This window comes from Candoia aspera, chromosome 1 (genome assembly GCF_035149785.1).
Source record: "Candoia aspera isolate rCanAsp1 chromosome 1, rCanAsp1.hap2, whole genome shotgun sequence".
Lineage (NCBI taxonomy): Eukaryota > Metazoa > Chordata > Lepidosauria > Squamata > Boidae > Candoia > Candoia aspera.
In genome coordinates this window covers 334,189,251-334,261,339 of record NC_086153.1, presented here as the reverse complement: position 1 = coordinate 334,261,339, position 72,089 = coordinate 334,189,251, and the positions used below count along the sequence as shown (strand labels likewise).

At 43.6% G+C, this 72,089-nt stretch overlaps 2 protein-coding genes across 2 annotated transcripts; both read left to right on the top strand.

Annotated features, from left to right (window-relative positions):
• Positions 1–27,346: 27,346 nt before the first annotated feature.
• MUC16 (mucin 16, cell surface associated) lies at positions 27,347–66,171 on the top strand. Its single transcript, XM_063290796.1, has 44 exons — positions 27,347–27,462; positions 27,584–27,651; positions 28,304–28,476; positions 29,035–29,061; positions 29,485–29,627; positions 29,749–29,816; positions 30,469–30,641; positions 31,213–31,239; positions 31,663–31,805; positions 31,927–31,994; positions 32,647–32,819; positions 33,378–33,404; positions 33,828–33,970; positions 34,092–34,159; positions 34,812–34,984; positions 35,543–35,569; positions 35,993–36,135; positions 36,257–36,324; positions 36,977–37,149; positions 37,708–37,734; positions 38,158–38,300; positions 38,422–38,489; positions 39,142–39,314; positions 39,873–39,899; positions 40,323–40,465; positions 40,587–40,654; positions 41,307–41,479; positions 42,038–42,064; positions 42,488–42,630; positions 42,752–42,819; positions 43,472–43,644; positions 44,601–44,627; positions 45,076–45,221; positions 45,969–46,036; positions 48,458–48,630; positions 56,480–56,619; positions 57,236–57,303; positions 60,405–60,559; positions 61,209–61,372; positions 63,462–63,529; positions 63,735–63,907; positions 64,227–64,265; positions 64,635–64,714; positions 65,114–66,171. The coding sequence occupies exons 1-44, from the start codon at positions 27,406–27,408 to the stop codon at positions 65,207–65,209; spliced, it is 4,572 nt and encodes a 1,523-aa protein (XP_063146866.1). The 5' UTR covers positions 27,347–27,405; the 3' UTR covers positions 65,210–66,171.
• Positions 66,172–67,176: 1,005 nt separating this feature from the next.
• Positions 67,177–71,698, top strand: LOC134487430 (actin-like protein 9). The gene is made up of 3 exons (XM_063289230.1): positions 67,177–67,193; positions 70,389–70,428; positions 70,781–71,698. The coding sequence occupies exons 1-3, from the start codon at positions 67,177–67,179 to the stop codon at positions 71,696–71,698; spliced, it is 975 nt and encodes a 324-aa protein (XP_063145300.1).
• Positions 71,699–72,089: the final 391 nt, after the last annotated feature.

Below are 72,089 nucleotides of genomic sequence, written 5' to 3'. Positions count from 1 at the left end.
TCAGGGTCTGCATGCAGCTCTCAGACTCCATGATTGTGTAAGTTAGCCTAATCCTATGCTAAAATCTGCGTTCTAACTTTGTGAAATTTTATGTTTCCTGTAAATGATTTCTGGTTTTCCACTACATTTTGTTGTTCAGTCGTTAAGTCATGTCCAGCCCTTCGTGACCACATGGAGCATAGCACTCCAGGCCTTCCTGTCCTCCACTGTCTCCTGGAGTTTACTCAGATTCATGTTCATTGCATCGGTGATACTATCTAACCATCTCATCCTCTGCCATCCCCTTCTCCTTTTGCCTTCAGTCTTTCCCAGCATCAGGGTCTTTTCCAGTGAGTCCTCTCTTTGCATTAGGTGGCCAAAGTATTTGAGCTTCAGCTTCAGTCTCTGTCCATCCAATGAGCAGTCAGGGTTGATTTCCTGTAGGATTGACTGATTTGACCTCCTTGCAGTCCAAGGGACTCTCAAGAGTCTTCTCCAGTGCCACAGTTCAAAAGCATAAATTCTTTGGCGCTCAGCCTTCCTTATGGTCCAACTCTCACAGTCATACATCACTACTGGGAAAACCATAGCTTTGATTATATGGACCTTTGTCTGCAAGGCGATGTCTCTGCTTTTTAATACGCTGTCTAGGTTTGCCATAGCTTTCCTCCTAAGGAGCAGGCGCCTTTTAATTTCATGGCTGCAGTCACTGTCTGCGGTGATCTTGGAGCTCAAGAAAATAAAATCTGTCACTGCTTCCATTTCTTCCCCTTCTATTTGCCAGGAAATGATGGGACCCACCCAATGTCATATTAGATCCTTTCACATTCCTTTGATTGAGTTTCTGAACTGATTTTATTCTTGCAAGGTGTTGATGATTTGGTTTCAACAAGTCCTTATATTCTCTAGCAAAATGCTCATTCAAAATTCCCATTTGAAATGTGAATGTCAGAGTCGCCTGAATTTTACAGATACTTCTTTCAGCAAAACCTGTTTCTCATAATCCAATTTTATTTGGCTGAAAGAGAAAAGCATGAATTTAAATCTATGCAGATTTCCAACACGTGATCTGGAGCCTGCATAAAAGAAGGTTGTGTAATTCTAGGTAATAATGGGATGTTCTTTTGAGAAAAAGGTCAGGACAAAAGGGGTGTGTTTGTATGCTTTGAAGCCTGGAGGAGGAGGAAGAGATAAGAGGCTAAAACAAAGGTTTATATATGTTGTTGTTTGAAATGGCTTCTATGTACTGTTGATCTGGGCACAGAGAGTATGTGCAAATATTGTGATTTGTTGTCATAAGGTTAACTTAGTTTCCAAAAATGAAGATATGACATGGTTACGTCTTTTAAGCTAAACTGCTATTGATTATTTCTATCCTGTTACCAACATTATACAGGGTCTGCCCTTTCAGTTGATTGAATATAATTTACCACATCTATTTTTCCTGATGAAAATACCATTTTTGCCTCTTCAATAATGAATCAAACCCACAGGGTGGGGTCAAAAAAGTCAAAATGGCAGGCATAACCACTCAATTAAGCCCAACCGTTTGCATGTGCATTGACATCACTTGCACATATAAAGGGGTGGGGTTTCAGTCATGCAACTGCACCTGCTGTCTTGACTTTTTGACACACACACATCCTGTGGAAACCCCTGAACCAAATTAATGCCAAGGTACACAACTTTTGGGCATTAGGTATACAGCTAGTCCTCAATTTACGACCATTTATTCAGCGACTGTTCAAAGTTACGATGGTGCTGAGCGCATGGTGGCTACAACTGGTCCTCGGAGTTAGAGCCATCCCAGCACCCCTGTAGTCACGTGACTGCAATCTCGGCACTTGGCAACCCCTTCACACTTAACGACTGGTTGCCAAGCACCCCATGATCACGTGATCACCATTTGCAACCTTCCCTGCTGGCTTTCCCAGTAAGTCAACAGAGAAGCCAGCAGGGAAGGTCGCGTGTTACTGGGGTGTCTCCCCCACCCACACGCTCTCCCCAGCCCCTCTGCACTCACACTGCACTAACCCCTCACGCACCCTCCCCGACCTGTGCCGCACCCCTGTGCACCCTCCCTGACCCTCCCCTCTTTGCACACCCTCCCCGACCGTCCCCTTGACCCCCATGCACCCCCTCACCCCCCTGGCAACAGTGACTTACCTGCCTGCCAGCCTGGGACTTTCAACTTCCTGCCGGCTTCTGCCCTGACTTTGGTTGTGGGAAGCCGGCAGGAAGTTGCCTTGTCTAATGATCGTGGGATTCAGTTAATGATGGCAACCAGGACTGCAGGTATTGCCGTTGCTAAGTGATGCAGTTGCGCTTTATGACCATATCGCTAAGCGACAGAAATTCTGGTCCCAATTATCATAAGTTGAGGACTACTTGTAGTTGGAATGTTCAGCAAATATTGTGGATGCTCTCACAAAATGTCTGTTATAGTCACAAATCTATATCCCAGAAGGTAAACTAACAGTTGCTTCTTGCCGTTCTTTCTACCCACAAACTCATCCCAGACACTCTCTACCATTCCAGTTCATATAGCTTTTCAAAGAGTTTGCCAAAGTCTGCGTGTTACTTCACTAAGGGCTTGAGGGTTACAAGAAACGAATAATCCTGTCCTTTAGTTATCTTTAGGAAAATCCTGCACATAATGCCAAGATTCACTGGCTGCATTCACCCCACATATTAGGCTAAGTTAAAATGATCTTGGATAGTTTGGGGTTCAATACACCATTGGAACTCAACCATCTTATCATGTTGTGTGAACCAGGCCATCCTAAGAGATCTTGGACTCTGAATTCCTTCTCCTTGCTGAATGCAGGAATCTCATACCTTCAGCATCTCTGACCCATGGCAGCCCAACTTCTACTTAAGACACTTAGCTGAGCAGGTGATCCACCTGCCACAGCAATCTGTTCCACGAATAGCGCTTCCCATCAAATAGCCCTTTTCTTTAATTCCAATCTCTTTCCCTAGTCTCCACTCATTCGTTCTAGCCTAGTCCTCTAGGACAGGGTTTCAGACTTTTTCAGGCCATGGAACCTGTTAAGTTTTAAGCTCTAGTGAAAGAACATTGGATGTGTTGGTGTGAGCGTTTCCCCCCCACCCCCCGGTGTCTCATGGAACCCCATCAAGTTGTCATGAAACCCTAGGGTTCTGTGGAAAAGAGTTTGAAAAGTCCTGTTCTAGAATAATAGAGAACAAGTTGGCTTCCTCTTCTGCAAGGCAGCCAATCGCCAGATCTTCAAAGGCTGTTGATTGTCTTCTATAGGTTAAATATTTCCAGCTCTTTTTATGTTTCTCAGTTTTCAAACCTTGCACCATTTTGATCAATCTCCTCTGTCTTAGACTTTATTTACTAATGCTCTGGGTGATGGGGTAGTCCCAATTTCACAATTTAACCTATACAGAACTTTTTGGAAAATGAGAAAAATCAAAGCTGGCATCCATCTCCAGATGACAGAAGTGAAAGTATTTGCTTACCAGGGGAAAAAAAAAGGCACTGCCTAGATCCAGGATGAACCCCTCCCTTTTTTTCTGCCATGCTGCAGGATTAAAAGGGAAGTGACACTTTATTACAGGGATAATCTCCCTGTCCTGCAGCTAATATTATGGAACAGAATGTGATCCAACAAACAAACAAACAAAAAAAGAGATTAGTACTGCAGAAGAGGATTAAGGTTCATTAGTTAAATGTCAAATTAAGGATTGGATTAGGCTCTGAGAAAATTTCATCCAAGAAAATCCTTCTAAATTGGGCTAATTGTATGATCTAAAGGCTTCTACCATAAGCTGACTAAGCAGTATTATAAAGGACGTTCATCAAAAAAGGGGCTGGCAGATGCATATTTTGCATCCTGATGGTCTAATCCCTGGCTTTTCCTGTTAAAAATAAATTCAAAGGTAATAAGATTGTGGCCGAACTTTGACTCCTAGACACTTTGGCTCTTCCACACACCAACATTCAGCCGTGTCTCTCCTGTTTTGAAACTGGCTGGAAATAAGGTTGGTTTCAGAAACTGATATCCGGATTTCAGTCATGCTTCAGCTTCGACAACGGTACTGGCCAGGAGTTCTACCTGGATAGCAGTTACCATGAGCCCCTATTGATGGGATTTCCCTGCTCCTTTGTTCCTCCTTGTAATGGTATGTGGGAATGACCTTGGGATTACCTTGGGGGACAGGAGGAAGAGCCTCAGACTAGACAGGCACTGGGCTAGAAACTAGGAGACTGTGAGTTCTAGTCCTGCCTTGGACACAAAGCCAGCTGGGTGACCTTGGGCCAGTCACTATTTCTCAGTCCTAGGAAGATGGCAATGACAAACCACTTCCAAAAAACCTTGCCAAGAAAACTGCAGGGACTTGTCCAGGCAGCCTCCGAGAATTGGACACGATTGAACGGATTAAAATATATCTCCATCTCCATGTCCAAGCAGGATATGTGGCTAGCCCTTGTCTAGGATAAACCAACATTCCCCAACTTGAGCATCCAAGAGGGGAGATTTTTGGAATAAAGCAATTTCTGGACTGTAGGAGTTATTTATTTATTTATTTATTTATTTATTTGATGCCACCTGATTCAACTGACTCTGGGCGGCTTACAATTAAAAGTAGGACAGAACCATAAAACTAAGCAAAAAAGAACCATGCACATCTAGAAAGCATAATATAGCAGCAACAACAACAAAAACCCAACCAAGAGGGTCAACAGTCACCTGAGCTCCAGGCCTGAGAGAACAGCTAGGTTTCAGAGACTTTTGGAGTGTTATTGGGGTGGGAGCCCTAAGGATCTCTGGGGGGATGCTGTTCCAGAGGGCAAGTGCCACAACAGAGAAGGTGCCCTTCCTAGGTTCCAATAAATGGCACTGCTTAATCAAAGGCACCCAGAGCACCCCCATTCTGCTTGATCTTATTGCATGGCAGAAACTGAGATAGACAGTGCCTTAAAAAGTCAGGCCATATGCTATGAAGTTTTTAGAGAGGATAACCAACACCTTGAATTGCACCCAGAAGCACACCAGCAATCAGTTCAACTCATGAAGCAGCAATGACACATGGGCATGCCATGGCCTGCCCGTCACTGCCCACATCGCTGCATTCTAGACCAGCTTTAGCTTCTGGATGGTCTTCAAGAGCAGCCCCCTCTTCAGTGCATTGCAATAGCCCATTTGTGAGGTGACTACATGGCATTCATTAACCACCAACCCCAAATAATCAGCGCAGTTTTTCCTCATTTAAGAGGCAAGACTAAGGACATCAATTCCGCCCTTTCAAACTTCACTCTCAAAAGCCCAAAAAGAGCAGGGAAGGGTTTGAAAAACTGGGAGCTGCATACTTCAGTGATGTCCAGTGTCACCAGGCACCCCTTCCCAGTCCTCCAGGCAGCGCAGGAAAAGAAGTGTGGCTCCCTAGCTGAAGAAGATGCGGCTTCCTGGAGCAAGCCTAAGATAAATGTACTGTATAGCTTTATTTATATCACATTTCTTAACAATGTAGTGTTTTGTGGTTATGTTTTCTGATTTGTGTGTACAGTATGTACATGAGTGATACAGTGTGTCATGTAACCCTAGACCATTTAAGTGGTTTATGGTTCAGGGGTGTGTGAACCCAGAAAATTAAACAACGCAAAAAACAGGTGAAGCATAGTGTGTGAATACACATATTGTGTTTAAAGTAGGCTTTATCGCTCAGGGTAGAGACAGGTTTGGCAGGCAGAACATCCCAAATTTAAATAATCAAACAGTGCGTGATGAAACACACCCTTCTCTGCTTGGGTTCCTGCAAAGCTAGGGAAAGTAACCTTTTATGCACTAGGAAGCATCACACTGAAAATAAGAATAAACATTTTAAAAATGCCCCGAGTCTTGAGAGATTGCCAAATTTTTCATTCTCATATATAGGCATCCGTGGGGGGAAGATATGAGGCAAAACAAAATATGGGTCATGACATTAAGACACAAACTCCGTGATTTAAGCATCTGTGTCCAAAAAGGCTGGAGTTTGCATTGTGATATCTTGGCATTTGTTTCATCTCTTTCATGTCATTGCAATTTGCACCATGCTTTCATGTGAGAATGCTGAGATTTCACATGTTGTTGTAAAAATGAGACTGCTTTGAAATCTCACAGGTTCTCACCTGAGAGCTTCAAAACCTTACAAGTTCTGCTGATCTCACAGTGATTTTGGTCATGCATGAATTATTAAATTAAATGATAATTATGTAACGTGGAGGTTCAGCAGATACCACTTAAGGGAGCAGGTAAATTGGTGTCCATGCCCTGGAACAAAGAGGAGTGGGCTGTTTGGAGCAATGATTTAAGCTGATATAAATCTTCACCTGGAGCCCATGAGAGAGCTCATGGGGCACGTAGGAGGTCAGAGGGTGAATCTGCTACATTTCCACTAAACAGAATCACTGCATCAGACTGGAAAAGTCCTTGCTATGTGCTACCAATAGTAAAGGTAAAGGTTTCCCTTGACATGAAGTCCAGTCATGTCCGACTCTAGGGGGCGGTGCTCATCTCCGTCTCAAAGCCGAAGAGCCGGCGTTTGTCCATAGACACTTCCATGGTCATGTGGCTGGCATGACTAAATGGAACGCTGTTACCTGCCCGCCGAAGCAGTGCCTATTAATCTACTCACATTTGCATGTTTTCGAACTGCCAGGTTGGCAGGAGCTGGGACTAGCAGCGGGAGCTCACCCCGTCACGCGGATTCGAACCGCCGACCTTCCGATCGGCAAGCTCAGCAGCTCAGCGGTTTAACCCGCAGCGCCACCACGTCCCTCATGTGCCACCAATAGCGACAAGCAAATAATGTGACTGAGGGCTCATCCTCCTGTAGAACAAACATGCTCCCTTCATCATCTTTCAAGGTTATGTCTGCATGACATTGCCTTCATCTCAACTCCAGCCCGCTGCAAAGGCAGCTTAATTCATCTTCAGCTGCTCCAGTTTTAAAGTAGTGTTTCCCCTCTTCTTCCAGCACAGGTCTTATTGTATGAATGATCTATAGTGGTTTATTGATAAAGTTGGTGATGACATGTTCAGGTAAACTGGCTAGCTCCTATTGGTCACATGAGGCTGTTGTGGGCATGTCGTTTTCCCTCTGGCCACTGGGAACTGCCCTCCATGGCCATTTTGGCTTGGGCTGCAGGACAAACCAAACACCGGGCTTCCACAGTGACATCTGCCTGCGAAATACCTGACCAGAGCTTTGGAAAATGCCAGTCTGACATTTCCAGATTAGCTTCCTTTTCAAAGAACACTAGTCCTGTTTTCAAAACACAAAATTAGTGCTATCTGGGAAGGATAGCAGACCTGTGTTTTAAAAACAGAACTAGTGCTCCCCACTCCCTAGAGCAGTGTTTCTCAACCTTGGCAAGTTCAAGCTGGGTGGACATCAACTCCCAGAATTCCCCAGCCAGGGAATTCTGGGCGTTGATGTCCACACATCAACTCCCAGCTTGAAGTTGCCAAGGTTGAGAGAGAGCCCAAGTCCTCTATTGAAGATTTGGTTGATTTAAACTGGGGAAAAGAACAGCAGGGTGTTCCTGATTCTGTCCCAGATGCATTCATTACAAGTTTTTCACAGCTTCTGCCAGAATGGCTGTAACTTTTACTGTTTTATTTTTGTTTTTGTTTTAATTGGGGGGATGATATTTCACCTACTCCACAGGATACTTCTAGGTGCTGCTGGCCATGACTGTTCACTGCCAGCATTGCCATTTGTTTGAACGCTTACCAATTTGGGATAAATGGGAGCAGGGGTGAAACTTACAAGAGTTCTGCCCCAGGTCACAAGCATAGTAGTGTGGCATAGGGAGAAGGTGGACATCCCTCCACCATGTTGCTGACCTGTCACTTGGGTTATTTATGAACTCTTCTGGAAGAATGCTAGGTCTGGTGTAAAGGGAGGCAGAGAGAACACAACAAAAGAACACAACAGCTGTTAACTGATAAAAGAGACTGTAAATGAAATCTCAAAAGCCAGATTCTGTAGTGGTTAAGGCTCCAGGCTAGAAACCAGGAGATCCTGAGTTCTAGTCCGGCCTTAGGCATTAAGCCAGCTGGGTGACTTTGAACCAGTGTCTTTCTCAGCCCTAGGAAGAAAAAGGCAAGGGGACAGTAGTTCTTATGAAGTCTGTTTCCTGACCTGGCCAACCCTGAAGGGCTGACACTCGTATCCAAAAGTAGCCAAGAGACAGGCTAGTGGAGTGTGGAGAGGGAGTATTAGATGAAACGAGGGGGGGCATTATTCAGACAATTTGAAAGGTGGTTAAAGCCTTCATCCCAGTCACCCGCCCCCAAGTCGCCCAATCCCACTCAGTGATGCTGAGTGGGAAGGGAAACACATTCAGAGGAACCCACCATTTGCTGCCCTTAAATTGTCCTGAATTAGAATTAGAATTATAAGGACAGTACCCCTTCCCAGCCCTGCTGCTAAGACAGAACAGGGCTCAACCATCCAGGCAATGTAATTTATGCTGGTATATTTTTCTGCTGACTCAAGTACTGGAGGAAAGCACCTTAAGGTGGTTATGGGGCTTTGCCCTCCATTTAGGACTTTTATACAGTTAGTCCAGACTGCCTCGTTTAGCAACCATTTGCAATTTTGATGGTGAGGAAAAAGTAACTTTGCAACCAATCCTTGCATTTACAACCTTCACAGGTCTGTAAAGCAAAGGAAATCTGAAGTAAGAGCTTCGCTTAATGACCAAGTTGCCGGTCCCAACTGTGGTCACTACATGAGGATTACCTGCACTGAAAAGGCCATGGGTTAATGATAGAGCACATCACTGCATCCAGAACTTCTCAATTTCTAGCATCTCTGTTTAAATTCAGAGACAATGTGGTGTAGTGGTTAAGGTATTAGACTAGGAGCAGGGAGACACAGGTTCTGGTCCCCCTGCAGCCACAGAAGCTCCCTGGATGCATTTAGGCCAGTCCCTCCCTCTTGGCCTAACTTAACTCATAGGGTTTTATGTGGAAAATGAGAAGAAGGGGTGCTATTTGAATGAAAGGTGGAATATACATCCAATAAATATATATTGAATGTGTTTATATAATGAGGTTAGTTGGATATCTTTGCCTAAAGCCATGAAAATCTGCAGCTAGGAAAAATAGAGCAGAGAAAGAGACGAATGGATCAGACCAATAGAGAGCAGATTAATATACCCAATCAAATTGATAAAGCAAGTAATTTGCTGCTTATTGTAAGGAAATCCATAGAATTATACATTGATGCATGTGGTAAAAGAAGTCAAACTATGTACCAATAAGGAAACTTTCATGCAAACAAAAGGAGAGAAAATGTTACTATACCTTATGTTCCATTAGCAAATTGCAGTTTAGAAATTTTGTTCTGTTCTTCCTACTACCTGAATTTAACCCCTGTTATATATCCTTCCAAGCGCCAGGTAGTGTGTTACAATCTACTGCTGAAACCTCCTCCTCCACTACAATCAAAGAGAATACGACAGCAGCTATTGTGAACTCAGAGAGTACAATGTCCTCAACCGCTTATCCCAAAATCAGAAACTCCACAGAAACAGCCACTTTTCCTCCAGAGAGAACAGTGACTTCTATGGCATCAGAAGGGAGCGGCATAAATTCTACTATTTCCGAAACCACAACATCGACTCCAGAGAGTACAACACTCTCCACATCTTTCTCAGAGAGCAACATCATAGCATCCAGCTCACTACAGACCACCCCTTCTACTACAGAAAGCTCAGTGCCATCTACATTTCCCATGGAGAGTTCAAGAGTTCCTTCTACCCCCGAGCAAACTACGACGTTTCTTCCAGGGAGCACAGTGTATACTACAGCTTCAGAAAAGAAAGATATGATGACATCTACTAATACGGAAACCACAGTTCCAACTCTGAAGACCACACCTTTCCCAGAGACCACTACATCTGAATCCACCACATCTGAAACAGCCACTTCTCCACAAGAGAGCACAGTGCATACTACAGCTTCAGAAAAGGGAAGCATGATGAGTACTACTAGTACAGAAACCATAAGTTCTACTCCAAAGAGCACAGCATACTCCACAGCTTTCCCAGTGAGCACCTTGATTGAATCTACATCAGAAACTACCACTTCTCCCCCAGAGAGCACTGAGCCCTCCAGCTCTTTCTCAGAGAGCACCATAACTATTAGTAGTACTTTCGAAACCACTACTCAACTTCCAAAGACCACAGAGTACTTAGCTACTTCTCCAGAAACCTCCATGTTTGAATCCACAACAGCAGCAACAGCCACTTCTCCCCCAGAGAGCACAGGGACCTCCAGCTCTTTCCTCGGGAGCTCTATAAAGAGTACTAGTAGTTCAGAAACCACTACTCCAATTCCAATGCCCACAGAGTACTTAGCTAGTTCACCAGAGACCACCACATTGGAATCCGGCACATCAGAAACAGCCACTTCTCCTCCAGAGAGCACAGTGCCTTCTACAGCATCAGCAGGGAGCACCGTAACTTCTACTATTTCCAAAACCACAAGCTTGACTCCAGAGAGTACAGTGTTCTCCACATCTTTCTCAGAAAGCATCACCATGGCTTCCAGCCTCGCACAGACCACCGCTGCTGCTTCACAAAGCCCAGTGCCATCTACATTTTTAACAGAGAGTTCCAGACTCCCTTCTGCCGCCAAGGAAATCTCCCCTTCTTCTCCAGAGAGCACAGTGCCTACTACCCATTCAGAAAAGAGCAAGATGATGACTTCTGCTAGTACTGAAAGCACAAGTTCTATTCTGGGGAGTACAGCATACTCCACAGCCCTCCCAGGGACCACCAGGTTTGAATCAGCCACAGAAGTGACAGCCACTTCTCCCCCAGAGAGCACAGTACATACTACAGCTTCAGAAAAGGGCAGCATCATGACATCTCCTGGAACAAAAACCATAAGTTCTACTCTAAAGAGCACAGCATACTCCACAGCCCTCCCAGGGACCACCGTGTTTGAATCAGCCACAACAGAAACAGCCACTTCTCCCCCAGAGAGCACAGGGACCTCCAGCCCTTTCCCCAGGAGCTCCATGAAGTCTACAAGTAGTTCAGAAACCACTACTCCAACTCCAGTGTCCACAGAGTACTTAGTTAGTTCACCAGAGGCCACCACATTTGAATCCGCCACATCAGGAACAGCCACTTCCACTTCAGAGAGCACAGAGCCCTCCAGCACTTTTCCAGAGAGCTCCATAATTACTACTAGTACTTCAGGAACCACTACTCAACTTCCAGTGACGACACAGCACTTAGCTACTTCTCCAGAGATCAGTACGTTTGAATCCGCCACATCAGAAACAGCCACTTCTCCCCCAGAGAGCACAGTGCGTACTACAGCTTCAGAAAGGAGCAGTATGATGAGTTCTACTAGTACAGAAACCATAAGTTCTACTCTAAAGAGCACAGCATACTCCACAGCTTTCCCAGCAAGCACCTTGATTGAATCTACCACATCAGAAACTCCCACTTCTCCCTCAGAGGGCACAGAGCCCTCCAGCACTTTTCCAGAGAGCTCCATTATTACAACTAGTACTTCAGAAACCACTACTCAACTTCCAATGACCACGGGATACTTAGCTACTTCTCCCGAGACGAGTAGATTGGAATCTGCCACATCTGAAACAGCCACTTCTCCCCCAGAGAGCACAGTGCATACTACAGCTTCAGAAAAGGGCAGCATCATGACATCTCCTGGAACAAAAACCATAAGTTCTACTCTAAAGAGCACAGCATACTCCACAGCCCTCCCAGGGACCACCGTGTTTGAATCAGCCACAACAGAAACAGCCACTTCTCCCCCAGAGAGCATAGGGACCTCCAGCCCTTTCCCCAGGAGCTCCATGAAGTCTACTAGTAGTTCAGAAACCACTACTCCAATTCCAGTGTCCACAGAGTACTTAGTTAGTTCACCAGAGGCCACCACATTTGAATCCGCCACATCAGGAACAGCCACTTCCACTTCAGAGAGCACAGTGCCCTCCAGCACTTTTCCAGAGAGCTCCATAATTACTACTAGTACTTCAGGAACCACTACTCAACTTCCAGTGACGACACAGCACTTAGCTACTTCTCCAGAGATCAGTACGTTTGAATCCGCCACATCAGAAACAGCCACTTCTCCCCCAGAGAGCACAGTGCGTACTACAGCTTCAGAAAGGAGCAGTATGATGAGTTCTACTAGTACAGAAACCATAAGTTCTACTCTAAAGAGCACAGCACATTCCACAGCTTTCCCAGCAAGCACCTTGATTGAATCTACCACATCAGAAACTCCCACTTCTCCCCCAGAGGGCACAGAGCCCTCCAGCACTTTTCCAGAGAGCTCCATAATTACTACTAGTACTTCAGAAACCACTACTCAACTTCCAATGACGACACAGCACTTAGCTACTTCTCCCGAGACAAGTAGATTGGAATCTGCCACATCTGAAACAGCCACTTCTCCCCCAGAGAGCACAGTGCATACTACAGCTTCAGAAAAGGGCAGCATCATGACATCTCCTGGAACAGAAACCATAAGTTCTACTCTAAAGAGCACAGCATACTCCACAGCCCTCCCAGGGACCACCGCGTTTGAATCAGCCACAACAGAAACAGCCACTTCTCCCCCAGAGAGCACAGGGACCTCCAGCTCTTTCCCCAGGAGCTCCATGAAGTCTACAAGTAGTTCAGAAACCACTACTCCAACTCCAGTGTCCACAGAGTACTTAGTTAGTTCACCAGAGGCCACCACATTTGAATCCGCCACATCAGGAACAGCCACTTCCACTTCAGAGAGCACAGAGCCCTCCAGCACTTTTCCAGAGAGCTCCATAATTACTACTAGTACTTCAGGAACCACTACTCAACTTCCAGTGACGACACAGCACTTAGCTACTTCTCCAGAGATCAGTACGTTTGAATCCGCCACATCAGAAACAGCCACTTCTCCCCCAGAGAGCACAGTGCATACTACAGCTTCAGAAAAGGGAAGCATCATGCCATCTCCTGGAACAGAAACCACAACTTCTATGCTGGAGAGCACAGCATACTCCACAGCCCTCCCAGGGACAACCGCGTTTGAATCTGCCATGTCTGAAACAGCCACTTCTCCCCAAGAGAGCACAGTGCATACTACAGCTTCAGAAAGGAGCGGTATGATGAGTTCTACTAGTACAGAAACCATAAGTTCTACTCTAAAGAGCACAGCACACTCCACAGCTTTCCCAGAAAGCACCTTGATTGAATCTACCACATCAGAAACTCCCACTTCTCCCCCAGAGGGCACAGAGCCCTCCAGCACTTTTCCAGAGAGCTCCATAATTACAACTAGTACTTCAGGAACCACTACTCAACTTCCAGTGACGACACAGCACTTAGCTACTTCTCCAGAGATCAGTACGTTTGAATCCGCCACATCAGAAACAGCCACTTCTCCCCCAGAGAGCACAGTGCGTACTACAGCTTCAGAAAGGAGCAGTATGATGAGTTCTACTAGTACAGAAACCATAAGTTCTACTCTAAAGAGCACAGCACACTCCACAGCTTTCCCAGCAAGCACCTTGATTGAATCTACCACATCAGAAACTCCCACTTCTCCCCCAGAGGGCACAGAGCCCTCCAGCACTTTTCCAGAGAGCTCCATAATTACTACTAGTACTTCAGAAACCACTACTCAACTTCCAATGACGACACAGCACTTAGCTACTTCTCCAGAGATCAGTACATTTGAATCCGCCACATCAGAAACACCCACTTCTCCCCAAGAGAGCACAGTGCGTACTACAGCTTCAGAAAGGAGCAGTATGATGAGTTCTACTAGTACAGAAACCATAAGTTCTACTCTAAAGAGCACAGCATACTCCACAGCTTTCCCAGCAAGCACCTTGATTGAATCTACCACATCAGAAATTCCCACTTCTCCCTCAGAGGGCACAGAGCCCTCCAGCACTTTTCCAGAGAGCTCCATTATTACAACTAGTACTTCAGAAACCACTACTCAACTTCCAATGACCACGGGATACTTAGCTACTTCTCCCGAGACGAGTAGATTGGAATCTGCCACATCTGAAACAGCCACTTCTCCCCCAGAGAGCACAGTGCATACTACAGCTTCAGAAAAGGGCAGCATCATGACATCTCCTGGAACAGAAACCATAAGTTCTACTCTAAAGAGCACAGCATACTCCACAGCCCTCCCAGGGACCACCGTGTTTGAATCAGCCACAACAGAAACAGCCACTTCTCCCCCAGAGAGCACAGGGACCTCCAGCCCTTTCCCCAGGAGCTCCATGAAGTCTACTAGTAGTTCAGAAACCACTACTCCTATTCCAGTGTCCACAGAGTACTTAGTTAGTTCACCAGAGGCCACCACATTTGAATCCGCCACATCAGGAACAGCCACTTCCACTTCAGAGAGCACAGTGCCCTCCAGCACTTTTCCAGAGAGCTCCATAATTACTACTAGTACTTCAGGAACCACTACTCAACTTCCAGTGACGACACAGCACTTAGCTACTTCTCCAGAGATCAGTACGTTTGAATCCGCCACATCAGAAACAGCCACTTCTCCCCCAGAGAGCACAGTGCGTACTACAGCTTCAGAAAGGAGCAGTATGATGAGTTCTACTAGTACAGAAACCATAAGTTCTACTCTAAAGAGCACAGCACACTCCACAGCTTTCCCAGCAAGCACCTTGATTGAATCTACCACATCAGAAACTCCCACTTCTCCCCCAGAGGGCACAGAGCCCTCCAGCACTTTTCCAGAGAGCTCCATAATTACAACTAGTACTTCAGAAACCACTACTCAACTTCCAATGACGACACAGCACTTAGCTACTTCTCCAGGTCACAGTACATTTGAATCCGCCACATCAGAAACACCCACTTCTCCCCAAGAGAGCACAGTGCGTACTACAGCTTCAGAAAGGAGCAGTATGATGAGTTCTACTAGTACAGAAACCATAAGTTCTACTCTAAAGAGCACAGCATACTCCACAGCTTTCCCAGCAAGCACCTTGATTGAATCTACCACATCAGAAACTCCCACTTCTCCCTCAGAGGGCACAGAGCCCTCCAGCACTTTTCCAGAGAGCTCCATTATTACAACTAGTACTTCAGAAACCACTACTCAACTTCCAATGACCACGGGATACTTAGCTACTTCTCCCGAGACGAGTAGATTGGAATCTGCCACATCTGAAACAGCCACTTCTCCCCCAGAGAGCACAGTGCATACTACAGCTTCAGAAAAGGGCAGCATCATGACATCTCCTGGAACAGAAACCATAAGTTCTACTCTAAAGAGCACAGCATACTCCACAGCCCTCCCAGGGACCACCGTGTTTGAATCAGCCACAACAGAAACAGCCAAATCTCCTCCAGAGAGCACAGGGACCTCCAGCTCTTTCCCCAGGAGCTCCATGAAGTCTACTAGTAGTTCAGAAACCACTACTCCCATTCCAGTGTCCACAGAGTACTTAGTTAGTTCACCAGAGGCCACCACATTTGAATCCGCCACATCAGAAACTCCCACTTCTCCCCCAGAGGGCACAGAGCCCTCCAGCACTTTTCCAGAGAGCTCCATAATTACAACTAGTACTTCAGAAACCACTACTAAACTTCCAATGACGACACAGCACTTAGCTACTTCTCCAGAGATCAGTACGTTTGAATCCGCCACATCAGAAACAGCCACTTCTCCCCCAGAGAGCACAGTGCGTACTACAGCTTCAGAAAGGAGCAGTATGATGAGTTCTACTAGTACAGAAACCATAAGTTCTACTCTAAAGAGCACAGCACACTCCACAGCTTTCCCAGCAAGCACCTTGATTGAATCTACCACATCAGAAACTCCCACTTCTCCCCCAGAGGGCACAGAGCCCTCCAGCACTTTTCCAGAGAGCTCCATAATTACAACTAGTACTTCAGAAACCACTACTCAACTTCCAATGACGACACAGCACTTAGCTACTTCTCCAGAGATCAGTACGTTTGAATCCGCCACATCAGAAACAGCCACTTCTCCCCCAGAGAGCACAGTGCGTACTACAGCTTCAGAAAGGAGCAGTATGATGAGTTCTACTAGTACAGAAACCATAAGTTCTACTCTAAAGAGCACAGCATACTCCACAGCTTTCCCAGCAAGCACCTTGATTGAATCTACCACATCAGAAACTCCCACTTCTCCCTCAGAGGGCACAGAGCCCTCCAGCACTTTTCCAGAGAGCTCCATTATTACAACTAGTACTTCAGAAACCACTACTCAACTTCCAGTGACCACGGGATACTTAGCTACTTCTCCCGAGACGAGTAGATTGGAATCTGCCACATCTGAAACAGCCACTTCTCCCCCAGAGAGCACAGTGCATACTACAGCTTCAGAAAAGGGCAGCATCATGACATCTCCTGGAACAGAAACCACGACTTCTATGCTGGAGAGCACAGCATACTCCACAGCCCTCCCAGGGACCACCGTGTTTGAATCAGCCACAACAGAAACAGCCACTTCTCCTCCAGAGAGCACAGGGACCTCCAGCTCTTTCCCCAGGAGCTCCATGAAGTCTACTAGTAGTTCAGAAACCACTACTCCAATTCCAGTGTCCACAGAGTACTTAGTTAGTTCACCAGAGGCCACCACATTTGAATCCGCCACATCAGAAACTCCCACTTCTCCCCCAGAGGGCACAGAGCCCTCCAGCACTTTTCCAGAGAGCTCCATAATTACAACTAGTACTTCAGAAACCACTACTAAACTTCCAATGACGACACAGCACTTAGCTACTTCTCCAGAGATCAGTACGTTTGAATCCGCCACATCAGAAACAGCCACTTCTCCCCCAGAGAGCACAGTGCGTACTACAGCTTCAGAAAGGAGCAGTATGATGAGTTCTACTAGTACAGAAACCATAAGTTCTACTCTAAAGAGCACAGCACACTCCACAGCTTTCCCAGCAAGCACCTTGATTGAATCTACCACATCAGAAACTCCCACTTCTCCCCCAGAGGGCACAGAGCCCTCCAGCACTTTTCCAGAGAGCTCCATAATTACAACTAGTACTTCAGAAACCACTACTAAACTTCCAATGACGACACAGCACTTAGCTACTTCTCCAGAGATCAGTACGTTTGAATCCGCCACATCAGAAACAGCCACTTCTCCCCCAGAGAGCACAGTGCATACTACAGCTTCAGAAAGGAGCAGTATGATGAGTTCTACTAGTACAGAAACCATAAGTTCTACTCTAAAGAGCACAGCACACTCCACAGCGTTCCCAGCAAGCACCTTGATTGAATCTACCACATCAGAAACTCCCACTTCTCCCCCAGAGGGCACAGAGCCCTCCAGCACTTTTCCAGAGAGCTCCATAATTACTACTAGTACTTCAGAAACCACTACTCAACTTCCAATGACGACACAGCACTTAGCTACTTCTCCAGAGACCAGTACGTTTGAATCTGCCACATCAGAAACAGCCACTTCTCCCCAAGAGAGCACACTGCGTACTACAGCTTCAGAAAGGAGCAGTATGATGAGTTCTACTAGTACAGAAACCATAAGTTCTACTCTAAAGAGCACAGCACACTCCACAGCTTTCCCAGCAAGCACCTTGATTGAATCTACCACATCAGAAACTCCCACTTCTCCCCCAGAGGGCACAGAGCCCTCCAGCACTTTTCCAGAGAGCTCCATAATTACAACTAGTACTTCAGAAACCACTACTCAACTTCCAATGACGACACAGCACTTAGCTACTTCTCCAGGTCACAGTACATTTGAATCCGCCACATCAGAAACACCCACTTCTCCCCAAGAGAGCACAGTGCGTACTACAGCTTCAGAAAGGAGCAGTATGATGAGTTCTACTAGTACAGAAACCATAAGTTCTACTCTAAAGAGCACAGCATACTCCACAGCTTTCCCAGCAAGCACCTTGATTGAATCTACCACATCAGAAACTCCCACTTCTCCCTCAGAGGGCACAGAGCCCTCCAGCACTTTTCCAGAGAGCTCCATTATTACAACTAGTACTTCAGAAACCACTACTCAACATCCAATGACCACGGGATACTTAGCTACTTCTCCCGAGACGAGTAGATTGGAATCTGCCACATCTGAAACAGCCACTTCTCCCCCAGAGAGCACAGTGCATACTACAGCTTCAGAAAAGGGCAGCATCATGACATCTCCTGGAACAGAAACCACGACTTCTATGCTGGAGAGCACAGCATACTCCACAGCCCTCCCAGGGACCACCGTGTTTGAATCAGCCACAACAGAAACAGCCACTTCTCCTCCAGAGAGCACAGGGACCTCCAGCTCTTTCCCCAGGAGCTCCATGAAGTCTACTAGTAGTTCAGAAACCACTACTCCCATTCCAGTGTCCACAGAGTACTTAGTTAGTTCACCAGAGGCCACCACATTTGAATCCGCCACATCAGAAACTCCCACTTCTCCCCCAGAGGGCACAGAGCCCTCCAGCACTTTTCCAGAGAGCTCCATAATTACAACTAGTACTTCAGAAACCACTACTAAACTTCCAATGACGACACAGCACTTAGCTACTTCTCCAGAGATCAGTACGTTTGAATCCGCCACATCAGAAACAGCCACTTCTCCCCCAGAGAGCACAGTGCGTACTACAGCTTCAGAAAGGAGCAGTATGATGAGTTCTACTAGTACAGAAACCATAAGTTCTACTCTAAAGAGCACAGCACACTCCACAGCTTTCCCAGCAAGCACCTTGATTGAATCTACCACATCAGAAACTCCCACTTCTCCCCCAGAGGGCACAGAGCCCTCCAGCACTTTTCCAGAGAGCTCCATAATTACAACTAGTACTTCAGAAACCACTACTCAACTTCCAATGACGACACAGCACTTAGCTACTTCTCCAGAGATCAGTACGTTTGAATCCGCCACATCAGAAACAGCCACTTCTCCCCCAGAGAGCACAGTGCGTACTACAGCTTCAGAAAGGAGCAGTATGATGAGTTCTACTAGTACAGAAACCATAAGTTCTACTCTAAAGAGCACAGCATACTCCACAGCTTTCCCAGCAAGCACCTTGATTGAATCTACCACATCAGAAACTCCCACTTCTCCCTCAGAGGGCACAGAGCCCTCCAGCACTTTTCCAGAGAGCTCCATTATTACAACTAGTACTTCAGAAACCACTACTCAACTTCCAGTGACCACGGGATACTTAGCTACTTCTCCCGAGACGAGTAGATTGGAATCTGCCACATCTGAAACAGCCACTTCTCCCCCAGAGAGCACAGTGCATACTACAGCTTCAGAAAAGGGCAGCATCATGACATCTCCTGGAACAGAAACCACGACTTCTATGCTGGAGAGCACAGCATACTCCACAGCCCTCCCAGGGACCACCGTGTTTGAATCAGCCACAACAGAAACAGCCACTTCTCCTCCAGAGAGCACAGGGACCTCCAGCTCTTTCCCCAGGAGCTCCATGAAGTCTACTAGTAGTTCAGAAACCACTACTCCAATTCCAGTGTCCACAGAGTACTTAGTTAGTTCACCAGAGGCCACCACATTTGAATCCGCCACATCAGAAACTCCCACTTCTCCCCCAGAGGGCACAGAGCCCTCCAGCACTTTTCCAGAGAGCTCCATAATTACAACTAGTACTTCAGAAACCACTACTAAACTTCCAATGACGACACAGCACTTAGCTACTTCTCCAGAGATCAGTACGTTTGAATCCGCCACATCAGAAACAGCCACTTCTCCCCCAGAGAGCACAGTGCGTACTACAGCTTCAGAAAGGAGCAGTATGATGAGTTCTACTAGTACAGAAACCATAAGTTCTACTCTAAAGAGCACAGCACACTCCACAGCTTTCCCAGCAAGCACCTTGATTGAATCTACCACATCAGAAACTCCCACTTCTCCCCCAGAGGGCACAGAGCCCTCCAGCACTTTTCCAGAGAGCTCCATAATTACAACTAGTACTTCAGAAACCACTACTAAACTTCCAATGACGACACAGCACTTAGCTACTTCTCCAGAGATCAGTACGTTTGAATCCGCCACATCAGAAACAGCCACTTCTCCCCCAGAGAGCACAGTGCATACTACAGCTTCAGAAAGGAGCAGTATGATGAGTTCTACTAGTACAGAAACCATAAGTTCTACTCTAAAGAGCACAGCACACTCCACAGCGTTCCCAGCAAGCACCTTGATTGAATCTACCACATCAGAAACTCCCACTTCTCCCCCAGAGGGCACAGAGCCCTCCAGCACTTTTCCAGAGAGCTCCATAATTACTACTAGTACTTCAGAAACCACTACTCAACTTCCAATGACGACACAGCACTTAGCTACTTCTCCAGAGACCAGTACGTTTGAATCTGCCACATCAGAAACAGCCACTTCTCCCCAAGAGAGCACACTGCGTACTACAGCTTCAGAAAGGAGCAGTATGATGAGTTCTACTAGTACAGAAACCATAAGTTCTACTCTAAAGAGCACAGCACACTCCACAGCTTTCCCAGCAAGCACCTTGATTGAATCTACCACATCAGAAACTCCCACTTCTCCCCCAGAGGGCACAGAGCCCTCCAGCACTTTTCCAGAGAGCTCCATAATTACAACTAGTACTTCAGAAACCACTACTCAACTTCCAATGACGACACAGCACTTAGCTACTTCTCCAGGTCACAGTACATTTGAATCCGCCACATCAGAAACACCCACTTCTCCCCAAGAGAGCACAGTGCGTACTACAGCTTCAGAAAGGAGCAGTATGATGAGTTCTACTAGTACAGAAACCATAAGTTCTACTCTAAAGAGCACAGCATACTCCACAGCTTTCCCAGCAAGCACCTTGATTGAATCTACCACATCAGAAACTCCCACTTCTCCCTCAGAGGGCACAGAGCCCTCCAGCACTTTTCCAGAGAGCTCCATTATTACAACTAGTACTTCAGAAACCACTACTCAACTTCCAATCACCACGGGATACTTAGCTACTTCTCCCGAGACGAGTAGATTGGAATCTGCCACATCTGAAACAGCCACTTCTCCCCCAGAGAGCACAGTGCATACTACAGCTTCAGAAAAGGGCAGCATCATGACATCTCCTGGAACAGAAACCACGACTTCTATGCTGGAGAGCACAGCATACTCCACAGCCCTCCCAGGGACCACCGTGTTTGAATCAGCCACAACAGAAACAGCCACTTCTCCTCCAGAGAGCACAGGGACCTCCAGCTCTTTCCCCAGGAGCTCCATGAAGTCTACTAGTAGTTCAGAAACCACTACTCCCATTCCAGTGTCCACAGAGTACTTAGTTAGTTCACCAGAGGCCACCACATTTGAATCCGCCACATCAGAAACTCCCACTTCTCCCCCAGAGGGCACAGAGCCCTCCAGCACTTTTCCAGAGAGCTCCATAATTACAACTAGTACTTCAGAAACCACTACTAAACTTCCAATGACGACACAGCACTTAGCTACTTCTCCAGAGATCAGTACGTTTGAATCCGCCACATCAGAAACAGCCACTTCTCCCCCAGAGAGCACAGTGCGTACTACAGCTTCAGAAAGGAGCAGTATGATGAGTTCTACTAGTACAGAAACCATAAGTTCTACTCTAAAGAGCACAGCACACTCCACAGCTTTCCCAGCAAGCACCTTGATTGAATCTACCACATCAGAAACTCCCACTTCTCCCCCAGAGGGCACAGAGCCCTCCAGCACTTTTCCAGAGAGCTCCATAATTACAACTAGTACTTCAGAAACCACTACTCAACTTCCAATGACGACACAGCACTTAGCTACTTCTCCAGAGATCAGTACGTTTGAATCCGCCACATCAGAAACAGCCACTTCTCCCCCAGAGAGCACAGTGCGTACTACAGCTTCAGAAAGGAGCAGTATGATGAGTTCTACTAGTACAGAAACCGTAAGTTCTACTCTAAAGAGCACAGCACACTCCACAGCGTTCCCAGCAAGCACCTTGATTGAATCTACCACATCAGAAACTCCCACTTCTCCCCCAGAGGGCACAGAGCCCTCCAGCACTTTTCCAGAGAGCTCCATAATTACTACTAGTACTTCAGAAACCACTACTCAACTTCCAATGACGACACAGCACTTAGCTACTTCTCCAGAGACCAGTACGTTTGAATCTGCCACATCAGAAACAGCCACTTCTCCCCAAGAGAGCACACTGCGTACTACAGCTTCAGAAAGGAGCAGTATGATGAGTTCTACTAGTACAGAAACCATAAGTTCTACTCTAAAGAGCACAGCACACTCCACAGCTTTCCCAGCAAGCACCTTGATTGAATCTACCACATCAGAAACTCCCACTTCTCCCCCAGAGGGCACAGAGCCCTCCAGCACTTTTCCAGAGAGCTCCATTATTACAACTAGTACTTCAGAAACCACTACTCAACTTTCAATGACCACGGGATACTTAGCTACTTCTCCCGAGACAAGTAGATTGGAATCTGCCACATCTGAAACAGCCACTTCTCCCCCAGAGAGCACAGTGCATACTACAGCTTCAGAAAAGGGAAGCATCATGCCATCTCCTGGAACAGAAACCACGACTTCTATGCTGGAGAGCACAGCATACTCCACAGCCCTCCCAGGGACAACCGCGTTTGAATCTGCCATGTCTGAAACAGCCACTTCTCCCCAAGAGAGCACAGTGCATACTACAGCTTCAGAAAGGAGCAGTATGATGAGTTCTACTAGTACAGAAACCATAAGTTCTACTCTAAAGAGCACAGCACACTCCACAGCTTTCCCAGCAAGCACCTTGATTGAATCTACCACATCAGAAACTCCCACTTCTCCCCCAGAGGGCACAGAGCCCTCCAGCACTTTTCCAGAGAGCTCCATAATTACAACTAGTACTTCAGGAACCACTACTCAACTTCCAGTGAGGACACAGCACTTAGCTACTTCTCCAGAGATCAGTACGTTTGAATCCGCCACATCAGAAACAGCCACTTCTCCCCCAGAGAGCACAGTGCGTACTACAGCTTCAGAAAGGAGCAGTATGATGAGTTCTACTAGTACAGAAACCATAAGTTCTACTCTAAAGAGCACAGCACACTCCACAGCTTTCCCAGCAAGCACCTTGATTGAATCTACCACATCAGAAACTCCCACTTCTCCCCCAGAGGGCACAGAGCCCTCCAGCACTTTTCCAGAGAGCTCCATAATTACTACTAGTACTTCAGAATCCACTACTCAACTTCCAATGACGACACAGCACTTAGCTACTTCTCCAGAGACCAGTACGTTTGAATCTGCCACATCAGAAACAGCCACTTCTCCCCAAGAGAGCACACTGCGTACTACAGCTTCAGAAAGGAGCAGTATGATGAGTTCTACTAGTACAGAAACCATAAGTTCTACTCTAAAGAGCACAGCATACTCCACAGCTTTCCCAGCAAGCACCTTGATTGAATCTACCACATCAGAAACTCCCACTTCTCCCCCAGAGGGCACAGAGCCCTCCAGCACTTTTCCAGAGAGCTCCATAATTACTACTAGTACTTCAGAAACCACTACTCAACTTCCAATGACGACACAGCACTTAGCTACTTCTCCAGAGATCAGTACGTTTGAATCCGCCACATCAGAAACAGCCACTTCTCCCCCAGAGAGCACAGTGCGTACTACAGCTTCAGAAAGGAGCAGTATGATGAGTTCTACTGGTACAGAAACCATAAGTTCTACTCTAAAGAGCACAGCACACTCCACAGCTTTCCCAGCAAGCACCTTGATTGAATCTACCACATCAGAAACTCCCACTTCTCCCCCAGAGGGCACAGAGCCCTCCAGCACTTTTCCAGAGAGCTCCATTATTACAACTAGTACTTCAGAAACCACTACTCAACTTTCAATGACCACGGGATACTTAGCTACTTCTCCCGAGACAAGTAGATTGGAATCTGCCACATCTGAAACAGCCACTTCTCCCCCAGAGAGCACAGTGCATACTACAGCTTCAGAAAAGGGAAGCATCATGCCATCTCCTGGAACAGAAACCACGACTTCTATGCTGGAGAGCACAGCATACTCCACAGCCCTCCCAGGGACAACCGCGTTTGAATCTGCCATGTCTGAAACAGCCACTTCTCCCCAAGAGAGCACAGTGCATACTACAGCTTCAGAAAGGAGCAGTATGATGAGTTCTACTAGTACAGAAACCATAAGTTCTACTCTAAAGAGCACAGCACACTCCACAGCTTTCCCAGCAAGCACCTTGATTGAATCTACCACATCAGAAACTCCCACTTCTCCCCCAGAGGGCACAGAGCCCTCCAGCACTTTTCCAGAGAGCTCCATAATTACAACTAGTACTTCAGGAACCACTACTCAACTTCCAGTGACGACACAGCACTTAGCTACTTCTCCAGAGATCAGTACGTTTGAATCTGCCACATCAGAAACAGCCACTTCTCCCCCAGAGAGCACAGTGCGTACTACAGCTTCAGAAAGGAGCAGTATGATGAGTTCTACTAGTACAGAAACCATAAGTTCTACTCTAAAGAGCACAGCACACTCCACAGCTTTCCCAGCAAGCACCTTGATTGAATCTACCACATCAGAAACTCCCACTTCTCCCCCAGAGGGCACAGAGCCCTCCAGCACTTTTCCAGAGAGCTCCATAATTACTACTAGTACTTCAGAAACCACTACTCAACTTCCAATGACGACACAGCACTTAGCTACTTCTCCAGAGACCAGTACGTTTGAATCTGCCACATCAGAAACAGCCACTTCTCCCCAAGAGAGCACACTGCGTACTACAGCTTCAGAAAGGAGCAGTATGATGAGTTCTACTAGTACAGAAACCATAAGTTCTACTCTAAAGAGCACAGCATACTCCACAGCTTTCCCAGCAAGCACCTTGATTGAATCTACCACATCAGAAACTCCCACTTCTCCCCCAGAGGGCACAGAGCCCTCCAGCACTTTTCCAGAGAGCTCCATAATTACTACTAGTACTTCAGAAACCACTACTCAACTTCCAATGACGACACAGCACTTAGCTACTTCTCCAGAGATCAGTACGTTTGAATCCGCCACATCAGAAACAGCCACTTCTCCCCAAGAGAGCACAGTGCGTACTACAGCTTCAGAAAGGAGCAGTATGATGAGTTCTACTGGTACAGAAACCATAAGTTCTACTCTAAAGAGCACAGCACACTCCACAGCTTTCCCAGCAAGCACCTTGATTGAATCTACCACATCAGAAACTCCCACTTCTCCCCCAGAGGGCACAGAGCCCTCCAGCACTTTTCCAGAGAGCTCCATTATTACAACTAGTACTTCAGAAACCACTACTCAACTTTCAATGACCACGGGATACTTAGCTACTTCTCCCGAGACAAGTAGATTGGAATCTGCCACATCTGAAACAGCCACTTCTCCCCCAGAGAGCACAGTGCATACTACAGCTTCAGAAAAGGGAAGCATCATGCCATCTCCTGGAACAGAAACCACGACTTCTATGCTGGAGAGCACAGCATACTCCACAGCCCTCCCAGGGACAACCGCGTTTGAATCTGCCATGTCTGAAACAGCCACTTCTCCCCAAGAGAGCACAGTGCATACTACAGCTTCAGAAAGGAGCAGTATGATGAGTTCTACTAGTACAGAAACCATAAGTTCTACTCTAAAGAGCACAGCACACTCCACAGCTTTCCCAGCAAGCACCTTGATTGAATCTACCACATCAGAAACTCCCACTTCTCCCCCAGAGGGCACAGAGCCCTCCAGCACTTTTCCAGAGAGCTCCATAATTACAACTAGTACTTCAGGAACCACTACTCAACTTCCAGTGACGACACAGCACTTAGCTACTTCTCCAGAGATCAGTACGTTTGAATCCGCCACATCAGAAACAGCCACTTCTCCCCCAGAGAGCACAGTGCGTACTACAGCTTCAGAAAGGAGCAGTATGATGAGTTCTACTAGTACAGAAACCATAAGTTCTACTCTAAAGAGCACAGCACACTCCACAGCTTTCCCAGCAAGCACCTTGATTGAATCTACCACATCAGAAACTCCCACTTCTCCCCCAGAGCACACAGTGCCCTCCAGCACTTTTCCAGAGAGCTCCATAATTACTACTAGTACTTCAGAAACCACTACTCAACTTCCAAGGACCACAAAGTATTTAACTACTTCTCCAGAGACCAGTACATTTCAATCCATCACATCTGAAACAGCCACTTCTCCCCCAGAGAGGACAGGGCATACTAGAACTTCTGAAACAAGCAGCATGATAACTTCTTCTAGTACTAAAAGCACAGGTTCTATTCTGGGAAGTACAGCATACTCCACAGCCCTCCCAGGGACCACCGGGTTTGAATCAGCCACAGAAGTGACAGCCACTTCTCCCCCAGAGAGCACAGTGCATACTACAGCTTCAGGAAAGGGCAGCATCATGACGTCTCCTGGAACAGAAACCACGACTTCTATGCTGGAGAGCACAGCATACTCCACAGCCCTCCCAGGGACCACCGTGTTTGAATCAGCCACAACAGAAACAGCCACTTCTCCCCCAGAGAGCACAGGGACCTCCAGCTCTTTCCCCAGGAGCTCCATGAAGTCTACTAGTAGTTCAGAAACCACTACTCCAATTCCAGTGTCCACAGAGTACTTAGTTAGTTCACCAGAGGCCACCACATTTGAATCCGCCACATCAGGAACAGCCACTTCCACTTCAGAGAGCACAGTGCCCTCCAGCACTTTTCCAGAGAGCTCCATAATTACTACTAGTACTTCAGAAACCACTACTCAACTTCCAATGACGACACAGCACTTAGCTACTTCTCCAGAGATCAGTACGTTTGAATCCGCCACATCAGAAACAGCCACTTCTCCCCCAGAGAGCACAGTGCGTACTACAGCTTCAGAAAGGAGCAGTATGATGAGTTCTACTAGTACAGAAACCATAAGTTCTACTCTAAAGAGCACAGCACACTCCACAGCTTTCCCAGCAAGCACCTTGATTGAATCTACCACATCAGAAACTCCCACTTCTCCCCCAGAGGGCACAGAGCCCTCCAGCGCTTTTCCAGAGAGCTCCATAATTACTACTAGTACTTCAGAAACCACTACTCAACTTCCAATGACGACACAGCACTTAGCTACTTCTCCAGAGACCAGTACATTTCAATCTGTCACATCTGAAACAGCCACTTCTCCCCCAGAGAGCACAGGGCATACTAGAACTTCTGAAACAAGCAGCATGATAACTTCTTCTAGTACTAAAAGCACAAGTTCTATTCTGGGGAGTACAGCATACTCCACAGCCCTCACAGAGACCACCGGGTTTGAATCAGCCACAGAAGTGACAGCCACTTCCATGGTAATCGAACGCTTCACAGTGAACTTCACTGCAACCAGTTTGATCTACAGGCCAGAGATGGGTAATCCCAAGTCAAGGCTGTTCAACGCAACAGAACGAGTCTTCGCTAAATTGGTAAGGAGACAAGTGCATCCTTAGCTGCTCCAGTAGCTGTTCCATGTACGATTTCCATAAAATAGTCAGCAACAGTGTTTTACTGCCAGCAATAAATACATAGTTTTTCCTTTATTCCTAGCTGGCAGACCTATTGCAAACCAGCAATATTGGTCCTGATTTTATGAACTGCAGTTTATCAGCATTAAGGTAAGGATTATGGGGTGGAGATTTTTTACTGATGCCTAAATGTCTTGTTATGGGGAGGGAACGATTCCAACGATCTAGTCATATTTGAGAGGTATTTTGTTTTGCTTCCATTCTTCCACGTATCACTATATTTCCCGTAAAAGTCTTTGAAAAACTCCTTCCAGCATTTTCATCCTAAATAATTTCACTGCTTCTACTTTCGGTTCCATTCACTCTACTGGAAGCTCTATGTTTACCTTCCTTCGCTCCTTCCCCAAACAGTTGTTCAGTGCAGCTGAAAATGAAACACAGCATTAAAAATACTGTGTGAAAACCGGCAAACTATAAAGTGAAGCAGTTGGTGACAGAACTTTGTACCCCTGCTAATCATGCATGTAGCAAGCCATTCCGAAATGAGCTGAGCTTGAAAACAGCCAGCGAGGGTACTGAACAGCCAAACCGGCTGGAAGAAGAAAGTGAGGTGGCACGCTCCTAGGACCAACCAGTGTCAGAAAGACAATCAAGGATGCAGAAATAGAGCAGAGCTGAACTGGAAGTCCTTTTATACTCCTGCCTGCCAGGTGGATCCCAGGGCCACCCTACGCAGGTGGAATCCACCCAAGACCTGACCGGCTTCACTGAAAATATGTTAACTTCGATCTTTCATCCTCAGATCTGTGAGTGAGAGGAAGAACACCGGAGTAGACAGTGTCTGCACCTACCGTAGAGCTCATACAGCTCCCACTTTCGACCCAGTGCTTATGTATCACAAATTCATAAATGAGACCAATGGCTTCACCAAGATGGCGATATACAAGCTGGACCCAAACAGTCTTTTTGTTAATGGTAAGGAGGAGAGGCTTGCTTTCGTGTCTAAAGAAGTTATGAGGCTGCCTGGTATTGAGTCAGTTTTGGAAAACGTTACCTAATGTATGTGGTGGTACCTAGAAGAGATGCCAGAGGGCTACGAGATTTTCTCTAGTCCTACCAGAGTTGGGCTACAAAAATCGAGGCGAGCACTACATGGCAACAGTGCTTATTGACATCTCGTGGTCATTTCGAGTTTTGCAGTCCAGACCTGGTAGCTCTGTTCTTCTGGGATTACTTTCCACTGGTGATGCCTCAGGACCTTATACAAGCAAGCGTAGGGCCAGATGGACCCTTTATATTGAGTTAGTTCACAGTGGCCTGTTTAAAGTAAAGACAATATCCTTCTGCTAGTCGGGGATCTCCAAGGCACTTCTGAGCCGTACTACCTGAGCTCTTTGAAATGGAGTAGTTGGGAATGTATGGGTGGAATTCATTGTCTCTTTGTTTTCCTGATGGTGTTTAGCTTGAGTGCACCATCTCATATCAGTGTGCTCTACTGCTTTCTTTTTTGCCAAGACTCTCTTTCCATTTCAGGTTATCATGAAGCACCACATCAGACGAGTAAGTACACCTGTATGGAGCTTTGTTAAGCCATGGACTCCTGCTGTGGCATTCCTTTCTGTTCTTGAAAAGTGCTATCGTAGTCCTGCTCAGTCTTCTGTTCTCAAATGTTAACCCATCAATCTTTCTTTTGAACGACTTGGTTTGACTTGGTTTCAAGGCCCTTCTCATCCTTGCTGCACTTTTCTCAACCAATAGCAGAAAGAGATCACACCTATCGCACCTAGCGATTCCACCTTCGAAATGAGGAAGCTATATGCTTCTTGATAAACGTCTGTTATGTGCCACTGAACATCCTGTGTTCATAAGATGATGTGCAAAATGTAAAATAGTGATTGCTTGAGCACACCTATCTGTGTGCTCTAGTGCCTTTTTTCTGCCAAAATTGGCTTTCATATCCGATACCCGTTATATCTCTTCCAGCTGTTTCTCCCACAGCCACACCTTCCATGGTAATCGAACGCTTCACAGTGAACTTCACTGCAACCAGTTTGATCTACAGGCCAGAGATGGGTAATCCCAAGTCAAGGCTGTTCAACGCAACAGAACGAGTCTTCGCTAAATTGGTAAGGAGACAAGTGCATCCTTAGCTGCTCCAGTAGCTGTTCCATGTACGATTTCCATAAAATAGTCAGCAACAGTGTTTTACTGCCAGCAATAAATACATAGTTTTTCCTTTATTCCTAGCTGGCAGACCTATTGCAAACCAGCAATATTGGTCCTGATTTTATGAACTGCAGTTTATCAGCATTAAGGTAAGGATTATGGGGTGGAGATTTTTTACTGATGCCTAAATGTCTTGTTATGGGGAGGGAACGATTCCAACGATCTAGTCATATTTGAGAGGTATTTTGTTTTGCTTCCATTCTTCCACGTATCACTATATTTCCCGTAAAAGTCTTTGAAAAACTCCTTCCAGCATTTTCATCCTAAATAATTTCACTGCTTCTACTTTCGGTTCCATTCACTCTACTGGAAGCTCTATGTTTACCTTCCTTCGCTCCTTCCCCAAACAGTTGTTCAGTGCAGCTGAAAATGAAACACAGCATTAAAAATACTGTGTGAAAACCGGCAAACTATAAAGTGAAGCAGTTGGTGACAGAACTTTGTACCCCTGCTAATCATGCATGTAGCAAGCCATTCCGAAATGAGCTGAGCTTGAAAACAGCCAGCGAGGGTACTGAACAGCCAAACCGGCTGGAAGAAGAAAGTGAGGTGGCACGCTCCTAGGACCAACCAGTGTCAGAAAGACAATCAAGGATGCAGAAATAGAGCAGAGCTGAACTGGAAGTCCTTTTATACTCCTGCCTGCCAGGTGGATCCCAGGGCCACCCTACGCAGGTGGAATCCACCCAAGACCTGACCGGCTTCACTGAAAATATGTTAACTTCGATCTTTCATCCTCAGATCTGTGAGTGAGAGGAAGAACACCGGAGTAGACAGTGTCTGCACCTACCGTAGAGCTCATACAGCTCCCACTTTCGACCCAGTGCTTATGTATCACAAATTCATAAATGAGACCAATGGCTTCACCAAGATGGCGATATACAAGCTGGACCCAAACAGTCTTTTTGTTAATGGTAAGAAGGAGAGGCTTGCTTTCGTGTCTAAAGAAGTTATGAGGCTGCCTGGTATTGAGTCAGTTTTGGAAAACGTTACCTAATGTATGTGGTGGTACCTCTCTGTGGCACCAAGAAGAGATGCCAGAGGGCTACGAGATTTTCTCTAGTCCTACCAGAGTTGGGCTACAAAAATCGAGGCGAGCACTACATGGCAACAGTGCTTATTGACATCTCGTGGTCATTTCGAGTTTTGCAGTCCAGACCTGGTAGCTCTGTTCTTCTGGGATTACTTTCCACTGGTGATGCCTCAGGACCTTATACAAGCAAGTGTAGGGCCAGATGGACCCTTTATATTGAGTTAGTTCACAGTGGCCTGTTTAAAGTAAAGACAATATCCTTCTGCTAGTCGGGGATCTCCAAGACACTTCTGAGCCGTACTACCTGAGCTCTTTGAAATGGAGTAGTTGGGAATGTATGGGTGGAATTCATTGTCTCTTTGTTTTCCTGATGGTGGATAGCTTGAGTGCACCATCTCATATCAGTGTGCTCTACTGCTTTCTTTTTTGCCAAGACTCTCTTTCCATTTCAGGTTATCATGAAGCACCACATCAGACGAGTAAGTACACCTGTATGGAGCTTTGTTAAGCCATGGACTCCTGCTGTGGCATTCCTTTCTGTTCTTGAAAAGTGCTATCGTAGTCCTGCTCAGTCTTCTGTTCTCAAATGTTAACCCATCAATCTTTCTTTTGAACGACTTGGTTTGACTTGGTTTCAAGGCCCTTCTCATCCTTGCTGCACTTTTCTCAACCAATAGCAGAAAGAGATCACACCTATCGCACCTAGCGATTCCACCTTCGAAATGAGGAAGCTATATGCTTCTTGATAAACGTCTGTTATGTGCCACTGAACATCCTGTGTTCATAAGATGATGTGCAAAATGTAAAATAGTGATTGCTTGAGCACACCTATCTGTGTGCTCTAGTGCCTTTTTTCTGCCAAAATTGGCTTTCATATCCGATACCCGTTATATCTCTTCCAGCTGTTTCTCCCACAGCCACACCTTCCATGGTAATCGAACGCTTCACAGTGAACTTCACTGCAACCAGTTTGATCTACAGGCCAGAGATGGGTAATCCCAAGTCAAGGCTGTTCAACGCAACAGAACGAGTCTTCGCTAAATTGGTAAGGAGACAAGTGCATCCTTAGCTGCTCCAGTAGCTGTTCCATGTACGATTTCCATAAAATAGTCAGCAACAGTGTTTTACTGCCAGCAATAAATACATAGTTTTTCCTTTATTCCTAGCTGGCAGACCTATTGCAAACCAGCAATATTGGTCCTGATTTTATGAACTGCAGTTTATCAGCATTAAGGTAAGGATTATGGGGTGGAGATTTTTTACTGATGCCTAAATGTCTTGTTATGGGGAGGGAACGATTCCAACGATCTAGTCATATTTGAGAGGTATTTTGTTTTGCTTCCATTCTTCCACGTATCACTATATTTCCCGTAAAAGTCTTTGAAAAACTCCTTCCAGCATTTTCATCCTAAATAATTTCACTGCTTCTACTTTCGGTTCCATTCACTCTACTGGAAGCTCTATGTTTACCTTCCTTCGCTCCTTCCCCAAACAGTTGTTCAGTGCAGCTGAAAATGAAACACAGCATTAAAAATACTGTGTGAAAACCGGCAAACTATAAAGTGAAGCAGTTGGTGACAGAACTTTGTACCCCTGCTAATCATGCATGTAGCAAGCCATTCCGAAATGAGCTGAGCTTGAAAACAGCCAGCGAGGGTACTGAACAGCCAAACCGGCTGGAAGAAGAAAGTGAGGTGGCACGCTCCTAGGACCAACCAGTGTCAGAAAGACAATCAAGGATGCAGAAATAGAGCAGAGCTGAACTGGAAGTCCTTTTATACTCCTGCCTGCCAGGTGGATCCCAGGGCCACCCTACGCAGGTGGAATCCACCCAAGACCTGACCGGCTTCACTGAAAATATGTTAACTTCGATCTTTCATCCTCAGATCTGTGAGTGAGAGGAAGAACACCGGAGTAGACAGTGTCTGCACCTACCGTAGAGCTCATACAGCTCCCACTTTCGACCCAGTGCTTATGTATCACAAATTCATAAATGAGACCAATGGCTTCACCAAGATGGCGATATACAAGCTGGACCCAAACAGTCTTTTTGTTAATGGTAAGGAGGAGAGGCTTGCTTTCGTGTCTAAAGAAGTTATGAGGCTGCCTGGTATTGAGTCAGTTTTGGAAAACGTTACCTAATGTATGTGGTGGTACCTAGAAGAGATGCCAGAGGGCTACGAGATTTTCTCTAGTCCTACCAGAGTTGGGCTACAAAAATCGAGGCGAGCACTACATGGCAACAGTGCTTATTGACATCTCGTGGTCATTTCGAGTTTTGCAGTCCAGACCTGGTAGCTCTGTTCTTCTGGGATTACTTTCCACTGGTGATGCCTCAGGACCTTATACAAGCAAGCGTAGGGCCAGATGGACCCTTTATATTGAGTTAGTTCACAGTGGCCTGTTTAAAGTAAAGACAATATCCTTCTGCTAGTCGGGGATCTCCAAGACACTTCTGAGCCGTACTACCTGAGCTCTTTGAAATGGAGTAGTTGGGAATGTATGGGTGGAATTCATTGTCTCTTTGTTTTCCTGATGGTGGATAGCTTGAGTGCACCATCTCATATCAGTGTGCTCTACTGCTTTCTTTTTTGCCAAGACTCTCTTTCCATTTCAGGTTATCATGAAGCACCACATCAGACGAGTAAGTACACCTGTATGGAGCTTTGTTAAGCCATGGACTCCTGCTGTGGCATTCCTTTCTGTTCTTGAAAAGTGCTATCGTAGTCCTGCTCAGTCTTCTGTTCTCAAATGTTAACCCATCAATCTTTCTTTTGAACGACTTGGTTTGACTTGGTTTCAAGGCCCTTCTCATCCTTGCTGCACTTTTCTCAACCAATAGCAGAAAGAGATCACACCTATCGCACCTAGCGATTCCACCTTCGAAATGAGGAAGCTATATGCTTCTTGATAAACGTCTGTTATGTGCCACTGAACATCCTGTGTTCATAAGATGATGTGCAAAATGTAAAATAGTGATTGCTTGAGCACACCTATCTGTGTGCTCTAGTGCCTTTTTTCTGCCAAAATTGGCTTTCATATCCGATACCCGTTATATCTCTTCCAGCTGTTTCTCCCACAGCCACACCTTCCATGGTAATCGAACGCTTCACAGTGAACTTCACTGCAACCAGTTTGATCTACAGGCCAGAGATGGGTAATCCCAAGTCAAGGCTGTTCAACGCAACAGAACGAGTCTTCGCTAAATTGGTAAGGAGACAAGTGCATCCTTAGCTGCTCCAGTAGCTGTTCCATGTACGATTTCCATAAAATAGTCAGCAACAGTGTTTTACTGCCAGCAATAAATACATAGTTTTTCCTTTATTCCTAGCTGGCAGACCTATTGCAAACCAGCAATATTGGTCCTGATTTTATGAACTGCAGTTTATCAGCATTAAGGTAAGGATTATGGGGTGGAGATTTTTTACTGATGCCTAAATGTCTTGTTATGGGGAGGGAACGATTCCAACGATCTAGTCATATTTGAGAGGTATTTTGTTTTGCTTCCATTCTTCCACGTATCACTATATTTCCCGTAAAAGTCTTTGAAAAACTCCTTCCAGCATTTTCATCCTAAATAATTTCACTGCTTCTACTTTCGGTTCCATTCACTCTACTGGAAGCTCTATGTTTACCTTCCTTCGCTCCTTCCCCAAACAGTTGTTCAGTGCAGCTGAAAATGAAACACAGCATTAAAAATACTGTGTGAAAACCGGCAAACTATAAAGTGAAGCAGTTGGTGACAGAACTTTGTACCCCTGCTAATCATGCATGTAGCAAGCCATTCCGAAATGAGCTGAGCTTGAAAACAGCCAGCGAGGGTACTGAACAGCCAAACCGGCTGGAAGAAGAAAGTGAGGTGGCACGCTCCTAGGACCAACCAGTGTCAGAAAGACAATCAAGGATGCAGAAATAGAGCAGAGCTGAACTGGAAGTCCTTTTATACTCCTGCCTGCCAGGTGGATCCCAGGGCCACCCTACGCAGGTGGAATCCACCCAAGACCTGACCGGCTTCACTGAAAATATGTTAACTTCGATCTTTCATCCTCAGATCTGTGAGTGAGAGGAAGAACACCGGAGTAGACAGTGTCTGCACCTACCGTAGAGCTCATACAGCTCCCACTTTCGACCCAGTGCTTATGTATCACAAATTCATAAATGAGACCAATGGCTTCACCAAGATGGCGATATACAAGCTGGACCCAAACAGTCTTTTTGTTAATGGTAAGGAGGAGAGGCTTGCTTTCGTGTCTAAAGAAGTTATGAGGCTGCCTGGTATTGAGTCAGTTTTGGAAAACGTTACCTAATGTATGTGGTGGTACCTAGAAGAGATGCCAGAGGGCTACGAGATTTTCTCTAGTCCTACCAGAGTTGGGCTACAAAAATCGAGGCGAGCACTACATGGCAACAGTGCTTATTGACATCTCGTGGTCATTTCGAGTTTTGCAGTCCAGACCTGGTAGCTCTGTTCTTCTGGGATTACTTTCCACTGGTGATGCCTCAGGACCTTATACAAGCAAGCGTAGGGCCAGATGGACCCTTTATATTGAGTTAGTTCACAGTGGCCTGTTTAAAGTAAAGACAATATCCTTCTGCTAGTCGGGGATCTCCAAGGCACTTCTGAGCCGTACTACCTGAGCTCTTTGAAATGGAGTAGTTGGGAATGTATGGGTGGAATTCATTGTCTCTTTGTTTTCCTGATGGTGTTTAGCTTGAGTGCACCATCTCATATCAGTGTGCTCTACTGCTTTCTTTTTTGCCAAGACTCTCTTTCCATTTCAGGTTATCATGAAGCACCACATCAGACGAGTAAGTACACCTGTATGGAGCTTTGTTAAGCCATGGACTCCTGCTGTGGCATTCCTTTCTGTTCTTGAAAAGTGCTATCGTAGTCCTGCTCAGTCTTCTGTTCTCAAATGTTAACCCATCAATCTTTCTTTTGAACGACTTGGTTTGACTTGGTTTCAAGGCCCTTCTCATCCTTGCTGCACTTTTCTCAACCAATAGCAGAAAGAGATCACACCTATCGCACCTAGCGATTCCACCTTCGAAATGAGGAAGCTATATGCTTCTTGATAAACGTCTGTTATGTGCCACTGAACATCCTGTGTTCATAAGATGATGTGCAAAATGTAAAATAGTGATTGCTTGAGCACACCTATCTGTGTGCTCTAGTGCCTTTTTTCTGCCAAAATTGGCTTTCATATCCGATACCCGTTATATCTCTTCCAGCTGTTTCTCCCACAGCCACACCTTCCATGGTAATCGAACGCTTCACAGTGAACTTCACTGCAACCAGTTTGATCTACAGGCCAGAGATGGGTAATCCCAAGTCAAGGCTGTTCAACGCAACAGAACGAGTCTTCGCTAAATTGGTAAGGAGACAAGTGCATCCTTAGCTGCTCCAGTAGCTGTTCCATGTACGATTTCCATAAAATAGTCAGCAACAGTGTTTTACTGCCAGCAATAAATACATAGTTTTTCCTTTATTCCTAGCTGGCAGACCTATTGCAAACCAGCAATATTGGTCCTGATTTTATGAACTGCAGTTTATCAGCATTAAGGTAAGGATTATGGGGTGGAGATTTTTTACTGATGCCTAAATGTCTTGTTATGGGGAGGGAACGATTCCAACGATCTAGTCATATTTGAGAGGTATTTTGTTTTGCTTCCATTCTTCCACGTATCACTATATTTCCCGTAAAAGTCTTTGAAAAACTCCTTCCAGCATTTTCATCCTAAATAATTTCACTGCTTCTACTTTCGGTTCCATTCACTCTACTGGAAGCTCTATGTTTACCTTCCTTCGCTCCTTCCCCAAACAGTTGTTCAGTGCAGCTGAAAATGAAACACAGCATTAAAAATACTGTGTGAAAACCGGCAAACTATAAAGTGAAGCAGTTGGTGACAGAACTTTGTACCCCTGCTAATCATGCATGTAGCAAGCCATTCCGAAATGAGCTGAGCTTGAAAACAGCCAGCGAGGGTACTGAACAGCCAAACCGGCTGGAAGAAGAAAGTGAGGTGGCACGCTCCTAGGACCAACCAGTGTCAGAAAGACAATCAAGGATGCAGAAATAGAGCAGAGCTGAACTGGAAGTCCTTTTATACTCCTGCCTGCCAGGTGGATCCCAGGGCCACCCTACGCAGGTGGAATCCACCCAAGACCTGACCGGCTTCACTGAAAATATGTTAACTTCGATCTTTCATCCTCAGATCTGTGAGTGAGAGGAAGAACACCGGAGTAGACAGTGTCTGCACCTACCGTAGAGCTCATACAGCTCCCACTTTCGACCCAGTGCTTATGTATCACAAATTCATAAATGAGACCAATGGCTTCACCAAGATGGCGATATACAAGCTGGACCCAAACAGTCTTTTTGTTAATGGTAAGGAGGAGAGGCTTGCTTTCGTGTCTAAAGAAGTTATGAGGCTGCCTGGTATTGAGTCAGTTTTGGAAAACGTTACCTAATGTATGTGGTGGTACCTAGAAGAGATGCCAGAGGGCTACGAGATTTTCTCTAGTCCTACCAGAGTTGGGCTACAAAAATCGAGGCGAGCACTACATGGCAACAGTGCTTATTGACATCTCGTGGTCATTTCGAGTTTTGCAGTCCAGACCTGGTAGCTCTGTTCTTCTGGGATTACTTTCCACTGGTGATGCCTCAGGACCTTATACAAGCAAGCGTAGGGCCAGATGGACCCTTTATATTGAGTTAGTTCACAGTGGCCTGTTTAAAGTAAAGACAATATCCTTCTGCTAGTCGGGGATCTCCAAGGCACTTCTGAGCCGTACTACCTGAGCTCTTTGAAATGGAGTAGTTGGGAATGTATGGGTGGAATTCATTGTCTCTTTGTTTTCCTGATGGTGTTTAGCTTGAGTGCACCATCTCATATCAGTGTGCTCTACTGCTTTCTTTTTTGCCAAGACTCTCTTTCCATTTCAGGTTATCATGAAGCACCACATCAGACGAGTAAGTACACCTGTATGGAGCTTTGTTAAGCCATGGACTCCTGCTGTGGCATTCCTTTCTGTTCTTGAAAAGTGCTATCGTAGTCCTGCTCAGTCTTCTGTTCTCAAATGTTAACCCATCAATCTTTCTTTTGAACGACTTGGTTTGACTTGGTTTCAAGGCCCTTCTCATCCTTGCTGCACTTTTCTCAACCAATAGCAGAAAGAGATCACACCTATCGCACCTAGCGATTCCACCTTCGAAATGAGGAAGCTATATGCTTCTTGATAAACGTCTGTTATGTGCCACTGAACATCCTGTGTTCATAAGATGATGTGCAAAATGTAAAATAGTGATTGCTTGAGCACACCTATCTGTGTGCTCTAGTGCCTTTTTTCTGCCAAAATTGGCTTTCATATCCGATACCCGTTATATCTCTTCCAGCTGTTTCTCCCACAGCCACACCTTCCATGGTAATCGAACGCTTCACAGTGAACTTCACTGCAACCAGTTTGATCTACAGGCCAGAGATGGGTAATCCCAAGTCAAGGCTGTTCAACGCAACAGAACGAGTCTTCGCTAAATTGGTAAGGAGACAAGTGCATCCTTAGCTGCTCCAGTAGCTGTTCCATGTACGATTTCCATAAAATAGTCAGCAACAGTGTTTTACTGCCAGCAATAAATACATAGTTTTTCCTTTATTCCTAGCTGGCAGACCTATTGCAAACCAGCAATATTGGTCCTGATTTTATGAACTGCAGTTTATCAGCATTAAGGTAAGGATTATGGGGTGGAGATTTTTTACTGATGCCTAAATGTCTTGTTATGGGGAGGGAACGATTCCAACGATCTAGTCATATTTGAGAGGTATTTTGTTTTGCTTCCATTCTTCCACGTATCACTATATTTCCCGTAAAAGTCTTTGAAAAACTCCTTCCAGCATTTTCATCCTAAATAATTTCACTGCTTCTACTTTCGGTTCCATTCACTCTACTGGAAGCTCTATGTTTACCTTCCTTCGCTCCTTCCCCAAACAGTTGTTCAGTGCAGCTGAAAATGAAACACAGCATTAAAAATACTGTGTGAAAACCGGCAAACTATAAAGTGAAGCAGTTGGTGACAGAACTTTGTACCCCTGCTAATCATGCATGTAGCAAGCCATTCCGAAATGAGCTGAGCTTGAAAACAGCCAGCGAGGGTACTGAACAGCCAAACCGGCTGGAAGAAGAAAGTGAGGTGGCACGCTCCTAGGACCAACCAGTGTCAGAAAGACAATCAAGGATGCAGAAATAGAGCAGAGCTGAACTGGAAGTCCTTTTATACTCCTGCCTGCCAGGTGGATCCCAGGGCCACCCTACGCAGGTGGAATCCACCCAAGACCTGACCGGCTTCACTGAAAATATGTTAACTTCGATCTTTCATCCTCAGATCTGTGAGTGAGAGGAAGAACACCGGAGTAGACAGTGTCTGCACCTACCGTAGAGCTCATACAGCTCCCACTTTCGACCCAGTGCTTATGTATCACAAATTCATAAATGAGACCAATGGCTTCACCAAGATGGCGATATACAAGCTGGACCCAAACAGTCTTTTTGTTAATGGTAAGGAGGAGAGGCTTGCTTTCGTGTCTAAAGAAGTTATGAGGCTGCCTGGTATTGAGTCAGTTTTGGAAAACGTTACCTAATGTATGTGGTGGTACCTAGAAGAGATGCCAGAGGGCTATGAGATTTTCTCTAGTCCTACCAGAGTTGGGCTACAAAAATCGAGGCGAGCACTACATGGCAACAGTGCTTATTGACATCTCGTGGTCATTTCGAGTTTTGCAGTCCAGACCTGGTAGCTCTGTTCTTCTGGGATTACTTTCCACTGGTGATGCCTCAGGACCTTATACAAGCAAGCGTAGGGCCAGATGGACCCTTTATATTGAGTTAGTTCACAGTGGCCTGTTTAAAGTAAAGACAATATCCTTCTGCTAGTCGGGGATCTCCAAGGCACTTCTGAGCCGTACTACCTGAGCTCTTTGAAATGGAGTAGTTGGGAATGTATGGGTGGAATTCATTGTCTCTTTGTTTTCCTGATGGTGTTTAGCTTGAGTGCACCATCTCATATCAGTGTGCTCTACTGCTTTCTTTTTTGCCAAGACTCTCTTTCCATTTCAGGTTATCATGAAGCACCACATCAGACGAGTAAGTACACCTGTATGGAGCTTTGTTAAGCCATGGACTCCTGCTGTGGCATTCCTTTCTGTTCTTGAAAAGTGCTATCGTAGTCCTGCTCAGTCTTCTGTTCTCAAATGTTAACCCATCAATCTTTCTTTTGAACGACTTGGTTTGACTTGGTTTCAAGGCCCTTCTCATCCTTGCTGCACTTTTCTCAACCAATAGCAGAAAGAGATCACACCTATCGCACCTAGCGATTCCACCTTCGAAATGAGGAAGCTATATGCTTCTTGATAAACGTCTGTTATGTGCCACTGAACATCCTGTGTTCATAAGATGATGTGCAAAATGTAAAATAGTGATTGCTTGAGCACACCTATCTGTGTGCTCTAGTGCCTTTTTTCTGCCAAAATTGGCTTTCATATCCGATACCCGTTATATCTCTTCCAGCTGTTTCTCCCACAGCCACACCTTCCATGGTAATCGAACGCTTCACAGTGAACTTCACTGCAACCAGTTTGATCTACAGGCCAGAGATGGGTAATCCCAAGTCAAGGCTGTTCAACGCAACAGAACGAGTCTTCGCTAAATTGGTAAGGAGACAAGTGCATCCTTAGCTGCTCCAGTAGCTGTTCCATGTACGATTTCCATAAAATAGTCAGCAACAGTGTTTTACTGCCAGCAATAAATACATAGTTTTTCCTTTATTCCTAGCTGGCAGACCTATTGCAAACCAGCAATATTGGTCCTGATTTTATGAACTGCAGTTTATCAGCATTAAGGTAAGGATTATGGGGTGGAGATTTTTTACTGATGCCTAAATGTCTTGTTATGGGGAGGGAACGATTCCAACGATCTAGTCATATTTGAGAGGTATTTTGTTTTGCTTCCATTCTTCCACGTATCACTATATTTCCCGTAAAAGTCTTTGAAAAACTCCTTCCAGCATTTTCATCCTAAATAATTTCACTGCTTCTACTTTCGGTTCCATTCACTCTACTGGAAGCTCTATGTTTACCTTCCTTCGCTCCTTCCCCAAACAGTTGTTCAGTGCAGCTGAAAATGAAACACAGCATTAAAAATACTGTGTGAAAACCGGCAAACTATAAAGTGAAGCAGTTGGTGACAGAACTTTGTACCCCTGCTAATCATGCATGTAGCAAGCCATTCCGAAATGAGCTGAGCTTGAAAACAGCCAGCGAGGGTACTGAACAGCCAAACCGGCTGGAAGAAGAAAGTGAGGTGGCACGCTCCTAGGACCAACCAGTGTCAGAAAGACAATCAAGGATGCAGAAATAGAGCAGAGCTGAACTGGAAGTCCTTTTATACTCCTGCCTGCCAGGTGGATCCCAGGGCCACCCTACGCAGGTGGAATCCACCCAAGACCTGACCGGCTTCACTGAAAATATGTTAACTTCGATCTTTCATCCTCAGATCTGTGAGTGAGAGGAAGAACACCGGAGTAGACAGTGTCTGCACCTACCGTAGAGCTCATACAGCTCCCACTTTCGACCCAGTGCTTATGTATCACAAATTCATAAATGAGACCAATGGCTTCACCAAGATGGCGATATACAAGCTGGACCCAAACAGTCTTTTTGTTAATGGTAAGGAGGAGAGGCTTGCTTTCGTGTCTAAAGAAGTTATGAGGCTGCCTGGTATTGAGTCAGTTTTGGAAAACGTTACCTAATGTATGTGGTGGTACCTAGAAGAGATGCCAGAGGGCTATGAGATTTTCTCTAGTCCTACCAGAGTTGGGCTACAAAAATCGAGGCGAGCACTACATGGCAACAGTGCTTATTGACATCTCGTGGTCATTTCGAGTTTTGCAGTCCAGACCTGGTAGCTCTGTTCTTCTGGGATTACTTTCCACTGGTGATGCCTCAGGACCTTATACAAGCAAGCGTAGGGCCAGATGGACCCTTTATATTGAGTTAGTTCACAGTGGCCTGTTTAAAGTAAAGACAATATCCTTCTGCTAGTCGGGGATCTCCAAGGCACTTCTGAGCCGTACTACCTGAGCTCTTTGAAATGGAGTAGTTGGGAATGTATGGGTGGAATTCATTGTCTCTTTGTTTTCCTGATGGTGTTTAGCTTGAGTGCACCATCTCATATCAGTGTGCTCTACTGCTTTCTTTTTTGCCAAGACTCTCTTTCCATTTCAGGTTATCATGAAGCACCACATCAGACGAGTAAGTACACCTGTATGGAGCTTTGTTAAGCCATGGACTCCTGCTGTGGCATTCCTTTCTGTTCTTGAAAAGTGCTATCGTAGTCCTGCTCAGTCTTCTGTTCTCAAATGTTAACCCATCAATCTTTCTTTTGAACGACTTGGTTTGACTTGGTTTCAAGGCCCTTCTCATCCTTGCTGCACTTTTCTCAACCAATAGCAGAAAGAGATCACACCTATCGCACCTAGCGATTCCACCTTCGAAATGAGGAAGCTATATGCTTCTTGATAAACGTCTGTTATGTGCCACTGAACATCCTGTGTTCATAAGATGATGTGCAAAATGTAAAATAGTGATTGCTTGAGCACACCTATCTGTGTGCTCTAGTGCCTTTTTTCTGCCAAAATTGGCTTTCATATCCGATACCCGTTATATCTCTTCCAGCTGTTTCTCCCACAGCCACACCTTCCATGGTAATCGAACGCTTCACAGTGAACTTCACTGCAACCAGTTTGATCTACAGGCCAGAGATGGGTAATCCCAAGTCAAGGCTGTTCAACGCAACAGAACGAGTCTTCGCTAAATTGGTAAGGAGACAAGTGCATCCTTAGCTGCTCCAGTAGCTGTTCCATGTACGATTTCCATAAAATAGTCAGCAACAGTGTTTTACTGCCAGCAATAAATACATAGTTTTTCCTTTATTCCTAGCTGGCAGACCTATTGCAAACCAGCAATATTGGTCCTGATTTTATGAACTGCAGTTTATCAGCATTAAGGTAAGGATTATGGGGTGGAGATTTTTTACTGATGCCTAAATGTCTTGTTATGGGGAGGGAACGATTCCAACGATCTAGTCATATTTGAGAGGTATTTTGTTTTGCTTCCATTCTTCCACGTATCACTATATTTCCCGTAAAAGTCTTTGAAAAACTCCTTCCAGCATTTTCATCCTAAATAATTTCACTGCTTCTACTTTCGGTTCCATTCACTCTACTGGAAGCTCTATGTTTACCTTCCTTCGCTCCTTCCCCAAACAGTTGTTCAGTGCAGCTGAAAATGAAACACAGCATTAAAAATACTGTGTGAAAACCGGCAAACTATAAAGTGAAGCAGTTGGTGACAGAACTTTGTACCCCTGCTAATCATGCATGTAGCAAGCCATTCCGAAATGAGCTGAGCTTGAAAACAGCCAGCGAGGGTACTGAACAGCCAAACCGGCTGGAAGAAGAAAGTGAGGTGGCACGCTCCTAGGACCAACCAGTGTCAGAAAGACAATCAAGGATGCAGAAATAGAGCAGAGCTGAACTGGAAGTCCTTTTATACTCCTGCCTGCCAGGTGGATCCCAGGGCCACCCTACGCAGGTGGAATCCACCCAAGACCTGACCGGCTTCACTGAAAATATGTTAACTTCGATCTTTCATCCTCAGATCTGTGAGTCAGAGGAAGAACACCGGAGTAGACAGTGTCTGCACCTACCGTAGAGCTCATACAGCTCCCACTTTCGACCCAGTGCTTATGTATCACAAATTCATAAATGAGACCAATGGCTTCACCAAGATGGCGATATACAAGCTGGACCCAAACAGTCTTTTTGTTAATGGTAAGAAGGAGAGGCTTGCTTTCGTGTCTAAAGAAGTTATGAGGCTGCCTGGTATTGAGTCAGTTTTGGAAAACGTTACCTAATGTATGTGGTGGTACCTCTCTGTGGCACCAAGAAGAGATGCCAGAGGGCTACGAGATTTTCTCTAGTCCTACCAGAGTTGGGCTACAAAAATCGAGGCGAGCACTACATGGCAACAGTGCTTATTGACATCTCGTGGTCATTTCGAGTTTTGCAGTCCAGACCTGGTAGCTCTGTTCTTCTGGGATTACTTTCCACTGGTGATGCCTCAGGACCTTATACAAGCAAGCGTAGGGCCAGATGGACCCTTTATATTGAGTTAGTTCACAGTGGCCTGTTTAAAGTAAAGACAATATCCTTCTGCTAGTCGGGGATCTCCAAGACACTTCTGAGCCGTACTACCTGAGCTCTTTGAAATGGAGTAGTTGGGAATGTATGGGTGGAATTCATTGTCTCTTTGTTTTCCTGATGGTGGATAGCTTGAGTGCACCATCTCATATCAGTGTGCTCTACTGCTTTCTTTTTTGCCAAGACTCTCTTTCCATTTCAGGTTATCATGAAGCACCACATCAGACGAGTAAGTACACCTGTATGGAGCTTTGTTAAGCCATGGACTCCTGCTGTGGCATTCCTTTCTGTTCTTGAAAAGTGCTATCGTAGTCCTGCTCAGTCTTCTGTTCTCAAATGTTAACCCATCAATCTTTCTTTTGAACGACTTGGTTTGACTTGGTTTCAAGGCCCTTCTCATCCTTGCTGCACTTTTCTCAACCAATAGCAGAAAGAGATCACACCTATCGCATCTAGCGATTCCACCTTCGAAATAAGAGGAATTTTTGTTTCTCTTATTTTCCTGATGATGGGTAGCTTGAGTGCACCAACCCATATCAGTGTGCTCTACTCCCTTCTTTTCTGCCAAGACTCTCTTTCCATTTCAGGTTATCATGAAGCACCACATCAGACCAGTAAGTATTCCTTTACAGAGCTTTCTTAAGCCATGGACTCCCACTGTGGTACACAACCTAAAATGTCCAGCCTCATCCCAAACATACCAATTGGAGTGCAAGGAAAGGAGTATCCTCCCTTGGAATATCATCAAAAATCCCTATTACAACCCCTTGATTGTGAAACATGGCTTCTGGGAGAAGGCCAGATGTCTGTGAATTGAGCTATTATAAGACGTTTGGACTAGGAAAAGGTTTAGAGAAACTAATCCTTAGGAGCAGTAAAAACAATACTTTTAAAATGTACTTAATGTAACTAATAAGTCAATTTTTTTCTACATTTTTTATTTTGCTTGATGAAATAATACTTATACTTCTAACTTTGCACATGTATGCATTTGTATTGCACTTAACTTTTATTTAGGTCAATTTTTTTCCTTCTCAAAACTCAGTTTCTTTTATCTTTCAGCTCTTCCTCCTACAACCACCTCAAAGGCCTCAACTTTAGGACATTTCACTGTGTATTATACTTTGACCAATTTGCTGTACACAAAGGATATGGCGATACCTGATTCTCCCAAGTTTATTGCTACTGAAAAAGTGATGAAGCATTATGTAAGGTTCATCTCCTACTCATGAGTATTTGGTAGGAATTAGCAGACAAGAATAAATCTGTATCATTTATACTTTTGCTTTTACAGATTGATATATGATCTGCTCAATTTCTGGGTGAATTTTTGCTAAAAAAATATCCAGCCAGAAAAGTGCTAGATTGGACTTAAGTGCAAGTGGAGAGTTAATCTACAGTATTTTAATAGAACAATGAACTAGCTGAGAGACTTCAACAATGAAAGAGCTTGGCATGGTTAAGCTGTGTTTGAACCAAACTGATTTCCTCTATGGTTTCTTGCATCTGGATATCCAGTCTGGATATCCAGTCTAAATAGGAAGTCTTTATAACTGCTTTAAGTTGGAAAAGCCTATAGCTAGCTTCTCTCATTTAGAATTCTCTCTATATTCCATGTTTGGTTTGGGAGTGCTGTAAGCCAAAATGTCATCGTTGAGTTGATGTATAAGAAGAAAAGCCCCCCAGGATGGAAGAAGTACAGCCAATTTTAGAGAATAAAATCCTTGAATGGAGAAGAACCCTGAAGCCCAATGAGGCCTGGAATTCTGACTGTCATCCATTGAAAATAAAAATTTAGTGGGTGGAAAATGGAATAGGATGACAACAGCTGCCCTCCACGTTGCAACATTTTGCTGCAGTTCCAAGCTGAACTATTTTTATCCTACCTTTCAGTCTATGCTTTCAAAGCAGCTGTGTGGGTAAAGGTACCCGTACTAAACTTTCTCTTTCCCCAGATGGAACCTCTTCTCAGGGATACAAGCATTGGCTCAGCATTTAATGGGTGCAAAGTGCAGAGCTTCAGGTAAGAGGCTACAGCACAGCCTGGGTGGGTGGGTGAGCTCAGATTTTTATTTTTAAGCAGATGCTTTTGTAAAACCAAGGAAAAGAGCTTGTATGCCACAGCCTTCCCCCTTTGTTGTTCCACTATTTAAGGATAGTTTGGGCTGGGCATAGATGTTCCATTTCCCCATCTTGGTGGATCCTGTCATGTCTTCCTTCATTAACTTGTCAAAACACATGTTGCACCTTCTAGGCTAATACAGTATCCATTTTGTCACAGGGACCAGCCAATTGAGAAACAAATCAATGGACTTTAAAAATATACTGTATATATCAGTGCTAGGCTCGGCAAAAGGAGGTTGTGAGAAACCAAAGTTGTCTTGGCATATGGTGTAAACCTGGCCATCACTTAACCATGTTGTTGTTTATTCGTTTAGTCACTTCCGACTCTTCATGACTTCATGGACCAGCCCACGCCAGAGCTTCCTGTTGGTCGTCAACACCCCCAGCTCCTCTAGGGATGAGTCCGTCACCTCTAGAATATCATCCATCCACCTTGCCCTTGGTCGGCCCCTCTTCCTTTTGCCTTCCACTCTCCCTAGCATCAGCATCTTCTCCAGGGTGTCCTCTCATTACATGGCCAAAGCATTTCAGTTTTGCCTTTAATATCATTCCCTCAAGTGAGCAGTCTGGCTTTATTTCCTGGAGGATGGACCGGTTTGATCTTCTTGCAGTCCAAGGCACTCTCAGAATTTTCCTCCAGCACCACAGTTCAAAAGCATCGATCTTCCTTCTCTCAGCCTTCCTTATGGTCCAGCTCTCGCAGCCATATGTTACTACGGGGAACACCATTGCTTTAACTATGCGGACCTTTGTTGTCAGTGTGATGTCTCTGCTCTTAACTATTTTATCGAGATTTGTCATTGCTCTTCTCCCAAGGATTAAACGTCTTCTGATTTCCTGACTGCAGTCAGCATCTGCAGTAATCTTTGCACCTAGAAATACAAAGTCTTTCACTGCCTCTACATTTTCTCCCTCTATTTGCCAGTTATCAATCAAGCTGGTTGCCATAATCTTGGTTTTTTTGAGGTTTAGCTGCAAGCCAGCTTTTGCAATTTCTTCTTTCACCTTCATCATAAGGCTGCTCAGTTCCTCTTCGCTTTCAGCCATCAAAGTGGTATCATCTGCATATCTGAGATTGTTAATGTTTCTTCCAGTGATTTTAACTCCAGCCTTGGATTCCTCAAGCCCAGCTTGTCGCATGATGTGTTCTGCGTACAAGTTGAATAGGTAGGGTGAGAGTATACAGCCCTGCCGTACTCCTTTCCCAATCTTAAACCAGTCCATTGTTCCGTGGTCTGTTCTTACTGTTGCTACTTGGTCGTTATACAGATTCTTCAGGAGGCAGACAAGATGACTTGGTATCCCCATACCGCTAAGAACTTGTCACAATTTGTTATGGTCCACACAGTCAAAGGCTTTAGAATAGTCAATAAAACAGAAATAGATCTTTTTCTGAAACTCCCTGGCTTTTTCCATTATCCAGCGGATATTGGCAATTTGGTCCCGAGTTCCTCTGCCTTTTCTAAACCCAGCTTGTACATCTGGCAATTCTCGCTCCATGAACTGCTGAAGTCTACCTTGCAGGATCTTGAGCATTACTTTGTTCTCAGTGTGATGTCTCTGCTCTTAACTATTTTATCGAGATTGGTCATTGCTCTTCTCCCAAGGATTAAGCGTCTTCTGATTTCCTGACTGCAGTCAGCATCTGCAGTAATCTTCGCACCTAGAAATACAAAGTCTTTCACTGCTTCTACATTTTCTCCCTCTATTTGCCAGTTGTCAATCAAGCTGGTTGCCATAATCTTGGATTTTTTGAGGTTTAGCTGCAAGCCAGCTTTTGTACTTCCTTCTTTCACCTTCATCATAAGGCTCCTCAGTTCCTCTTCGCTTTCACTTAACCATAATATGGTTTATTTCTTTGATGTAGCATATTATGAACACAGATTGTGCTTTGTAAGCTTGGGTTTGTGTGTATTGTATAAAGTCTGCTAATCAGTATCCCATTTTCTCACTTAGTCAGGATAAAGCTCATTTAGGGACTTTGAGTAAGTGGCCCTTCTTAGTTTAAGCTGTTTCACAAGTTATTGTGCAGATAGCCTTCAGTTTTTTTTCTGAAGAAAAGTGGGATGGGTGGCTATATAAATGTAATAATTAAATAACAAGTTATGTAATGGTTATTTTCATACAACACTCTGGCTGTGTTCAGACATTCTGAATTTGATTAGTTTCAATTTTAATTAATTTGGCATAGTGTGTTGTTGAACACAGGTTGTTAGCGTCTGGCTCAATCTAGCTTGTAAAGCCATAAAATGGATTTAGTAAGTAACCAAGTTAAATTTATTGTGTGAACACAGCCAATATGCATATACTTCTTTCTCAGACCTTTGCACAGGAGGGGTCCGGTGATGGTGGATAACACTTGTACTTACTGGAATGAACTTCTCTCCATGCCTTTTGACCGGGTGAAGGTTTATGGTGAGCTGAGTAAGCTGACTAAGGAAGGCACCAGCATTGGCCGATACAGCATAGAGAAGAACAGTCTTTATGTAAATGGTAAATATTGGGCTGCAGGAAGCTGGCCAAAATATATATTTTCTTGTATTTCAACCATCAGTGAGATTGTAGCAACAGGCCCTTATTGATCCAGCAAAAGTAATTGGGAATTGGAGATAGGAGGAAAAATAGATTTGCTATGGCCATATTCTCAATGGCATGCTTAACTAGGCAATTGGGTAGGTAAATGTGTTGTGGAGACACTGAAAAGGTGTTGGGGCGGTTAGATGCATATTCAGATTCACATCATATCATGCAAAAAATCCTTTTCAGAGGTGATCTGTCCCTTCTAATGTCTGTAGTTGAGACAAAATCTTAGAAGACCCCACAAAAATGGGTCTTCATTTCATCTCTGTGGTGGTTTTGGTTTTCATAAGCACCCTATCCCTTTGGGTATGACTCTCCTGAACCTGTCTGCCATCCTGCCATCTTAATCTCACTGCCTTAAGTAAAATAAAAATGATCCCCAATGGAATGGGCCAACTGTATGATCAGCATCAAAAAAGTCAAGATAGGGGCTTCTGGGGGAGGTATGGCGAACTGAAGATGGCTCTGTGAAAGTGGAGCCAACGGCCATGGCAAAGGCCAAGGAACCAGTGAGTAAATCAGCTCCTTGGAACCTCACTCACGTGTACTCTGGACAGCTGCTCCTCATGAGGAGATTGCAGGACAGCGGTTTTCTGTGGGTTTGAGCACTGGGAGATGACTGGATTAGCCATCTTGCTCACAACTGCGGCAAAGACTTTTAAAGGACACTGTTCACAAACCTCACTTTCTAATCACTTTTGGAAATTGCTCAATAATGACTTCTAAGCTATTAGAGATCTTTGGAATGAAAAGTTTGAAAACACTGGGTGAGAGTGCCTTCAATCCTGAAGGAAAGAAAATTTTAATTATAAGCTTAAGAATTTAAAGAATTTGAAATAAACAGCAAAAAGCAAAATAAGATTTTGATCTTAGAAAGTTGTAAATGAACTATGGGTCCAGATAAAATTGGAATATTGAAACTTTTACAATAAGATTTTGGAATTAATTATAAAGTACAAACAGCTTCTTGTGGGAAAGTTTTGGCTTTTACAAGATGTAACAAAGATAAGCAATTTCATGATTTCAAAACCTGGACACTAGAAGGGACTAAAGATTTTAGGTAGAAGTAAATATTTTTTATTCCTTCTCTCTATTCTCTTTTCTTTCTTTAAGTTTATACAGGCCTGTAAAATGATGCAAAACATTATAACAATAAAAATACTGGAGAGACTTTTGAAGAATGGAATCAGAAACAGTAGCCACAATATCAACAATGTCAGTAATGAGGTCTGCTTCTATGGATAGACTATGTCCAAAAGATGTTATTGAAGAAATGACAGATGTAGAACAAATTTAATCTGACAAGATAGAGATGGTATCAAAAGTGGATTTACAAGTGAAGGCCAAGAGAATGACTTAAAAAAGGATGTTTCACTGGATTTACAAAAGAAACTGGCTGAAGTTTTAAATTTAAAAGGGAAATACAAATGTCAAACCAAGAGAGTGACCTGGATAATTTTTTCCTATTGGATTTTCAAAAGGGGCTTGTTAAAGCCTTGAAGAACTCTGTGTGATGGGACAAGGAAGAAATGAAGAGAAAGCAAATCCTACAACAATATTTGAATGAACTAAAGATTAAGACTGTTAGAAGTAAAAGGAAAGAATACAATGTTGGCTTATTTGATCAAGGTTAAAATAAAATATGTTGTTACTTCTGGCAAGCCTTTATGGACTTTCTGCTGACACCAGGACTGAAAATATGATGTTTTATGGATATTTTTTTTAGATAAGAGATGGGATATGGGATGAAGAGATAAATGCTTGTAACCTTAGAGGGGGTGAAGAATCACTAAATTTGTTTCTACTTGTTGTGATGAAGGTTGGAAATCACTTCTTTATATACTGCTTTTCTCCTTGTTATATTCTTACTTTTCTCTTCTCTTCTTTTTGTTTTCCTTGTACTTTTTACTCCTTCTCTCTATTCTTTTTTCTTTAAGTTTAGTTTGCATTAGATTTTACTGATAATCAAAATTCTTAATAAAAATTATGAAAAATTCCCTTCTCACCCCTATGGGTAGTATGTGTCGTCTTCAACCATGGGCCTCTACCAGAGGCCTGGGAATTCGAGGGTTCTGCACAAATTTTAGCTGTTCCTAGCATTACACTCTTCTGGACAGAAAGCTCTGATGTTCCCGGGATCAGTTGGAGCCCCTCTCCCAGCTTAGGAGTCACAGCCCTGAGAGCTCCTACCACCACTAGGACCACTTTAGCCTTTACTTTCCACATCATCTCTAGTTCCTCCTTCAGGTCCTGGTACTTCTCCAGCTTCTCATACTCCTTCCTGATGTTGCTGTCACTTGGCGACACTACATCTATCACCACCACTGTCTTCTGGCCCTTGTCTACTACCACGATGTCTGGTTGGTTGGCTAATATGTCTGGATCTGGAAGTCCCACAGGATCTTGGCCCTGTTATTCTTCAAAGCCTTCTGTGGAATTGTTGGAATTTCTTTGTTTTTGCCTGGACAAGCCATTAAGGTTACCGTAGTAATTGAGTACTTTCTTAAGTATCGGCAGGGTGAAGAGGTCAAATTTAATTGTCCTCAGTTTGGGTGTTAATAGCTGCATTGCCTGGGGGAGGGCAGCTTGCTTGTTACTTGTTTAGTTTCGCTTTTGCAGCTGAGTAAGCAGCTCAGTTCTTTCTGAGCACGTGTATGAATGCACAAGCCTGTAAATACGTTTTTGTGCTTTCTGTAAATAAATTTATTTTTATAGAAATGCCTGGTGTGTGATTTTTCTGATCTCTCTGGGCCAAACGCTTTCCAGCACACTCTGACAGGATATGGGCCCGGTAAGAAACTCAGGGAAACCCCAGAGAGAGCAGAGAGATCAGCTCCACACCTCATGCACAATTTAAAGGCAGGTAGCAAAGACCTGTGAAAATTTCTTTGGAGCCGCCTCGAGTTTTTCCAGCCACTGCCGGTCTGCAGGACAAAGAAGCCAGCTGAGGTGACTTGCAAAAGAAGGAATAAGCCATGGCTACCTCCCAACCCTCAGCGATGCCTCTTGAGCACCTATAAGAGACCAACTACTTGAATTGGGCCCTGAAGATGGAAATGTATCTTTGCAGAGAGAATCTTTGGCTGCCAATTGGTGAGCAAACCCCCCAAAATCCCAGTGCTGAATGGCTTAGACAGGATGAGCGGGCTAGAGCCACCATTATCCTGGGAGTTGAGGACAATCAGCTAGTGCACATGCATGGCATGCAGTCTGCAAAGCAAATTTGGGACACTTTGAGAGACTTGTATGTAAAGGCAACAGCAGGGAGTAAAGTTACCCTGACAAAAAAGCTGTACAAAGCCTACCTTGCAGAAGGAGATAGCCCTCCTGAGCACCTGCATTATATTCAGCAGGTGTTTGTTGAGTTGCAGGAGAGAGGAATGGAATTTACACCTCTCACAAAATCCTATATCCTCCTGTCCTCACTGAATGAAATGTGGGACATGCTGATTTGTACCCTGGAGGCTATGCCTGAAGCAGACCTCACCCCATCGTATGTTACGCAGTGCTTACTCGCTAAATGGGAGAAGAGAGAGGAAAGATCCCCCCCATCTCTTCTGGAAAGCTGCAGCATCAAAAAGTAAGGGAAAAGAAGCTGAGGCTACAGCACTAGCCAGCCAGCGATGCTTCAACTGTGGTTCAGCTGGACATTTGCAGAAAGACTGTGCCTTGAGACCCAAGAGTAGAAAGACAGAGGGCACAAGACACAAGGGCAACACAGAAGAAGGCTCTTCAGACAACCCAAATTGCACAGGTTGCTGAGAAGGGTAATTCTGATGTATGGGTGTTAGATTCTGGGGCCAATTGTCATTTATATAATTGTAAAAGCTCTTTTGTGTCACTATCTAAAACTGAAAGTCAAAGTGTATCTTTGGCTGATGGGACTGTGACCAAAATTATGGGACAAGGTGACTTGTATTTATCCTGCTTGGGAGAAAGGTGTGTTGTATGTGCCAAATTTACAGTCAGACCTTTTATCTCTGGCACACGTGGCTGCAACAGGGTATGTCATAACGTTTAAGAAAAATGGTTGTGAGATACATAAAAATAGGAAATTGTGTGCTACTGGTATGTTAAAAGACTCCTTGTACATTGTGCAAAATGCAAGGAAGCCAAGCTGCAAGGCTGCAGTTGGCAACACTCCATATCATGACCAATGTGTACACCTGATGCAAAGATTTGGTCATGCTAATTTCAAGTATATAGCACAAATGCCAGAGCTATGTGCTGACCTAAAGATAAAACCCTGTGATAAGTACTTAGACTGTGTAGTTTGCAGAGTGCAAAACACTAAAAGCTCCTGTGAGTAAGCAGTGACAGAGTTACAACTAGACCTCTAGAAATTGTACACTTTGACATTATTGGTCCTTTTGCTCCAAGTTTTGGACAAGCAAGTTATGCAATTACCATAACTGATGATTTCTCAAGATACACATTTATCTATATCTTAAAACATAAAGATGAGGCATTTGAGAAATTCAAAAGTTTTGTGACATGGGCAAATGGAAAATTCCCAAGGCCTGTATCTGAACTCCAATGTGATAGAGGAGGAGAATACCTTTCTCACAAATTCAAAAGGTTCCTAGCTGAAAAGGGGATAGAACAAATTCTTTCTAACCCTTATACCCTTCTGCAAAATGGTGTTGCTCAAAGAAAGGGCAGGACCTTGCAAAATGGAATGTTATGCATGCTTAAAGGTTCCAGATTACTGTTTAAATATTGGGCAGAAGGGATATCCACTGCCTGTTATATGCAAAACAGATTATATAACTCTGATTCAGGATACTCCATTCCATTTGTTTTATGGTGTGAAACCAAAGGTAAATCATCTTAGAGTGTTTGATAGCACTGCATGGGTTCATATACCAAAACAACAGAGAAGGAAAGGAGGCCCCACAACAAAGAAAGCCATCTTTGTTGGCTATGAACAAAGCCAAAGGACCTACAGGTTCATAGTGGAAGATAAATTAATAATTAGCAAAAGCGCTTCTTTTGCCAAGCAAAACAGGGGGAGATTAAATTCTAGCTCTCCAATTGATCTGACCACAACAAGGGAACAGCAAGGACTTGCTGATAGTGATATTTTGCCTAGTGAGGACATTAAACCAGAAAAGCAAACTGAAGATCTGTCTGATGAGACAGATGCTTCTCAAGAAAGTGATAGGAGTCAAAATTTAAGCCCTGTATTACCTCGCAGATCTCAGAGGAGTAATAAAGGCGTTCCTCCATCACGTTTTCAGGCTGAAACAGTAAAGGCTTTTCACATATTCACAGAACCCGAATCTTTAGAACAAGTGAATGCTTTGCCACCTGAGATTGCACAAAATTGGCATTCTGCCATGCAACAGGAGTTAGCATCTTTGAAAGAAAATAAAACATGGAAACTGGTAAATCTACCTCCCAATGAATGCTGTCTAGGTTGTAGGTGGGTTTTCAAACTGAAAAGGGATGCTGATGGCAAAATCCAAAAATATAAAGCAAGGTTGGTTGCAAAAGGGTTCACTCAAAGGAAAGATTTAGACTTTGACAAGACTTTTGCACCAGTTACTAAAGGTGAATCAATTAGATTGCTGTTAAAAATTGCTGCACTCAAAGGAATGTCAGTTCACCACTATGACATTCAAACTGCATTTCTCTATGGTGATTTAGACCACAAATTATACATGCAGCAACCCCCTGGCTATGAAAACAGGGAGAATCTGGTCTGTGAACTGCAAAAATCAATCTATGGGTTAAAACAGGCTGCTAGATCCTGGAACCAAAAATTAGATGAAAAACTGCAGAATTTTGGTTTTGAAAAAGGAAAAGCAGATCCATGCGTATATATGAAGAAAGACAAACAAGGCTGTATGTATCTGTGCATTTATGTTGATGATTTGCTGCTGTTCACATCAACAGAAAAACAAAGACTTGATTTTGAAGCCTGCATGAAAAGCCATTTTAAGTAGACAGGTAGAGAAGCCTACATCTATTAGAAAAGCAGCATTGAAGAGGTTAATAAGGTATTTGCAAGGAACAAAGAATTATTGCCTGAAGCTAAATGCCTGTGGAACAGAGAAATTGCAGGCTTTTGCCGATTCTGACTGGGGAGCAGATGTCAGTGACAGGAAATCCACTTCTTGGATTTTAACTCAATTTGCTGGGTCAAGCTTAGACTGGCATTCTAGAAAGCAAACACTTGTTGCTCTTTCCACTGCAGAAGCAGAGTTTTATTCTCTAGCACAAACCTGTAATGAGGTTATATGGTTTAAACAGTTGTTAAAAGACAGGTATTCCCTGTAGTAACATATGGCTGCGAGAGCTGGACCATAAGGAAGGCTGAGCGAAGGAAGATCGATGCTTTTGAACTGTGGTGTTGGAGGAAAATTCTGAGAGTGCCTTGGACTGCAAGAAGATCCAACCAGTCCATCCTCCAGGAAATAAAGCCAGACTGCTCACTTGAGGGAATGATATTAAAGGCAAAACTGAAATACTTTGGCCACATAGTGAGAAGACAGGACACCCTGGAGAAGATGCTAATGCTAGGGAGAGTGGAAGGCAAAAGGAAGAGGGGCCGACCAAGGGCAAGATGGATGGATGATATTCTAGAGGTGACGGACTCGTCCCTGGGGGAGCTGGGGGTGTTGACGACCGACAGGAAGCTCTGGCGTGGGCTGGTCCATGAAGTCACGAAGAGTCGGAAGCGACTAAACGAATAAACAACAAAAAAGACAGGCATGGAAGTGAACCAGCCTATAACTGTTTATGAGGATAATCAAGCTTGCATTGCAATGGCAAAATCTGAAGCCTGCAAGAATAGAACAAAACGTATAGATATTAGATGTCAATATATCAAAGACATGATAGTCAAAGGGGAAATAATTTTAAAATATTGTGAATCAAAAGATATGATGGCTGACATTTTAACCAAACTTCTTGCTCTACCAAGACATACAGAGTTGACAAAGAAAATTGGTTTGTGTCTTGCTCCTTAGCAAAACAAAGGGGAGCGTTGGAATTTCTTTGTTTTTGCCTGGACAAGCCATTAAGGTTACCATGGTAATTGAGTACTTAAGTATCGGCAGGGTGAAGAGGTTGAATTTAATTGTCCTCAGTTTGGGTGTTAATAGCTGCATTGCCTGGGGGAGGGCAGCTTGCTTGTTATTTGTTTAGTTTCGCTTTTGCAGCTGAGTAAGCAGCTCAGTTCTTTCTGAGCACGTGTGTGAATGCACAAGCTTATAAATATGTTTTTGTGCTTTCTGTAAATAAATTTATTTTTATAGAAATGCCTGGTGTGTGATTTTTCTGATCTCTCTGGGCCAAACACTTTTCAGCACACTCTGACAGGAATCTCCCATATGGACTTGGGAGGGTCTAGCCCATACACTGTGCAGATGTTCCTGTACACAATGCCAGCTACTTTGTTGTGCTGTTCAGTGTATGCTGTTTCTGCATGCATCTTACAACCTGCCACTATGTGTTAGACTGTCTCTGAGGCCTCTCTGCACAGTCTGCATCTCAGGTCTTGTCTAGTGTGGTAGGCCTCTGCTTCTTTGGATCTGGTGCTTAATGCCTATACTTGTGTGGCCACGATTAGGGCCTCAGTGCTGTCTTTTAGTCCAGCCCTTTCCAGCACTAAGCACCAGATCCATAGAAGCAGGGGTCTATATATAAAGTCAAGATGGCAGCCATGAGTATAACTGCTTTGAATTTTGCTTGACAGTAAAGTGGGGAAACGAAGGAAAAGGAAAAAATAACATTGCTTCTTGTTTCCTTCCTCTAGGATACTCACCGTCTACAACTGATTCAGCTCCAGGTGGAGTAGGCTATGAACTTGGTTTCACAATCACCAACAAGAACTTGACCAATACAAATCCATTATCTCCAGAATATAAGCAGTTGATGGGTACCATCAGTAACCAGGTGATGATTTTCACTTTGAACTCCTCTATTCCAGACGCTGAATAGAAGCATGATAGGAGACTGCCATGAGATGGTGCCCAGTTGCAAGTCTCACTCACATTCTTCAATTCCCTCTTTTTGCAGGGTATTTTTGGATTAATTTTCTTAATCTGCATCCATTCCTTTCGCAAACTATAACCCAATTGTAGTTACAATAAAGTAGTTCAGGAAGAGAATGTCCATTAAATTCAAATATATCATTTTATCAATCTGCCTATTTGCCTATTTGCCTAATTACATAGTTGATGTAAATTGATCATTTGCAGTAATCTCAATTTAATGGACTTGATTTAATGGGCAAGCCCTCAACTGGACAGACCTTAGTTCATTTAATGAGGATGGAATCTGAGTGAAAAATTTGTCCATTGTATCTGAATCCATTAAATCAAGGTCCATTAAATTGCAACCGTACTATAGTTCTTCTGGAACAGTTTGTTCTCAGATCAGTCGGGTACTCTCACTGCTTTCTCAATTGGTTTCCCTACCAAGTAGAGTGGGTGGTTTATTGTGCACCAAACAACAAGGGATTTAAAATGTAGATTTAATCTTAATAGGACTTAATTTGACTTGATTCCAGTTGAATCAACTCTTCCACCAGAGTTCCATCAGCGATGGATTCAAGATTTGTGCTGTAACTGGATTAAGGTCAGTATTTACCAAAGGTGGCTCTGAGCATGATCTTGATGACATCACTGAGTTCATACAACACATCAAACCAAGTGAAGTGTTATGGCTTAGTATGGTGTGTGAATTCATTACTCAGCAAACTATGATTAAATAAATTATGGTTTAGTGTAATGTTTAAACTAGATCTATGTCTATGCACTCATTGTTTAGATCCTACCTGTCTTTAGTACCAAGCACTTGAAGATACCACCTAAACCTGGCTATATAAAACGTTTAACACAGGTGGTGATTTTCTAGGTGGGGGATAGTTTTCGCAGTATACTAGGAAGCTAATTATCAATGTTGTATTGTATTGTTTTAACGTTTGTTATGAAGGTGGAGTGTTAGCCACTTAGCTGGCTATGGCTGAAGCAGCCAACAAGCCTAAGTAATAAAATAAAAATAAGAAAACAAACACAGTGTTTCCTAACTCACATTCTCCAAGCATGTTGGGCTTTTAATTTCTAGAATTCCAAACCAGCATGTCTGTAATGGAACCAGAGTCCCCTTTCCCATCCTTACCCACCTTTCCAAGTAAAGTAGAGCATTTGCTGCAGGATATACAAAACAAAATAGCGCTCCCCACCTTCTACATTTCTTCAGACTTTTGAACTATGACATAATTTAGAGCTACTGAGAATAAAGAAGCATTTTATTCATAACTTATTGCAGCTAACTTCATCTTCTCCAACAGAAGAGAATATCTGTAGCTCAGGGTTGAACTGTGGAGTCCTTGGTGTTCTCTGAGCTTGGTTGTTTGCTTGCAGACGTTTCATTGTCAGATGAGGTAACATCATCAGTGCTCTGATGGAGGGCTTAGAGAGCACCAAGGACTCCATCATCCTCTCCTGTTTTTGTGTTTTTTATAGTTTTTAATAATGATGAATATTTAAAATATATTTATTGATTTTTTTAATTAAGTGTTGTACATCACCCAGACTCACTTTTTTGTGAGATGGGCAGCTATACAAATTTGATGGACAAATAGACAGATAATAGCCTCTTTTCTGCAGACAGGCCATTGATTTCCATCCACTTACCCCTTAAGCTGGCAGTGGGTAGCTTGGCCTGATTACAAAAACCCTGTGCAAGTTCAGCAGGAGCTCTCTCTCCCATCCCTCCAGCTTAGGAGAGAGAGAGGAGAAAAGTGCCCCAAAGAGATTTAAAAAAAAAGTGGGGGACCGGTCAGAAAGAATAACAAATTATATATCAGAAACAGAATGCCCATTTTAGGCACTGGCCCCACTCATTCCTTCTGCAACTGTGCCTATCACGTGAATCTTCCTTCCCTAACAGATTACTCCTGAAAGAATGCAGCTCTTGGCATTAAAAAGGTTGCTAGCCCCTGCTGTTGACTGAGCTAAGTAACTTAGGAAAGGTATTCCAAAATAATCAGACATGAGAATAGTCAGATTTCTCTCAAGACCATCAGAGGACATTCAAATCTTCTAGTCCAGATGATACTGATTGAAAGAATTAAAGGCAGGGTTAATTACTTAATTAATTAAGGGCAGAGGGAAAGCAAAAGCAGACATGGTTCTGTTACTGGGCCTGGGTTCAAGAGGTCTGGCTGAGCCCATACAATGGTTATGTCGATTTATTATTGAGTTTGTTTTTTCCTTGGCTGTGGTTCATATGTGTGTTGTCATTTCCTGTTTTTTATTTTTATGCTGTTTTAAAATATTGTTAGCTACCCAGAGCCATGAACTTGAGATGGGTGGCCATATAAATTGAAATAATAAAATAAATAAAATAAAATAAAATAAAAGTATGGCTTACTTAGAGTACTGCAGCATTGGTTAATACTGTAATCAGAGGCATGGAAGTACCTTAGGTCATAATGGTCAACCAGCTGGCATGTTCCTCATTTAGGCAGAGTTCTGACAACGCATGAAACCCAGCTTAATAAAGAAAAATATTGTATTCACATAATATATTAAGTCCAAACTAATAGACTATCTTATGATTAATATGATGGCCCTGTTCATACAACATACTAAGGTAGTGTCTGATTGCCACAACACACTCAACCACAAACTGCCCAACAAGCTATCACTGTAGTCTATTTTAGTTGTTATATGAACCCAGCCTTACTTTATAAAGCCATTGGCAAGGGGTGGGGCATGTTGTCTTGCTTTTCTAATGCATATATAAGAATTGGGATATGTCTCCAGGAAAGCTTCATTTTTTTTTAATCTGCTGGATCTAGGAGCTGGAATCCAGAAACTTCATGGAGATGCATATTGTTATTACTATTATAGATTTTTTAAAATCCTGCCTTTATCATTTTTATAAATAACTCAAGGTGGCAAACGTACCTAATACTCCTTCCTCCTCCTAGTTTCCCCACAACAACAACACTGTGAGGTGAGTTGGGCTGAGAGACAGGGACTGGCCGAAGGTCACCCAGCTGTCTTTCATGCCTAGGGCAGGACTCTCAGTCTCCTGGATTCTAGCCCATTGCCTTAACCACTAGACCAAACTGGCTAATTCCACCAAAGTAGATTTGGCCCATTCCTAATAGGTTGAGTAAATTTACATGATAACCCATCATGTGGCTTGTCTGGTTTTAGGTGAGTCTGTTTGGTTTCAACCCCAGCCATTATGGTTTATAAACCAGGGCTTATTTTTGAATGTATTGTTTGGGGACCCAGCCAATTTTGGTTTATTCAGTAAAAGATGCTGAAAGCAATGGATTTTTTTGTGGACAAACTTGACTAAGACAGTGGGAAATACAGCTGTCAGTGGTCCTGCTGGCTAGAAATTCTGCACCACTGAAAAAGCCAGTTATGGCAAAGGATGCGTTAACATAATAGATTTTGAAGTCTCAGCATACCAAGTGTGAATCTTTTGTTCTGTACGCACTTTGACCTTAAGACATGTCATCAAGATATCAAAGCTCAAGATATTTTGAAAGTTGCCTCTGAAAATATCTGAGTTTATCTAGCAGTAATATAATTTGAGATGCCTTTGTGTATTAGATATTTCACTGCCAAACCAATTTGCTTCTTAGCTTTAGTCTGGAGTCTGCTCATGTTTCCTCCTTTTTTTTTCTTCCTTAACCACCCCATACTTTTCAGAATCGGTTCCATCATAGTTGATTGCAAGTGTTACTTCCATCCTGCAAGGAATATCAGCAAAGACATGGTCAAAGATGCTTTTCAACGAGAGACCCAGAATGCTACCTCTCAGTGGCTGGGTAATACGTTCCAAGTCAAGGGCTTCACTGTGGAAGGTATGAAATTTGGCACAGACTAAAATGGTAATGATTGTTCATGCAGGCCTCAAGCCTTTATGAAATCAATAACATTCCCTTTCCTGTCACTTACGTCATTTAGTTAGTTAGTTAGTTAGTTAGTTAGTTATATTTGTAACACTCTTAAGGGTCTTTCTGAAGCTTATAATAGCTTGGCTGCAAGCCTTTCAGACTGAGTGAAAATGCCCCCCCCACCAGGAATGTTTGTTTGTTTACTATATCTGTATACTATTTGTTCCCAAAGGCTCTAGACAGTTAACAGTGAATAATTAACAAAAAAGCCCTAAATATACTGTATATAGAACAAATATCCGTAAAATGAGTGCCACAGACATTACCTGTATATTATAAAACACCCTCCTTCTGTGCCAGTCAGAAGAGGAAAATATTTACAAGTTTCCTAAAATACAGGAGGGAGATTACATTAACTGTATTTTTAAAATATATACTGTATTTCTTTAGTTATGTGTATTTTTAAATTATATTCCTTATTTCTTTAATTATATATTATTGTATTCTATGGTTATTACTGCAGTGGTGGTAGCTTTTGTACACCATTTAGAATTGCCTTGAATTTACAAGTAAATAAATGTTTGTTATATTTGTGCACTCCTCTTTCTGTTGAAAGCTCTTGAAACAAATACTGAAGCAGTAACCTATAAGCCCCCACACATGCTAAAGGTGAAGAGCTTCACTGTAAATTTCACCATTACCAACTTGCCATACAAGAGGGACATGAAGAATCCAAAGTCAGATGTTTATCAGAAAGCCAAAGCGAGTATCGAGAGTGAGGTAAATGGCTGAGAACTTGGGATAACCTTAGAAAACATCTGCAGGATTTGTTGATGTTAAAGCCCCCAAATGTGTGCAGGTTTTCTGTCTAGAAGAACATGCAGCAGTAGTTCTACGGTTTGGAGGAAAAATGTTTTTTTTAATCCATTGTGCATTGGAACAATGCTGGAAATAATGTAATATTATAGCATAACAGACAGCAATGTGATTGTGCCTTCCCTTAAAAAAAAATTGATGGACAGCAAAAGTATCCCAACCCTGAGCATCCTTTTCTCTCCAAATCATCAAGTGTGTTCTTTTCTGCTTCCAGGCAAAGTCCTTGAAGTTAGAGCCTGTTTCAGAGGAGGTATCACAATTACGATAAGACTGATTGTGGAAAGGAAAATTAAATGCACATATCTATTAGTGTACATGCCCCCTGCTTTTAAAGAAATGCAAGACTATTTACAGAATAGAATTGTTCTGTTCCATTCATCCCCCATTTCAGAGCCAGAAGAGGGAAAATGACCCTTTGGCAGATTCTCCCCATTAACAAATATCTTTGCCAAGTGGAAGTCAGATACTGAAGTGGAGGGTTGAGTAGGACCTGGTTAGTCTTCTCCATTACCTAGAAGGCATCTTGGGCAGCTTCTAGAAACCATGATGCTCTAGAGAACCTCCAGCCAGCAACCATGACACGATCGGTAACAGCCAGCCTAACTCCTTAGGAATAGGAATGAGCAGGTCACCCCAAATCTGCTCCATTTTACAACCCGCAGGGGTAGGCCAGTTATGTGGTCCATTGGGTATGTTTCATACATCTACTGTTTCAAGATCAGTTATTTAAAAGTTACATTTGTTTTCCTTTGCAATTTTCCTTAACACACAGAGCTTTTGAGAGAGAGGAGGAAGGAGCGGGTCCAGTAAGTAAGTGAGAGGCCAGGTACAGACACAGACACAGGCAGGTGGCTGGCCGCAAGTGGCACCACAAGCCTGCAGTAGTCATTGAGAGGAGAGACCAGGGGCCCCCTGGTGGCTGGGAAAAAGAAGAGTGGATCATGTTCATGACATTTGCAGTGGAGGGAGCATTGGCCAAAGGATGGGAGAGAACAAGAGCACATGTGGTAGGGGAACCTCTCTGCTGCTGCAGATGCTTCTCTCACAAATAAATGGTTTGGGGTTTTTTTGGTATCTTATCTTGAGAGAAAGAGATACTGTACCAGAAAAGGCATCTATCAGGAGTAAAACATTTCAAGATGGCAGAAGTACAATCAAAGCCATTGTGCATGTGACACATGTAAAAGAGACAGGGATTTGACTGCATGGTCATGGCTGACACCTTGATTTTTTTGAAACCCCCCATGGAGGCCTCTGTAATGGCATGTGGGAATGACCTTGGGAGACAGGGCAAACAGAGACAGCCAAACGAACAGTCAGATAAAAGGCAACTGTTTTAGCCCGCAGCAGGAATGTGGGTGGGGCAAGAGGCTCAGAAGGGATCCTCCATAGTTTCTTGGGCTGTAAAAAAGACAGAAGAGATAGATGTACTTTCAGACTTGCAAGATTGATGTCAGCCTTGCAAGGTAGACCAGACAGGAGACAAAATTAGCTAGATGAGCTAATTCTAATTTATTGTAAAGTTACATTAACAGAAGGGACACGGTGGCGCTGCGGGTTAAACCGCTGAGCTGTCGATCGGAAGGTCGGCGGTTCGAAACCGCGCGGCGGGGTGAGCGCCCGTTGCTTGTCCCAGCTCCTGCACACCAAGCAGTTCGAAAACATGCAAATGTGAGTAGATTAATTGGTACCGCTTCGGCGGGAAGGTAACGGCGTTCCGTGAGTCGTGCTGGCCACATGACCCGGAAGTGTCTATGACAACGCCGGCTCCAAGGCTTTGAAACGGAGATGAGCACCGCCCCCTAGAGTCGGACACGACTGGACTTTATGTCAAGGGAAACCTTTACCTTTTACCTACATTAACAGAATCTTGCAAGTCTGAAAGTACATCTCTTCCCCCTGTCACCTCAAAAGAAATAGGATTAGTTCTTTCTTAACTCATTATCATTCCAAGCAACCTATTAATCCCTCCTCTTTTTTTCCCTTGGAACAGCTCAATCAGTTATATCAACGCAGTGATTTGAAGATGAGTTTTCTAGGCTGCTCCGTGAAAAAATTCAGGTGCGTTTTTAAACAGAATGCAAAGCTAATTGAGGTGTCCAGGTTTGCATTCACAAATTCATATGTTTTTGTTTGCTACTGCCACTACTATTTCAAATTTCTCATGATACCTTTTTTTTCACATTGCCAAATAAAAATCTCAGATTTTTATCTTTTCAACCCCACTTGTTTAAAATTTACCTTGGCTTGTATTTTTCTTTTTCAGACCCACTAGCCATGAAACTCAAACTGATGTTAGTTCTGTCTGTACATTTGCAATGGATTTTGGTTCAAGAACTTTTGACAAAGACCTTGTGTATGATATATTTAAAAACCTGACTCAGAATGCCTCCCTAATGGGGAAATACAGCCTGGACAATAGCAGCATAACTGTTAATGGTAAGATCAGGGAAGCACAAGGTACATTTGAGAGGGGTAGATGTAAATAAATTAGAAAAGGAGAGACAAGGATTAAGTGAGAATCTTGGACTCTGCCAGGGGTTTCCGTGGGGGGGAGGTGTAAAAAAAAAATCAAGATGGCAGCCGCCACCATGCAATTGAAGCATCATTCATGTAAAAGGGGGGTGGAGCTTCAATTGCATGATGGTGGTTACCATATTGACTTGTTTGACGCTTCAGACCCCCCTGGACTCTGCCTATCTTTTCCTCTTTTCCATATTTAATGGAATCCTTCCTTCCCTCCCATTTTTTTTTCCAGGATACCCTTCAGCCATGGCAACAGAACCCTCCAAACAAGGTAATTAGGATCTTTTGACTCAAGATGTTTTGGCTTCAGATTTCAGAACCTTCATCCCCCTGGGCTGAGCTGAAGAAATGTAGGATTGTTATTGCACCGGTTCCTGCAGAAAATCCTGTAAGCTGAAACCAAATTGGAGGGCTGTTGCTTAGCTGTAGCACCCAAGAAGAGAGCTAGGTGGAGCTCACAGGCCTGCTTCCTGATCAGATGCTACAATGATAGCTTGTCTGATCATCAGAATTAGCACAGCGCTGTTTTCAAGAGGCCTATCCAAAGTGCACACTCACATGCACATGGCTTATACAAATGGGCAAGGTGTAAATTTCAGCAATAAATTCATGCATTCACATTCTTTCTTCTTCTTTCCAGAGCTCCCTTATTGGGCCATCATCCTCATATGCTTCTCTGTCTTACTGGGTTCCATCTTTTTCCTTCTTCTGTGTTTCTTGGTATGTATGCACTGTGCTTCAAAGCAGAGGGCTAATGAGGAGTCTGTAACATAAGGAATCTGCAGCACTTCTCCAATAAATACTGGAGAGTGTGTGTGTTTTTCCAGAAGAATTTTACTAATGGGGGCTGGGATGTGATGAAAGAGCTTCCTTCAAGCAATTTTCACATTGGAAGGCCTCCTAGGATGCTGCTGGAGGCAATTCTGGGAAAGAAAAATCCTAAAAACAGTTAATGGAGCTGATGGGTCTTTCTGCTTCGCTTCTCCCTCTGACAAAGTCAGGTGGAATGGAGGCTGTTAGCTCCTGTAGGGTGTCCATGCTGAGAGAGAAAGTGGGTGAAAGGAGGAAGGCACTTCACTTGTATGTGCATAAAATGTATTTATTTCTCTCTCTAATCAGACTGCTGCCTGGGTGAAGAGGAGAGCGGGCAAGTACCAGATCCAACAGAGCATTTTCGGCCTCTATTTCCCACATCTGGACATGCAAAAATCATAGTGATGTGGATTTTAGAAACTTGACTCCTTCCCTGCAAGGGGACCCTTTTTGCACAGAGTTCCATCTTGCACATACTGTGCAGGAAACAATGTTTACCACAGCTGGAATGAATGCCTTGATGAAGAAGAGACATTGCATATTCTATGGAAGACTGCCAGATTGACAGGATGGGGTGTTCCGTCTTATTTATTTATTATGCCTTGTGAAATTTGGAGTATCTTTTTAAATAGCTACAAAAACTACAGATTAGATTATTTAAGTGCCAAAAAATGTTAGATTCTGCCTGGAGCATGGATCGGTATTAAGCAATTTGCATTCTCTGAGACTGCAAAGCATTAATGAACTCTATTGCACATAAAGAAAATATATATTCTTTAGCTCAATCAGTAAATATTACACTTTTTCTTATTTTTGAAGCAGGGATTTTCTTCTTTCCAAGACGATGATGTTGAAATGGAAGACTTAACAGTATTTCTATCTGAGCTGCAATTATAGCATACTGTACAGTAGTATCTGATTTCAAAATAATGTATCATGGATAGAGATGATTTTCAATCCTTTTTTTAATATTTAAAATGTTCCGGATTTTTTACAAATCAATAAACGTGAACAAGAAAATGAAAAACAAAATGAAACCTAAACTATCAAGAATCTAAAATAACCTCTTTTTAAGAAAATCACAGCATATATGATTATGAACTAAATTCTTAGAAGGATTGACATCAAGGAAGATGTCAGTGTGAGGAAACTAGCTTTATTTAGTCAGAAGTGGCATAACTCCTTCTACATTAATTTTGTAATTATATATAGCTAAAATCTAGCTGCCACCACCCCAAAACAGTAAAGTATTTATACTGATCTTATCTTCCCTCTTTTCAGCTCTTTTTCTAGCAGCAAAGTACCTTACATGTGTGGGGGTGTAATTATTTTCTGCTTTTCACTCACTCACAGGACTAGCTGATTATAAAGAATTAAAACTTTGCTTTTTTTTTTGCTTTTTAATAACAATTAAAACTTTACTTAGCAATTAGCAGCTAGTATGGAATATGCTGGATCTGTTTAAAGGTCCAACTTACTGTGCTTCTTTACACAATGATCATTTACTCTTTCACCAAAGGGTCTCTTTTTTATCTTTTATATAGAGGTAAATAATGGAGTTACTTACTCAGTTAGATGGACCTCAGTTTAGTAGACTTCAGATGCAATGGGGGGAAAAATCTGTCCATATGCTGCATGCTTCTGCACATCTGTAAAATTTATTTATTTTATTCATATTTCAAATTTCGTCACTGCCCATCTCCCTCAGGAGAGGGACTCCGGGCAGTTTACAATAAGACTAAAACTAAAAGTAGATTAAAATACAATAAGAACAGTATCTCTTACATAAAAGTAAAAATGCAAAGATAAAATACGATTTTATATAAAATATAAAATCCAGGATGGTGATATTAAAAGTTCTTAGTTTAAATTCATAAATACCCGGGGGCCTCTGCATGATTTTGTACATGTATACAATTGCAAAATATGCATGCATAAAATCCCATTTCCATTTTACACATTTGGAACTTAAGAGGTGAGTCATAAAACATGCAAAGACAATGGCTGGATTCCCCTTACGTGCTGGACCACAAATTTCCAAGTCCTATTTTAGCCTAGTCTAGTGACTTATGGGAACACAGTTCACGGGTCCACCTAGTGCTAAAACTGCACTGCGTGAGAAGACCATTTGCATTCCCAAGAAACAATGCCATCAAAACTTCGTGGGTATGCGAAAGGAAGTGAATATGGGGGTTCCTGCCCTTCCTCCTCACTGCTGGACTTTTCAGCATTGGGTTATTTTGGTAACTGAGATTTATTTAAACTGAGAAGGTCACACCTTTCCCAAGGAATAACAAGAGAGCTTTTTTGTGTGTGTGTACAGATAGTTCTCGTTTAGCGACTACCTCGTTTAGTTACAGTTTGCGGTTATGACGGTGATGAAAAAGTAACTTTGCAACCAATCCTAGGATTTACGACCTTCGCAGGCGTGTAAAGCAAAGCAAAGCTGAAGTAAGGTCATAAGCACAGTCATGGTTTCACTTAGTGACCACTTTACTTAATGACCGAGTTGACGGTCCCAGTAAAAGTGTGGTTGCTAAACGAGGACTACCTGTATAGTCCTCAAGTCAGCCTTGAGTCCTGACAACTTCCTGGACCACTCCCTGGACCAGCCCCTCCTCTGAGGTCCTTCAGTTCTGAGGTAGCTGCACCTGTGGCTGAACGGCGACTGGGAAACTAGGTCTCCTTGCTGCCACACAGACACACACACACACACACCGCCGCTTCGCCATAAACCGGTTTCTCCCTTCCCCACCAGCCCTCTGGGGAGCCAGGAGAGGACTGAAGGGGAAATCCTCACCCCACCCTGGGCCCGGCTAAATACAGAAGGGGAAACCAGACGAAAACTCTGGGCGTCCGTAGCTCAGCCAAGCCGAGGCGGGTGATAGAAGGCCACCGGCCGATTCCAGCATTGACACAAAAACAAACAAAAACTTTGCGAAAGGTATCAAAAAAAAAAGTAAGTTTCCACGCACACAACACACCGTTTAAAAAAACATACAATTTAAAAAACCAGTGCAATTCTAACTAAAACCAGCTCCACAATTTCTAACCTTGCCTGAGGTAAGCCCCCCTCCCCTCCAGGGCTCCAGCCAACTCTCTCAGCAAAACTTTTCCCGCCAAAACCTGAGAGAACCCCCTTCTTTTCTTCTACTGGCTGTCAGGGGTCAGGTGACTCCCTCTGGACACAGAAGGCGGGCTTGTGATGTCAAGGGCTTGTGATGTCAAGGGCTTGTGTTGTGAAGGGCTGGCTGCCCCACAGCTCATTCCTGTCCATGGAGCGTCCTGGAGAAAGCAGGTGGAAACTCTTTCTCTTAAAACAGCCTTTTGGGGCCCGGTTTATATGATGGTTGCAGTGACCATATCTTCTTAAAAAAAATAAAGGACCAACCTGAAAAAGGGGCAAATCTGAAAGAGGTTCATAAGGAATAATAATAATAATAATAATAATAATAGCAGTTTGTGTTTATAATGTTGCTTGACAAAGGAAAATTCAAGAGTAAAACCAAGAAAATAAATAAATAAATCTAAAGGACAGGTGTCTTGAAACGAAGTACTGTCCTTTATAATAAAGGACGTACAGTACAGTCACTGTAATGATAGTATACTGTTAGCACTATCAGTGTACAGATTTGATAGGATGAATGGCTAACTGGGTTAAACATGTAGAAACAGGGCCTTTGTGAGTATCTAGCCCTCCCTTATGCATGAAAGCCAGCTGGGTAACTTTGCGGCACTCCCTCTCAGCCCAACCCACCTCACAGGGTGGTGGTTGTGGGGAAAATAGGAGGAGGAAGGAGTATTAGGTATGTTCGCCGCCTTGAGTTATTTGTAAAAATAATAAAGGCAGGATAGAAAATAAATAAATAATAAAATAACTTCCAGCAGATCTTAAGACATAGAGAAGCAGGTATAAAGAGAGACTGCCTTCCCTTTGTTCTGACCTCTCATCAGTCAATTCTGATGCACATTTGCAAGAAAAACTATCCTATATATTAACAGTGAACACATTTTCCACATGCCATTTGCCATGGGCCAAGTATTAATAAGTCTAAAGGACATAATGTGCACTATGGGTTTGGAATTCTCTTGAATATAATGGGCAAAACAGAAAGTGGGAAGGATTTTGTAGAGATTTCATTCTGCCCAGCATATCTAGGGTTAATGGGTACATAACAATAAGGGTCTCTCTCCTTCCATAAATACTACAAAAGTCAGCTTCAGCTGACAAGTACCATAGTTCTGTTCCTAAAACATTTACTGAGCCAGTTGGAGGTTAGTGGATCATTAAAAGTCCAAAATGGGGATAATTCCAGAAAGCTTTGAAGATCCAACTTTTCCCCCAGGCAGTGAGGCCAAAATGTTAATGGAACTGACAATACATGGGACGTTTTGCTACGGAATTTTAATTAATGTGTGTATTATGTTTTTATCTTTTGTTTGCTGCCCAGAGTTTTATTGGTAGGTGGGTGGTTATATAAATTTATTATATAAATAATAAAGAATTGAACCAGTCAACTAACCCCAAGTTTAGCCCTATATTGACTCTGCCATGCAGAGAATTATAGCATAGAATTGCAGGATGAAAAGTTTAGTTGTTTTTATTCTGATGTCTCTGTCCCAACATTTTAATGTGCTGAAGCAAGCAATCATGCTTCAGATATAATATCCAAAATATATGAGCAGGAGTCCCTAATGGGAATATAGATATTTTTGGAACAAACAGAAGCCTCTCTTTTGAAAGCTAGAGGAAAATCCTGCTTTATCTACACCTGAGACAAAGCTCCTGGCCATTCTTTAGAGGTGCAAATTCAAGAAGAACTAGCCAAGATTGAGGTGCTACCAGACTCTTGATTTTTTTTGCCAAGATTGAGGTTTCTTTTCTCAAGGAAAGGAGAAATGGCCAGGGCAGGAAAAGGTTGAAGAACACAGAGCTAAGCCTAAACAGAGGGAAGGAGGAGGAAGAAAGGTTGCATTCAGTTCTCCATGATCTCTGGCTTCTTTACAGGAGAATTTTGCACCTTCAGTTATTTATTCTATATCTTCTGCTGAAATTAGGAAAGCTTGGAGAGAAACAGCATGCATTGGTATAGGAAAGGACCATTATATTCAGATCTAGGGTTAAAAACAAATGCAGGCCTGTATTTTCCCTCTGCTCCTCCCATTGTGGAGTTGGCCTGGTTGTCTCATGGTATGGATTCACAGTTCCCTAAGTTAAGCTAAAATGGAATTGGGCAGTTCTCCATGTGGTGTGAAGTCATACATTGTGTTACCTGCACTCATACAACTTCCAAATTGTAGCCCATTGTCCATCATTTCCTATCCAACATTTCTAAATCTTCATAAAGAGTCAGCAATATTGTCACTCTTGCCTAGCTGAAAAATCTGCTGAAAATTCTAATGTGATGTCATAGTTCTCCTTTATGTGTCTCAAGTGAAAGCAAGTGACTGCCATTTTAGTGCTGTAGAAGGAAGAAGGTGGGGTCTAAATGTTGTAAATCCACTAGTTTAACTTAATGGAAGGTGGTAATTAAAGATCCATTTACAATGTCAATCAGAGGTTCTAGGCCAACCACTCCAGAGACTTTGCAAGAAACAAGCCCGGGATCCTCACGATCAAAGAGTCCAGAGCAGAAGCTGGTAAGGCTGGGCCATACAAGTAAAGAGACCTCTTCCCCAGGACATGCATTGGACCAGTTATCTCAATCTTGGACATCATCAAAAAAAGAAGGGGCTACCAGAAGGAGGTCATATTCTCCACATAAAGAGTGTTCAATTGTCAAGACAAAAGCAATTGTCATAGATACTGGTACAGGGACATGTAAAGCTGGCTTTGCAGGTCAGCAGACCCCCCAGTCAGTTATTGGGACATTAGTTGGACAACCCATAGAAAAATTCATGAAGATTGGAAGTGATATACCAGACACGTTCATTGGAGAGCAAGCTCGATTGGAACCTGATATTGATATCATTTTTCCAGTAAGGCATGGCATAATCATAGACTGGGAAGCAGCCGAAGCACTGTGGTGGCACATTGTCCAGCATGATCTCAAGGTTGCTCCAGAAGATCATGCACTTTTAATATCTGATCCTCCCCTCTCACCAACTACAAACAGAGAGAAGTTACTGGAGGTTGTTTTTGAGTCCCTCAATTTTCCTGAGGTTTATGTGGCATATCAGTCAGTATTGTCAGTGTATGCTCATGGAAAAATTAGTGGGTTGGTAGTAGATATAGGCCATGCTGTGACACATACTGTACCAGTCCATGAAGGATACAATTTGCCACATGCCATAGAAAAGATGGACATTGCTGGAGCCAATGTGACATCTTTTTTGATGGACCTCCTCAAAGACATGGGGCATTACTTTGATGAAAGAATGCTGGATGTGATTGAGGATATCAAACAAAAATGCTGTTATGTTGCACTTGATTTTGAGACTGAGTGGAATTGTCCAGAGGTAGACAATACAGTGGAGTACCAGTTACCAGATGGCCAAATGATCACTTTGGGGAAGGAGAGATTCCAGTGCCCTGAGATGTTGTTCAATCCACCGCAAATGCCTGGACTTGCTCTTCTGGGCATCCATGGCATGGCCCAAACAAGCTTAATGAAAGTTCCTGAACAAATAAGGAAGGAAATGTATGAAAATATAATGTTATGTGGAGGGTCATCACTTTTTGAAGGATTTGAAAGGAGATTCACTCAAGATATCACAACTAACTTGGAGACTAGCACAAAAATCAAAGTCACAGCTGTTCCACTGAGGCACTATTCTGTCTGGACAGGAGGTTCAGTTCTTGCTTCCCTGAAAAACTTCCAATCATGCTGGATCACAAAGGAGCAATACCAAGAGTATGGACCATATATTGTGCACAGGATGTGCTACTGAGTTGGGCCCAGCCAGGAGAAGTAGGAGCAAAATGGCTGGGAAGGGATCCATAATAAATCAGTAAGTTTGTATAGACTTGAAATGTGGCTTGTACTTAATTGGCCACAGATTTAAATCTGGTGTCAGAATTAATTCCTAGTCACTCCCAACTTTCCTGAGACCCAGCCATCGTAATCTTTTTTTCCCCAGAACTGCAGCTCCATACACTTATGAGACATGGCTATACCCATTCATTATCATTGGTTAGCATGCTGTCTTGCCATCCTAAATGCTAAGTGTGACTCTTGATCATCAAAAGTAACCAACTGTTCTCCTACCTTAATGCCTAACAAGTTACCTCTCTTTAAGATTCCACAGTTATAACTGCTGGTGTTGTTGTAACAAAGTAATA

Excerpts from the sequence above, each read along its gene's own strand:
- MUC16 (XM_063290796.1), top strand. The coding sequence starts at position 27,406 with ATGGGTAATCCCAAGTCAAGGCTGTTCAACGCAACAGAACGAGTCTTC. Across the intron at positions 28,477-29,034 it reads AAACAGTCTTTTTGTTAATG|GTTATCATGAAGCACCACAT; the intron begins GTAAGGAGGAGA and ends TTTCCATTTCAG. Across the intron at positions 64,266-64,634 it reads AACAGAACCCTCCAAACAAG|AGCTCCCTTATTGGGCCATC; the intron begins GTAATTAGGATC and ends TCTTCTTTCCAG.
- LOC134487430 (XM_063289230.1), top strand. Across the intron at positions 70,429-70,780 it reads CCGGGATCCTCACGATCAAA|TTTCCAGTAAGGCATGGCAT; the intron begins GAGTCCAGAGCA and ends ATTGATATCATT.